At 40.7% G+C, this 72089-nt stretch overlaps 1 long non-coding RNA gene across 2 annotated transcripts; it reads right to left on the reverse strand.

Annotated features, from left to right (window-relative positions):
• Positions 1–1736: 1736 nt before the first annotated feature.
• Positions 1737–49154, reverse strand: LOC148026064 (uncharacterized). 2 transcript variants are annotated; one of them, XR_015693030.1, is made up of 4 exons: positions 48770–49154; positions 48553–48667; positions 48334–48432; positions 1737–2063 (listed from the first exon to the last, which is right to left on the reverse strand). It is a non-coding gene; the product is annotated as an uncharacterized LOC148026064 (long non-coding RNA). The 2 variants fall into 2 exon arrangements; XR_015693029.1 differs by lacking the exon at positions 1737–2063 and having other exon boundaries at positions 48137–48432.
• Positions 49155–72089: the final 22935 nt, after the last annotated feature.

Raw genomic sequence — 72089 nt, forward strand, 5'->3', positions numbered from 1 at the left:
CCTCCACCCTTGTGTGTATTCCCCCATTGTGCAAGCAAGAAAGCTACAAGTGAGACTCCTTCCTTCTCTCCCACAATCTTGACATTTCACTCACTACAAGATACATGCAACATACCAATGTTTAAAGCGACACAAATGTTCATTAAAAAAATTGTCCTTGTCATCACTAACTAAAAGTGTTGGTATAGGCATATCTACAAATTCATTGGAGATAGCATTGCTATTTAGGTCGCAAAAGTGATGCAAATAGCGACATGTGTATTAAATTAGCGATGCAAATAGTGATGATTCTACATAGGAAAAAAATGGGTGGCAGGGCAGTAAGCTATCGTGCTACCCATAACACCATGTGCTATATAATATTCTACAAAGCAATTACATATTGGATACACAATCGCTGAGGTGGGTGCAAAAATGAGTTAAACCACAAGATTGATAACTCATAAAACAAGTACAAGAGTGGTGATGAAAACTCATAGAATTACATGGAACCATGGAGAGGAGAGCCAAAATAAACATCAAAATCTATCAGTAAATATCATAAAGTGTGATTTTATACAAAGCATGATAAGTATATATAAAGAATGCTACATGGAAGAGGCATGCATAGATCACACAAGAAAAAAAAAAGATGATGTGTGCTCCATGAATTCAATCGCATGCTACATATTTTAGCCATTTGAAAGCTTTTCTCAATGCAAAGGAGTGTCAAATGGACTCTAAAAAATGAACAACCAGACATTAGTCCACTATACATAATCTATCATTAAATAAACTAGTGACTGCTGACAAGAAAGAGGATTGAATTATTAGGCCACTACATGTACACAATCTATGGATAAGTGCAATGAGACCATTTCTCTTTGAATATCAAGTCTTTAAACTTGTGGAATCACGGTTTTTGATTAGGTGTTATAAAGGAAATAGAATAGCATTGTTAGAAAGAAAATTCTTATTACTACAAGTGATATTCTAAATAAAAAAGTAAGAAAAACCCAAAACAAATTTACAAAGTCCTCCAAATAAGTATTATGGCCACCATTCCCCAGATGATGCACGACCCCTGGTTCTAATCATGCCCTTGCTACCTCCCGCTCTGCTGTCACCCCATTGTCCTTGAGAATTTGTGGCCTCCTCTCCTTGAGTCTCTACCAATCCTTTGCGCCTAGCCACTTGGTCTTTGAGGTGCCACTCTTGATTTCCTTACATGTGTTTGATAGTCTAAGTCACATGTATGCACGCATGCACTTCATCATCCACCCAATGCAAAAGCCTCTCTATTGAAGGTACCGGAAACTCCTCATGCGAAGACACCAATACATCGCCCTTGCTCCCCTCTAGTATATTATTCCAATGGTATAGAATGTTGTTCCTAAATACTTGTTGGCACAACTCTCTTATGCAAGACATCACCCTCCTCCACTCATCATTCATGATTACAACATCTATCTTGTTATCTATGAGGTGTCTATACCTCCCTCCTACGGCCACACTCTTGGGCATAACCAAGAGGCTCCTGTATGTCTAGCATACTTGGGGGGATAGTATCTCTCAGAGTAGCATCCATAGGGGTGCCATCTGTATACGGCTAAGCAAAACCTAGAGTCATGAGAGTAGATGTCCCTACAAGTGTAACAAATCCTAGAGGTGACAAGTATCCACTAGATGGATGAAACAAAGATATTGTATCAATGTCTCCACAACACCCACCCCACCCGACCCTCTCTAGAACCGGTATGAGAGTGAGAAGTAGCAACTCTCTTTGGAACGGACTATAGGCTCACAATATTCACATCTCCGCAGCACCCCCAAACTCGCCCTAGAACCACTCCCTCCATTCGAGGCTAGTCTAGGGCATCGATCTTGTCTATTGAAAATTGAAGCATTAGAGCATGCCAAAGTAGACCTTGTAGAATGGCCCAATGATGTCGGGGATAGCTCTTGGTCCACCATATCTCTAAATTGGGCCATCCAATTTGGAAATATACATGTGAATATCTCTTGTAGCTCCTCATCGGTCATCCCTTGACTCATCCTACTCTCTAGGTATCGTCAAAGGTAACCTGCACAGACTGAAAATGATGTTAGCATAATCAATATAAGAATTTAGGTAAAGCACACCAATATAACTTTGAAAAAAAGGATGCTAATTAAAACACATATACTAAAGTATCCTTAAAGGCTAATCATCAACAAATTGAGAAAGCATATGCAAAGACGACCTGCCCTATGGTCCCATGTCAATCTCTTAGCACCACTCGGCATACACTAGAAGGTCTATAGATAGGTCACCATAGAAAGAGAAGTCCATTTCATTTTCAAAAAAATCTTGGCCTCTTGTTTCTTCATCCACATTACTAGTGTCTATCTCCTCTGCATACTCCAACCCCTCTTCGCTCTCTACTCTCTAAAATATCGACCCCTCCACCTACATACTCTCCTCGTCTATGCTACAAACATTGCATTCATTATACACTCATGCACTTTGAGGAGCTGATGACACAACATACCACCATCGAGGTTTTCAAGGATTTGAATAGAAGATTACCTATTCAATATCACATGTAAGAGTGAATCAACATTTATGATTATTTTGTGTTATGGAAAAATTAAAAAAATAGTTCATGCACCTATTCACAATGATTTGGTAGCAAGACAAATGTATCGCGAAGATCCATCCATCTTTTCTCAGAATCTATTTTTAGAAATCTAGATGGACCTTGCCAAACGGTTGCCCCAACTCCTTCCAATACCTCTTTAAACCATTGTACATCGAATATGATCATGAAGAAGCTACGTCAATACACTGATATAACACATTGCAAGTTCCCAAAATACTCCAACTCATCTACAACATTATTCCAACCCATGGCCTCTGCCATTGGCTCTCTTGCCTAAACTTTGCCATGACACCACAATTCATGGTGGAGCACATTTTTTCAATGCACTCAATATGGAAATGTCGCTTATGCAACCATCTCACACTTTAGATTTTTTATTATACATTGAAATGGTTAGATTAATTGTTGCACATAAAATCTAGATACTTATCCATGGATGCAGGATGCAACATACAAAAAAAAAATCACTTTCTCTTCCATGGTAGTATCTATCCATTTTTCTACTTTGTTTTCAGCCACCACATCCTTCACTGACCATAGCATATTTTTGTTTGAATCCACTGTCAGTAGCCACTCTGAAATATGCACTAATGCCTCTGACACTAGCCAACCTTTAGCCATGCTACCTTTTGGCCGCTCTGACCTCATTCTCGCATAGAGTCCTTCAGGGTTTTCATGAAGTGCTTCAAGAAGAATATCCATCACGTATAAATGGGTCCTACAATATCCACTTCATCTACTAGATGCACCAGGAGGTGAGCTTCTATCGTGACCATGCTCATGGAAATGTACTTTTCAAAGAGACAAACCGCCTCCACCGCTCCTCACCTTGCCAATTCAGTAGAGGATATCTTGATCTCCTTCTGTGAGATCCATTGCACTAAATTCGAAATCTCGCCTAACATATTTTTAGTGTGAGAGACCTTACGATTGCAATTAGTAGTACAAACTATCAAAAATGGAGAAGCATTACATCACATTGGGTCAATACTAAATAGCAAAACATTGAGGCTACTTACACAATTAAGATTAGGACATACCTGACATGTCTTATGCCAATCATGGGATTTCAGCTCTAATGGTAGCTGGTCATCTTTAAAAAAAGCAAACTTGAGGGAATGCATCATACCCATTAGAGTGCCAATAGACATGATAATTTACTTCATAGTGTGCTCTTCTTTAGTAGAAATAGGACCCAAGGAGGACAAACCTAGTTGCAAGTGAGCATCAGTACTCGACCAAAGCCCATCCATCATGCCCACCTCCTTCAAATCTATTCGTGCTCCTACAATGTCTCTCTTTCCTATGATATGGTCCCATAATAAGTTGCCCACATTCTTGAAAATATGCATGGGATCAAACAAATGGTTGATCAGGTCCAATATGGAAACTTGTAGAAAATTGAGAAATGTCACATTTCACTTGGATGTGACTCATGCTAGAGTTCATCCAAAGAAAACCTCCCCTCAATTCATGACCCTCTGGCAAGAAAGCAACGTGTCCTTGATATACCATCTTCTTCATGGTGTGTGTCCTTTGGGAGTATAAGTGTGGCCAATACAATGGACATGCATGATAACATGAGGTAACGAGACGTGTCATGACACCCCTATCTAGTCAACACAAACTTGAACGAGCCGTGTTAGATATCACCAATGAGAATGAAAGCCCACTTATACCTGAGAACACTCTAAATATCAAAAAGTCATGCATGGTCCACATGAGAATAGCTTGTATATTAGTGGACTATTTTTGAGGCATTAGGGGTCAAAAGTATACCTCAGGGATAAGAGACAGAAGGGTAAAGGGAGATTTAGGGAGAGGAGTAGACAAAAGAGAAGGGGTTTAAAGAAATAGAAGATGTAGAAGAATACTCATAGAGGTGAAGTCTGTTAATTTATTTATGCATCATAAGAAGATAAATCTCTTGTAGAAAAAAATGTGCATAAAATAATAACTTCCTCTCTGCTGCTCAAACTGCCAATCTGATGCTTACGTTGGCTCCGAAAGGAGAGAAAATACTGGGACTACTGGCTAGAATTCTCCCAAATCACTCCTTCTCCTAGTTCGGAGTGTTGTTCACTGCCTAAAAGCTGCACTCACGCCTCACGTGATTTCACCAATCCTTTTTTTTTTGCATAAAATCCTCCAAAAATGGCTAAAAGCCTTTTTTTTGTTTTAAGCATATCATCCTGTTCTAGAAGTTGTCTACAGTATTTGAATATTTACAATAGATAAATCTCAAATATTACAAATTGGTGAAAATTGTCTAAAAATCTAGTATTTTTGAACCATCCACACTACGAATACTAACATTAATGACTAATATGGCATTGACTCTCTAGATCAATAAGAAAGTCAAATGACCATGCACTCTAGAGTTTTTCACACTATGACCACGTAACGGCACGACATCCACCCCCTTCTAACCTACATATTCTCTAGCATGTGCCAAAGTCTTCTAGATCTGTAGTGTCAGAAGAAGCATCCTTTGCTATGTTTTCAATGCCTTCATCTTCTACCTCTTCTTCTTCCATATTCTCATGTTCATGCTCAGTATCCAATTCCTTCAACTCATATGCTAAAGACTACCTACATTTAAAGAGCTTGATATGTTTTCTAGCCACCACTAGAATCCTTACATTTGTCTCATCCATGTCATTCAATGCATAGGTAGCATTATAAAAAAAAACCTTACCACATATGGACCAGACCACCGCTTTGCTATCTTCCGACTGGCACTATGATGATTTTTGAAGCTACTGTTATGTACCAGCACCCAGTCCCCTTCTTGTATGGCTCGTGGTTGAAGCCTATGTCCTTGTCAAACCTCTTGTTATTCTTAATCCTTGCAGTCATTAGCCTTTTCATGATTGTCTCAATGTCTTCATGCCTTCTTTCCAACTCTCTAATGGGTAGGACGAGCAACTCTTCTCTATTCAAACCCTCTTTCCATGGTAGAACACTCCAAGTAGCACTAGTCTCCTCAATAAGCATGATGTGGCTATTGTCCATACATTAATTCAGAAGGCATATAACCTATAATTGCACTATGAGTGGTCCTATCATCCCATAAAGCAAAGGGTGACATTCTTGGCCACTCTTTCATCCTACCCTTGCATGGCTTTGCTAATGCCTTAATGGTAGGCTGATGACCTCTTTCACTTTTTCCATTTGCTTTGGTATTGTAGAGTGAAGTTAAAGCCATCTTGATACCCAATCGTGAGAAGAAATTACAAGCCTCATCCTCATCCAATTCTCCTCTATTTGCAACCACTTTATCAACACAACCATATCTACAAAAGACTTCTTCCAATAAGAACCTACAAATTGCTTGAGTAGTTTTTGTACTAAGAGCTCAATCTTCCACTTGATTTGTCAAGTCTTCTCATGCAAGCACAAGATATCTCATATTCCATAAACCTGTAGGCATAGTAACCAAATCAACTACCCATTTGTAATGCATAGACAATGGATAGGTCCATTGCAACACATCTCTATGCTTTATACCATGTAATATATCTGAGAGAGACATTGCATGATTCCACATAATGCTCCACATCTTTATACATGTCTTGCCACAAATACTTCTATTTGATCTTAGCAAATGTGCCCCAAACTCCTGTATGCCCAGCCCATAAGCTTTCATGAAACTCTTGTATCACCTGTTGTAGAGAAACCCTATCTCCCAACACACGTACTAGAGGTCCTCTCTTTTGCTTTATATGCTTCCATAAATATTTGTCTTTCAGGAAAAACCCATAATATTTTCTTTTAATCCTTTTAAATTTAGCTTCACACCACTCATCCTTCTTTGTCATGAGGCTGAGATATTTGCCTATTTTTAGCCAATCATTCTCATACAACTCTTCCAAAAATTGTGTTGTCACAGAAGCATAACACTAATGATGCTGTCTCTCTATTGCTCATTCTTCTCCATGGCTGTAAGTTCTTTTCTTATTGCTGAAATCTCTGTTATAACACTTGTACCTATAGTAACAATAGCTGCGTACTCATTCCCTACTCTCATAAAGTCATTTTCAGTATCTATCACATCATTCTCTTCATCTTCAAACCTTGCTCATCTTCAAACCTTTCTCATGAAAGCATGTCAACCACCACACGATTTTCTCTACCTGCAATATGCTTAGATACATTTAAACATGTCTCCTGCATCCTACTTATGACATCAATCTTTACTTGTGAGGGCTTTCTCCCATATGGTCCATGTTAAAAGTGCAAATCTAGAGCATGCTAGGAGCTATGGAGGGATGGAAGATGAAGACAAGACTCATGTAACTCCATATTGGGGAATATGGGAATTTGCCATAAGTTTGGGACACGTGGTCAAATCTTTGGATTTGTCATAACTTGAACAATATAACTCCAAATCAAGCGCTCTATAGCTAAATAGATTTCATTTTTCAAGAGCTTTCCAATTATAAGTACATCATATAGTTTTGAGAAACTTATGGGCATGTTATCCGGGTGTCACCTTTTTAGCATTGAAATAATGGGAATTGGGAGATTCCCAAACTCACTCATATTGTGTTATTTTGAAATAGACAAAGAGAGACCAATTGTTACACAAGTGAATTATGTTCCAAGATGGAAGAGTATACTCATATGGAAAATCTTGTGTAATGGATTGACACTAACACAACTCTAAGTGAAAGTACAAAGCATCATGGTATTGTATTCATTCCATTTGAAAGTGATAGTCAAGTACAATGCTTTAGAGAGTCTAGGTTGTTTCACTCTCCTCACTCAGCATATGGGATTCAGGACATCTATTACTGGAGCATACATCATTTGTCTATTTCTCGACACTCCCGCTCAAATGATGAGTTCCTACACTTGTAGGCTTTTTCTCCCTCTACATGGTGACATGGCTTGAGAGACTAGCTCATAGTAGCCTAGTCAACTTAAAGAAAATCCACTGAGGAAAAAACATATGAAAGATACAATGAAATAATATTTTAGAACAATCTATCAAAGTTGTTGATGGTAGCAAAAGCATCTTCTTCTTCTTCTTTATTCATGAATTGATTCTAGTGGTGATAATTCTGCATCTGATGTGATCTTTTCTTATGGAAACATTCACTAGCTACATGGCCAGTCTTAATATAATAATGACATGTCATCCAATTTTTGTTGTTAGTGTTGAATCCTTGTCCTCTTCCTTTGGGTCCAACAGTTCCTTTGGTGTATAATAGATTTTCCCTAGATGATGGGACAACATCTTTTACATTCTTGTTCTTCTATTTGTTCTCTTCATCAAGAAGAGAATGCGCAATATCTTTAAGTAAGAGACTTGGAACATTACTTAGGGTGGACATAAGATTCTCATATGGATCCTTATTTACACTTGCAAGCAGTATGACTATTGCTTCATCTTCATCAATATTCTTCTTAAGAGTTGCAAGATGGGTTTTTAGGATCTTGAACTTGTTAATGTGTATGGTCATGGAAGCATTGTCTTTTATATCTAGCTTATAAAACTACATGAGTAATTTTACCTTTGAATTCTTTGCTTGGGTACTAACCATCCTATTAAGTTCCTCCCAAGACATTCTAGCATCTCTAATGCCAGAGATATGATGAGGTGCATCATCACTTAGTCGAGAAGCAATGATGTCTAGTGCCTTGTTAGTCATTTTCTTCCATTCTTTGGTTTTTTGGTGGAGCTAATGCAAGGATCATGCTTTTTGAATCTTATTTCTGGTCATCTGCATCACCTTCATTATCTTCAAAGAGATCCTGGAGGTCTTTCCTCATGAGGTGGTACATGGTCTTTTCCTTCTAGGCATGGAAGCCTTCCCCATTGAACTTTGCTATTTGTTTGAGCTCTACCAATTTTGATTAGCATACAATCAGCCAGTAAGAGAGTTGTAGTTCAATGTGTCAAGAGACACATAAGGATTAGTGTCAAACTGACACTAGTTGAGTATCAATGGGGGATACTATTCTTTGAGTTTAGTCTTAGATGTCGGTGCTTGAAGTCTTCAAATATTTCAAGGTCTCCTCTCCTTGGGTGAATCTTGCTGTGGACTTTAGTGCTTGTAGCTCAGTGATTAAAATCAGTATTGATAGCTTCAGTGAGAACAATCAGTGAGATAAATGTCAAGCTTTTGAGGTTTTGGCTATGGAGTCTTTAGGGTTTCTGACAAACCTGGCTAAATTTTTTTATCACAGTAGCCTGTAAAGGCAACCAATTGATGAGTCCTTTGATGGGCAGTAAGCTCATTAGCCCACGTTTGATTGCCCTATGTTGGTAGGGAGAATCGCAATGGGTGAGCTGTATGAATTTAGGCAAGCACAAAAATTCCAACATTCACAAATTTTGGAAATGCCGATGCATAGAGTGGCCAATGTTGATCTATAAGATGGTACAAAGTTGCGCCTTGAGTTGCTGAAAATTTCCTCAGAAGAAATTGTAATGAGATATGGCCTTATTGTGAGATCGAGGAGATCAAATGGTTGCAGGTCCTGTTTGGCTATGGAGGACACATATAATAGAAATTGACACAATTGACAATACTAAGCTATAGATGACCTAATGTTAAGCTCTGAGGTGATATAGAGGAGATCTAGGAGTAGGAGTAGAGATCTCCAAAACTAGCTATGGCTGCCAAGCAAGGCAGTGAGAAGGAGTAGGAGATGGGGTTCTATAATGAGCTAGATGAGAGTGAAATGGAGCTGGAGGAGTAGTGCAATGCTTGATTGAGCTCTGATACCATCTTAAAAGTGTGGATATAGAGCGTGCCAAGAGCTATGGAGGATGGAAGATGAAGACAAGACTCATGTTGACATAGACAAAGAGAGACCAACTATTACACAAGTGAATCAGGTTCCAAGATGGAAGCTTGAACTCATAAAGACAATCTTGTGTAATGGACTGACATTGACATGACACTAAGTGAAAGTACAAAGCATCATGCTATTGTATTCATTCCATTCAAAAGTGATAGTCAAGTACAATGCTTTATAGAACTTAGGTTGTTCCACTCTCCTCACTATGCATATGGGATTCAGGACATCTATTCTTGGAGCATACATCATTTGTCTAATTTTCAACAGTCCACCCATGTGTCCAACAACTAATACTTCCTCCACTCCAAAAATTGACTTTTCTCCTGACAGAGTCAAATGCACTTCTTTGAGACGGCTCAAAATCTTGTCACAATCAACAATATGATCAGCCACAAATCTTCTACATTCATGCTCATTCAACTCTTCATTCTTCTCATAAATATCACATCCTTTGATTAGCACATCATCAAGAAAGGGTAAGGTCAACTGAGGAATATATTCTCTCAAAACTCTATGCATATCATTTATCATATGTGCCACTGAATTGGTTGCTCCCTGTGGAAGCGTACACATCCTAACCAATCCAAGTGGTGTCTTCATGGTATTGATATCCCAATTTTCTAATGCAAGTTGGAACTGATTATATCCTAAATATAAATATCCCATAAATTAAATTGCCTTACCTACAAATTCTTATGCGAATTCATCCACTATCAGGTTTGATCCAACATTCCTCAAAGAACCATTCTTCTTTGGAACAATAAACAACTGATTCAAATATGGAGCTGAAGAGGGCTCCAAAATCCACATTGTGATCTTCTCGTTCAAAAGCTCTAGTAGCTTAGGAAAATATGCTCCAGGTCCTAGAATAGGCTTTAAATTCCATGGCACATGAGGTAGTGTAAAGATCACCATAGTTGCCGATCAACACATCCAATTTCATTTGGCTCAAACGAAAGGCTTTCCCATTCTGTAATATTCTCGTTAAAAATGTTACGAGGCTGTGTGAAGTCTCGGGCAAATGATAATGCTAGCATTATGTTAACGAACAGTGCGATTGTATTTCAAATTTTTTTTTTCCTCTTTCCCCCAGCCGAAGCGTGGCTGAGGGAAGAGGATGGGGGCTATGTTGGGAAATAGGAGAGGTGGAGGAAGAGGAGCCATGTAGGCACCACATGGGGGAGGGAGACCTTACCCCCCTTCCTATAAATACCCCCCTCTAAGGGGTGAGAAGGGGGGTGGTGGGAAAAGCTGAGAGGCCGCGGAGGGGCCGTGAGGAGGCTACCGCGGAAGGGCCGTGAGGAGGCTGCCGCGAAGGAGAGGGGACTGAGAGGATGCCATTCTGCCCAAAAGAAGGAGGGAAAAGACTGTTGTTGCAAGAGGCCGCCGTGCAAGAAGGTCGCCGTGCAAGAAGAGCTGTCGTGCTGCTCTAGGGTTGCCGCCATCATGGAGGGTGCCAAGATCACCACTGCTGCCTACTGAATCCGCCGCCACCTCACAGGCTGAAACCGCCATCGCCAGTCGTCATATTCTTCCCCCTCAATCATCTCGTTGATCCACATACTCCTGGGAAGCAAAAGATTCCTAAAGCTTTGGAAGCTTCTTAAAAAAAAAACAAGGCCTAAGACCTTGTGCACATAGGGTCTATTCCGGGGGTTAAAAGCCTTCCCTTGAAGCCCATTTCCCATAAGCTTATTTCCCGCAGCTTCATTCGTAAGAGCTCTTTTCTGCAAATAAGCTTCAAATCCCACAAGCCATCCATAAGTCCATTCCTAGCCACCCGCGGTTTTTAAAAGAAGCTCATAAAGCCTCCATTTTCATAGCTCTCTCAAAAAAGGCCCATCTCCACAATCCAAGCTCCAACCCCACAAGGCCTCCAATAAGCCCAAACCCCGCAAGCCGGTATTCTCAAGGATCCGTACTTCGGAAGGGATCTCCTGCATACGAGGGAGAAAGGTAAAGATCTTGAGGCTGCGTACCAAGGTGAGTAAATTCACCAAATCGTGTAAAGACAAAGGCAACCTGGAAGTCCAAAATTATGGCCACAATGGCCAAGAGGTTGCAAGTCGGCGGGCCTGCGGAAGGATCTTCTCCTAGTATTTACGTGGATATTTCCCGGAGCCCACAAGTCCAGGTTTTATCTATTTGGATTCCACACAAAAGTATTGAATTAGTCACGATAACTTCATCGATTAGGAAGCACTCATGCATGTTCAAATTCAACTAGTCAAGTTAAATGCAATTGGAAAATGAATTGGCTATTTGAACATTTACTATAATTAGCTCAAGATATGAAAAATGATCATTGGTACGTTCAATGGAATGAATGAAAAGAACATAAGGTGTGTATGCATTTTTAGGACCTTACCAGTAAGTTTCCTTTTGTGCATTAAAAAATGACGAGCCTAGGACAACTGTTGCCTCATTACAAGGGTGAAATTATTGAGGTACACCTTTTACTAGACATGGAAAGATTAATGGCATGTCACATTTTTAGATAAATCTTCTTGGTAATGATTCATTAAGGAAGTCGTTATCACCCGTAGGAAATAGCAAAGCATGGAAATAATTCTAAGGGCTGCATTAAATAGGTTAACTCTAACTTCAATTGGCATGAATCTCATTTAACTACGTGTAGTTAGGAAAGGATTGCATGTTCCACATTCATCATACGTAAGAACTTCATTCATCAGGAGATGTAGTTAGGGAAAGGTTTCATGGTTCATTAAGCATGAAATCTTAAAAAGCTTAGAAAAAGAATTGTGAGCATGATTCGTGAAAGCAAGTCCTAGTTGGATCAATGGAAGTTTTTCCGAAATTTAACATGCCTTTTGGCCTTAACAAGAAAAGTTAGGGATTGTGAATCTAGTCGTACGTTGAAGCAATGAATCGTGTGCTTACGTAAATTGTGACAAAAATGCAACTAGTTTTCTCCTTTTAGATCAAGTAAACATCTCTAGGAATGGTTCGTCCTTATCGCAAGACAAGTAAACTCGAATACCTAAATCACTTAAACCGCAAAGTATTCGCATAGGATGGTTCAGTCGATACGATAAATATCCCAAGTGCTAACTAGGGTTTAGCGCGATAAGGATTCGACCTAGTTTTACACTTGTTGTCAAGTCAAAACCCTCAAACCCAAAGATCATACCCACATTCACGAAATGTTGAGTCAATTGGATGCTCATGCATAAAACGATCTAAGGTTTCTACCCTAAGGATCACTCGTTCAAATGACGAAACTTCGATTGAGTTGGAAATTCCTAGGACCGTGGCCTAATATAATTAGGAATGGGTTGGGTAAGAAGACACCCTAAACCCTACTTCTAGTCTAATCATAATTCCTTGACCAGAAAACACCGTTCAATGGGTGAAATGATCCCTTGGAATAGAGGCGACACTTGTGCAACAAGTTGCAACGTCGCATAGCCTTGTGGTTGATCACAAGAAAGTTTTGCCATTCCTTGGAATGAGGTTGGCAGGTTCTTGCGCAATTTTAACTTGCAAGAGGTTGAGTAGTCATCCTGTTACATCACCCTTATTGGGAAAATTTGCCAAGTTAAGGGAAGTTAGGTATTTGCTTGGAAGCAAATGATCAATCAATAAATTAGAGCGACATGGTCGCCAGGATTTACTATTAATAAAACCTAAGGTATTGGCTAAGTTGGGTTAGCAGGGTATGACCCTAACCCAAGGACAAAAGGGTGAACAAACAAACCCTTGGGGATCTTGCCAAGTCGCAATTGATCCCAGATGGAATGCTGGGTGCATTCGGAGAGAAGGATCCACTCCTTAACAGTTGACCAAATTAAACTACCACTGGAATTGATTGTGCTTGTAATAGTTTAGAAATCACTGTTTGCATTGTTTGCTCAAGGAACTAAAGGATGAAAAGATATCTAAATGCTTCAGGTTGAAGGCCTGAAGGGAGAGGCAGCTTCAGTTACCCCCGACTGCCTGCCTGACCCTAACCAAGGGGGTTGTTGACCGCGCCGGGAACGTGGACCGAACCCGCCGCGAGAGGTCTTTCCGTTGAGCTCTACTTGGAGCAGGAGGATGCTTGGGTGCCAGGGGGGCTCTGGCCGTAAATCCCTCGCCTTCCGGGTCCTGCACAAGAGGCTAACGTGACTTGGGATTGGATCTCGAGGCCCGCATACTAGTCTACGGGCGGAAGCTTGGAATAGTGATCCCTGAGGATTACTGGATAGCCTTCGGGGGAATTATGGACAAGCCTGCGGGCGGAAATCCTTGTATTTCAAAGATTAAATGATGAAATGATAATAAAGAATTTGTTTGATATTGTTTTTCTATGTCACGTGATAAGATTACGTGAAGGAACCAGTGCTTAACAGGATTAATTAAAGAAGCTGATTGTTATATGTCAAATTAATGTGTTAGATAATTACATAACTAAAACAAACCGAGGAAAGTGCGGAGGATGGACCATGGGTCCGTCCTACGGTTGGGTGGTCCCGGTTAGCCGGGAACTTTTCTCAAAAATCTCGAAGAACAGCGGGATGATGATCATCATCAAAACGAATAAATGAGAGCAATGACCTAGAATTATGTTTTACCCGATTTACGCTGTTTTAGGGGAACGGAATGGGACTATGCCTTATGGTAGAGAGGTTGAGTTTTGCATCCCTCTCGTTTCCCATTCTCCTTGAACCAAGTGCAGCGTGAATCCGCTTCAGACCTGGTGTTTCTGCATAAAGTAGTTCACTCGGGTCTGACGCTAGTTGCTGTTAGCTAATGACCAAACAGAAAAACCCAAATTCAGGTCGATCCTAAGTGGAAACGGCCAGGATACTTCCGCTACGTGGCAGACGCGGGAAGACCTAGATCGCAAGTCCCGTAACATTCCATGGGAATGCCGGGCGGAGCTTTCTAGACATCCTTTCCGATGGACTGCTAAGACGTGTCCTGGATGATTCTAGTGGACACGTTACACATTCCTTGCCAACATCTACAAGAAACAAGCTCTTTTTGCAGGTAAAAGAAAGCTTGTATCACCAATTTTCATCTTTTGTAAATTTTCACCTGTAAATTTATGTCCTACTCCATATGGATCCCGTCAATTAGGCTATTGAGTCACTTTTTCAGCCAATCCATCACTTTCAAGTGGTAAAGGCAAAGCCCCAGGCTTAACCTTCTTTGCAACTATTTTGTACTTTTTATCCACCCTTTCTTTAGCCCTACTTTGCAGCCCATAACATTCACGCTCAGAAAACTCTTGAATGACTTCACACATCTTTAAAGTGTCAACATAAATAACCTCTTTTTCTGCCATCTTTTCAGCATTAATTGCTAAAGAAATTTTAGCCACTATATCAACATCAACTAGCCTTGAAATACCTTCATTTGCAACCATCAAGCCATATGTTATCAGCTCTTTTTCAGCCCACCTACATATTTCTTTTTAACCCTACACATGGATGTAATATTCTTAAAACTGCCAAGACTATATGTTGTCCATTCCTACAATCCTGACACAAACACACTTTTCCCCTTTCTTGGAGGTATAATTATCTTCCTAGAGGCACTACCATAGCCTCCACTTACATCACAGCTCTCTAAAAACCCTTAAACTCTCGTGCATTAGGTAGCATGGGATTATCCTGCAGCCTATCCTAATTGCAAGGATCATTCACACAAATATTGGGAAATTGTACCGCATTTGTATTGTCTTTACTCCAACCCTAAGCATATGAAGAACCGTCAGCCAAGACTTTTGTTTCTAGCCTTGATTTTGAATTATAGGGCAATCCCAAAATGACCGGATAACTACATGAATCCTACATCAAAAAATGATATCCATCCCTAATATCTCCAATAGTCATGGGTACATTTGAATAAGCCGCATAAAGATCCCTTGATGAATTGTTTGCTTCCTGCATGCGCCATCCCGGATCTACATCAATTAGCCAATCTCCATAACACCGTATTGGGGAATATGGAGATTTCCCATAAGTTTGGGACACGTGGTCAAATCTTTGGATTTTTCATAACTTGAACACTAGAACTCCAAATCAAGTGCTCTATAGCTTAATAGATTCCATTTTTCAAGTGCTTTCCAATGATAGGTCACATCATATGACTTTAATAAACTTATGATCATGTTAATCGAGTGCCACCTTTTTAGTATTCAAAAAATGGGAATTGGGAGATTCCCAAACTCACAAATATTGTGTTCCATTCTCATACAAGTCTTCGTGCCATAACATTGATTTCAGAACTATGATCCAAGAGAGCTATGCAAGGCATCTCTCTATCTCCCACTTTAATAATTGTCTCTGTTGTAGCACAAGCCCAATGCATTTGTGAATAATGATTGCTTGGAATAAAATGAGCATCTTCTTCTTCATGTGCTTGTTGATGGACATCCCCATTATACATAGCCTTCTCTGTATGCTTACTAATTCCCATAAGACCAATTTTAGCCATAAGATTACTTTCTACACTCCCATTTAACCCATTTTCAACATCACCTTGCTCCAAATTAGCATTACATGCATAATCATATTCCCTCTGAAGTTGTTTCTCTATGTCTTTGTCAACCTGCATCAATGCTTGGAAAACTTCACCATCAAATTGTCTTTTTCATTTCAGGATATCAATGATTACATCATGAAATTCACACTTTGCGATTCGAGGAACTTTTCAAGTTTGATTTCCACTCTACTACCAAGTACGCGATCTTCCAAGACCTTTTTAAGGTTTGTGGTAATCTCAAGATTCTATTGTAACCTATAACCAAGCTAGTTGCCCCTTTTCTTCCCTTGTTTCTTCTCATGAGATGCATCCTTCATAACGTGCTCAGGTATGGCTTTTTCAATCTCTTTCTACTACTCCATTTTACTTTGTGTTATGCATTTAGATGGGCCTGAAGAGGAAGGACCAGTAGTGTCCTCATCTCTTCTTCTCTTTTCTTCCACAAGAGCTTCTTGATTATGAACCTTAACCAAATAAGCATAGGCTGAAAATGAATCCACTGGTGCACTTCATCCTGTTATCCCTCGTATACTTTGACTTACATTGGCCAATTTAGACTTTGATGTGAGTCATTAGTATTAGTGTGAGTTGCATGGATTATCCAAAAATACTAGATTTTTGGATAATTTTAGCCTATATTTGATATTATTTATTGTAAAATTTTGAAAAAGTTACAAAAGCTTCTAGATTAGGATGGCATGCAAAAAGCAAGTTGCTTTTTCAGACAATTAGGATATTTTTCATAAAAAAGACAGATTGACAAAATCATGCTCATCGTGATCGTTGTAAACAGGCTAAAAACTACAGGTTGAACTGAAAGAAGAAGAAGGAGTGATCTAGGAGATCCGTGACCAAGTGTCTTGTAGTTTTACCCCCTTTCAAAGCCAACAGAGCCATCAAATTTGGGTTCCGAGCAGCAGAGAAGAAGCTGTAATTTTGATGTACATTTTGGTTCTATGAAGGAGCTCCAGGATAACTAATGCCTAGATATTGCTTCTGAGTAGTGCAAAGATTCTAGGTTCTTTCAATACATATTGATTCAATTCATTGTGATTTGTTTTTGCAGTGTTTACCACTTGGGTATTCTCTATCTTCTCTTCCATCTCTTATCTCTTCTTTCTTCTACTTCTGATCCCGGGTGGATTCGACCTTTCGACAAAAACCCCTCCGACATTGGTGAACTCGACCTAAAAGGTCATCAGAAGAAGGAAAGACAAGATGGGAGAATCTTTGAATACATTCTCTAGTGATGTTTTTCCACAATTGGTGCAAAATATGAATATGCTTATGCAGGTACAACAACAACAACAGGTGATGCAAGCTTCAACTCAAACAGAAAGTGTTGTGATGAATGCTTTGCAAGCAGTTGAGCATGAGGTGAAGTTATTCAATGGCAGGAGTGTATCTACATATGTACATACCTATGCTCAGAAGATGGAATTCTTTGGAGTGGCTCAATCTGCATGGAGCCGGTATTTTGTACGTGTTACTGTTCTTCATGAACTAAAAGCACGGATTTCTGAATTATACTTGCAGGATGCTGACTGGGTAGCCTTCAAGAAGACACTCAGGGAATAACTTTATATTGAGGATACCAGTTTGATTACATGCAAGACTTTTTAGGGGTGGGCTATACAACCCAATAAGGGTCTTGTTGCTACAGAATTGTGAAGAGAATTTGAAAGTCGATTTGAGCAGTTAGATCTCACAGAACAACAAGCTCTTGCAAGTCAGAAAATTGAATTGTTTCTACAGGCAGCTGATCTTGAGCTTCAAGAGAAGCTTGATGATTTGCTGGAGGATTAGACTATAGAGATAGGTTTGAAAATAGAGTGGAGACATGCCAAGGAAGCTGTTAGTGCACTTGTGAAGAAGCATAGAAGAAGAGAAAGATTGCATGTCTCTAGCTTGCCCACTGTTACGGGCAAAACAATTGAAGGATCCAGTAAGCCGCCCGCTTCTGTGGCTAAACCTATGGCTGTACTTGCTATTGTTCCCTCTATTAGGGAAGATGTCTTGGATGAATTGGTCAAAGGGATGCGAGATCTTCAATTGAAGGTTGCAAAATTGGACGAAAAAGGACAAGAGGAAAGGGGAAAGGCAGCAACCCCTAAGTGTGGAAAAAGATGTATGTGGTGTGACAATTTGCAACATGAGAGAAAGGATTGTGCTGCCTATCAGGAGGCCTTGGCATGACAGCTTATCTTTTGGAAAGATGGCAAGATCCATGCACAAGAAACAGGATTACCTCTTGCTTTGAATTTTGGAAAGGGAGGTATGTAGAAGTTGTTAGAAGACTTGGTTGTCTGAAATGCTTATGCGGCAGTACATGCTTCTACTTTTGGTCTATAGTTGGATAGAATGCATGGCCAAGTGATGGTTGGTCCAAAGACTGAAATATGGACACATGATTTACATGCAGATGAAAAGAGAAAGGTCATTGATAGTGAAGTGTCTCACGTAGGGCAAGACATTCGTGGCATAACTGGTTGGGAATCATCAGTAGATGCATATTCAGTGTATGCATATTTAGCAAAGGTACAAAACATGGATGTACTTGTGGAAGAAAAATGAAAAAGAGATAAAGATATTGTAGGGCCATCTAAAAGAATGACAAGAAGAAGTGTGGATTAGCCTAAAGCTGCAAATCAGCCACCTCCCGAGCATGTTATGGAAGAGGTCAGTTAGGAGCAAAAACATGATAACAAACAAGAGGGCAAAAAGAAGGGCAACAAGCCAGGATCTAAGTTGTAATCTGACATTGAGACAGCCACAGATCTTAATAAGGTTCTTGAAGAACGGATCTTAAACAGTTGGGTGGAATTTACCTTGGGAGAGGTGCTTGGCATTGCCAAGTGAGAATTTCATGATGAGATCATTGACATAATTAAAATGAAGCATCAATTTCTTGGTGATACCACTAGTGCATTGCTACAATTTGAAGAAGAAACTGGTTTGTTGGGTATTGGGGCTGAATATGAGCATGAATTAAGTATAGGATTGTCTATGCAGGATACTAGTAATCAATGGACAGCATGTGGAAAAGAGAAGAAAGTGGCTGAAAATGCATTGTCTTGTAGCAATACGCATGGTGGAGTAAGGCAAATGCAACAATATGGAGAACAGACTCTAGGATTTATTCCTCGAAGTCACTACACAAGAAATCATTGGGCTAGAGCTACCACTGAAACGGTAGTGAAAATAGGGGAACGTGAAACTCCTTGTGTTGCTTTACTTGACCATGGGTCTAAGATAAATGTCATTGAGCGAGGATTGTATGAAAATGGTGCATGGCCTGTGGACACTGATCATGGTTGGCGTATGAGGGCTGCAAATAATTCTTCAGGGGAGCTCTATGCTTCATGTCCTAATGTAAAAGTGACGATTGGTGATGTACAGGAAGAGCAACACTTCTTTGTGCAAGATAATTCCTCATATGCAGTGATTTTGGGACAGTCCTATATTACAGGTGTGCGTATGGAAACAAAGGTGCTTGATGATGGTTTTTCTTATGCAAGAGTCAGAATCAAGGATGGGAGAAAAGCAGTCCAATTTCTTATTGTTTGTGTTAATCATCCTAGAAATTGCGATATGCTTCGAGAGTCTCCTTTGGTTCCAAATGCAAGGGAGTTCAAAGACATGGATTTTCATTAAGCACTGCTCTAATTCGGGACTATAGTAGTGTTGTTCAGAGGGTGTACTCGCCTCTTGATAAAATGAAGCATGTATTTACTATTGGTAATTCTCAGTTTACAGCAAACAGTTCATGTTGGTTTAAGCCTATGGAAGCTATGTGTAGGGCTGAACGCATATCTATGAAACGGGCTATTAAGAAACTTAGAGCATTAGGGCTATTAGCTCAAAATGATGGAATTTCAAGAATCTTTTATGGGCTGAATATTAATGACCCTATGGCTGAAATTTCAGCAACTATACATGCAGAAAATGTGGCTGAAAACAGAGTGTTGTCAGTATGTTCTTTGGACATGTATGATGTCATGGCATTGTTTGCTCAATAGGAAGGATTACAATAGACTGAAGCACTTGTGGAGACAAAGTATAAGATAATTGACAAAACGGTGAAACCAATTGCTTTGCCACTTCCACCAAAGAGTGAGGGTTTGTATGAAAAAGTGTCAAGACAGCCAAGCTTACAAGATCCTAAAGATATAGGTCATCAATTTACATCTCAAACATTACAGGAATTGAAAGTTGGTGTAGAATGGTTTCTTTTGCCTGCTGAGAGAAACTATTTTATGCGGATGTTGGCTAGGCATGGAAAGGCATTTGCATTTCAACCAAGTGAAATAGGTTGTGTGGATCCAAATGTTGTCTCTCCTATGGTCATATTTACTGTGCCACATGTACCATGGAACTTGAGGCCTATTCCAGTGCCTAAAGCTTACTTGCCAAAGCTAATGGATTTGCTAAATGAAAATATTCGCATGAAGATATTGGAGCCTTCTTCAGCCCGTACTCAAATCATTGGTTTACTGTGCCCAAAAAGAATGGGGCTTTGAGATTTATTCAAGACATGCAACCGGTCAATAAAGTGACCATAACAAATGTGGGTGCAGGTCCTGTGGTTGATGAATTTGCAAAGGCTTTTGTAGGCAAAGCAATCTATTATTTAGGTGATCTTTACTCGGGTTATGATCAGTTTAAGCTTGCAATTGAAAGCAAGGATATCACAACCATGAAGACTCCCTTGGGGTTAGTACGGATGTGTACTCTCCCGCAGGGTGCAACAAATTCAGTGGCACACATGACAAATGCTATGAATAGGGTACTCAGGGATTTTATACCACAATTGACTATGCCCTTGTTGGATGATATTCCAATCAAAGGGTGTGCAGTGGATGAAAAGAATGAAGAGATGTTTGCTCATGGATGTAGACAGTTTGTTGCAGACCATATTGTGGATTGTGAGAGGATTTTGACATGTCTAGAAGAGGTGCCTTTAACTCTTTCTGGACAAAAGTCTGTCTTTGGAGTTGAAGAAGTTTTGATTGTTAGGCATATGTGTGGGCCTTATGGGCGAAGGCCATCACTAGCAAAAATAGATGGGATTGATAGAATGCAAGATGTATGCACGAATGTATAAGAGGTGTATAGATTCTTGGGTGCATGTGTGTTCTATTTGATATGGACTCCTCACTTTGAACATGTAGCCAATGCTCTTTATCAACTTCTAAGGAAAGGTCAGAAATTTCATTGGGAAAGGAAGCATCAGAAAGCAATGAAGAAATTGAAGCAACTCTTAAAATCAGCTCCTACGTTGAGAAAGGCTGACTCTTAAAATCTACTCCTACGTTAAGAAAGGTTGACTATTCACATGGAAAGCCTTTCATTATTATTGTTGATACAAGACCAATTGGGATTGGATGGGCAATTGGGCAAGACAATGAGGAAGTGCAAAGATATGCAATACATTTGGTGCAAAAGTATTGAGTGAATGACTGAGAAGATATCCACAAGTAAAAAGAGAATTATGGGGAATTGTGAAAACCCTTAAATGTGATAAGGATTATTTTATGGGTGCTCATGTAGTCATTGAGACCGATTGTTTGTCGGTATTTGGTATGATTACTAGTTGTGCTACTCTGGACATTGCTATGCTCCGGTGGATTGCATACATCAAATATTTGAACCCTGAATTTGAGCATATTGCAGGAAGAGATAACCCAATAGTTGCAGACATGTTATCTCGAGCATACTATGAGATAACCCAGTGGGGCAGACATGTTATCTCAAGCACGCTATGAGAATGAAGATGGGATGATGGATGAGGAGGAAGAAGATGACTTTCTTATGGCTGAAAATGATGTTGCAAGAGTGAATTTAGCAATGCAAGGTGTTGCTACAGCATTAACAGAAACTTGGACAACAAAGAGAAGACACTTTAGGTGTTTTGCATCTTATGTAGAAGTGTTTCTGGAAGACAAATATGTAGGAGAGTGGCTAAGAATTGGCCAGTATCTTAGTACATTAACAAAGAGAGATGAATGGTCAGATGAAGAGTGTAAGAAGATCAAGAGGAAAGGCTATATATTTTTCTTAAAAGATGGATATTTATGGAAACATGCTAAAAAGAAATAAGGTATGCCATTGCGAGTTCTGGGTGACAGAGCTTCACAAGTTAAAGTATTGCAAGAATTTCATGAAAGCTTGTGGGCTAGTCATAGAGGTGTTTGGGGTACTTTTACAAAGATCAAAGAAAGATATTGGTGGCAGGGTATGTATAAGGATGTTGCTCACTTTGTGGAAACATGTATGACATGTCAAATGTATTCAACTGTGAGACATCAGGATGGATTGCAACCCACATATCCATTGTCTCTTCATTTTAAGTGGGTGGTGGATTTGGTCACAATGCCTATAGGTCTTTGGCAAATGAGGTATCTTGTGCTTGCTTTGAAGACTTGACTAATCAAGTGGAAGGGAGAGCTCTACGTACTAAGATGACAAATGCCATATGTACTTTTATCCTAGAAGAGATCTTTTGTCGATATGGCTGTGTGGGAAAAATTACAGTAGATAGGGGTGAGTTGGATGCAAATGAAGCTAATGATTTCTTTGCACGATTGGGGATAAAGCTTGCTTTAACTTCAGACTATAACCCTGAAGGAAATGGCAAAAGTAAAAGAGGTCATCCACCTATTGTGAAGGCATTGGCAAAAGCATGTGGAGAGAAGATAATAGAGTGGCCACGATTGCTCCCTTATGCTTTGTGGGCTGATAGAACAACTCATAGTGCTGTTACAGGATATATGCCTGCAGAATTGATGTATAGTCAAAAACCTATCATGCTGATAGAAAAGATGACAGTCACATGGAGTGTGTTACCTTGGGAGGAGGAGTTGAATCGAGAGGAGTTGTTGGCCTTACGCATTAGATAGTTGGAAAGAAATTCAGAAGACATAGAGGTAGCAACTGCAAAGTTAAGGGAAGCAAGAATATAGAACAATAAATGGTTTGACAAAAGACATAGACTGAAACCAAGAACCATACAAGATGGGTATTGGGTATTGGTTTATGATAGCAGTTTAGATAACCAACATAGTGCCATGCGTAAAGTTTCCAAAAGATGGTTTGGACCCTATGTGGTAAGACAGGTGTTTGATAATGCTACTTATGCATTAAATGAGATGGATGGGACAACCATCAAAATTCGGGTAGCAGGGAAAATAATCAAATTATTCAAAAGGCAAGAATCTACTACCTATGAGTTGCCAGAATTGGAAGAAAATAGTGGTCCTGATACAGGGGCTAGCCAGGAAGATATGGAAGATGAAGAAGTAAAGGATATGGTTGCAGAGGATGAGGAGGACTCAGAATCTGGTGACAACTAGGATTTTGGCACATATCGGAGGATGTGTAGGTTCAAAGGGGATGGATGTCATGATTTTATGAGGGCAGTGTAAAAAAGTATGGAATGCATCATCATCCGACTTCTTATTAATCAAGAGAGTCAATGTGATCTGAGTCATTAGTATTAGTGTGAGTTACATGGATTATCCAAAAATATTAGATTTTTGGATAATTTTAGCCTATATTTGATATTATTTATTGTAAAAATCTGAAACATTTAGAAAAGCTTCTAGATTAGGATGGCATGCAAAAAGCAAGTTGCTTTTTCAGCCAATTAGGAGATTTCTCATAAAAAAGACAAACTGACAAAATCACGCGCATTGCGATCGCTCTAAACAGGCTGAAAACTATAGATTGAACTAAAAGAAGAAGAAGGGGTGATCTGGGAGATCTGTAAGCAGGTGTCCTGGGGTTTTACCTGCCTTTTGGAGCCAACAGAGCCATCAGATTTGGGTTCCAAGCAGCAGAGAAGAAGCTATAACTTTGATGCACGTTTTGGTCCTACGAAGGAGCTCCACAAGAACTAATGCATGGATATTGCTTCTGAGTAGTGCAAAGATTCCAGGTTCTTTCAATACATATTGATTCAATTCATTGTGATTTGTTTTCATAGTGTTTACCACTTGGCTATTCTCTATCTTCTCTTCCATCTCCTATCTCTTCTTTCTTCTACTTTTGATCCCCGGTGGATTGGACCTTTCAACAAAAACCCCTTCGACAACAAATCAAAAAAGTTGTAGTAGCCAATCCTTTATTGGGCTTTTCAATCCAATCTGTAAATGTCATTTTGGTTACCAATCCTGCATCTTCCAAGAAAAACTCTTCTCTCAAAGCTTTCTTAAAAACTATCCAATTAGTATCTCTTCTATGTAATCATGAATCTGATCATGCAAAGCATGCATGGACAAATGGGAGAAATATAACTGACTCCATACATACTGCAATAGCCTATGAAACAACATATTTTCTTCATAAAATTGGATGAAGGCCAAAACATTCTAACCCTTAAACAACTTCAATTCCTATCCCACTACCTACAATGCATTTACAACTAAGGAACCAATTCTTTTTGCTTCCTGCTCGAGAGTTTGCATCTATTATTGTAATAACAACTGCTACTATTGTTGTTGCTACAACAAATTATTCATGTGTTGTAAAGCATCACCACTACTTGAACCTACAAAATCTCCCATCTTTACACACCTGCTGCCGGTTTTCATGTTGGGTTCGTTATTGTTGAGGCATTTGGGGTCAAAAGTCTACCACGAGGGTAAGAGATAGTAGGGTGAAGGGAGATTCAAGGAGAGGAGTAGACGGAAGAGAAGGGGTTTAAAGAAATAGAAGATGTAGAAGAATACTCATAAAGGTGACACCTGTCAATTTAACATCCAATTTAAGCATGAAAAGAACATGAATCAAGAATTAAAGAGATAATACATAGACATACTTCCTGATTGTCTTCTTGAAGGAAGTTTGGTTGTATTCGAGTGATCGCTCTGATACCATGTTGAGATGTAGAGAGAGAAGATATGTAGAGGCACGAGAGGGAGAGAAGAGACACACCATGTACACCCCCAAAGACTACCTCATTGTTGATCATAATCTACATATCTATAGGTGATATCTAGTCTGGATAGGGTGAGCTATATATAGCTCCAACACCTAACACATATTTATAGTAGTTGAAACAACAAATATCAGAAGTCAAGCCCCAATTTTTAGAATACCAAGCTATAAACACCAACAACAACATGGAGTGATGAATCAAGTAAAGAGAGACATTGAAAAATTAAGCATTAATGCCATATTGGGGAATATGGGAATTTCCCATAAGTTTGGGACACTTGGTCAAATCTTTAGATTTGTCATAACTTGAACACTATAACTCCAAATCGAGCACTCTATAGCTCAATAGATTCTACTTTTCAAGTGCTTTCCAATGATAGGTCACATCATATGGTTTTGAGAAACTTATGGCCATGTTATCCGGGTGCCACCTTTTTAGTATTCAAAAAATGGGAAATGGGAGATTCCCAAACTCACTAATATCGTGTTCATTGGATGATGATGAAAAAGTGAATTTTACCTGTAGATCAGCATGAGAGTATATTTGTTAACAAAGGTATGATGCACTCGCTTCTATAAGGGGAGTATGATGACAATGTGGCAGGTCATGTAAAGCTTAGAGTTCAATCCTTTGTAAGCCATCAAGTTGTTTTGCTAGTTCACTTAGGCTCATTTGATTCCTCTATCAAGCCATCAATACATTAGATCCAAGATATGACCATTCAAATGCATTAGTTGATGCACTTCCTTTGAAATTGAGGCGTATTATTATCACTAAGTTCAAGGGGATCAAGCATTCTCAACAGCAAGATCTGTTAGTATAATTTGCATTGTCTTGCAAGGCAAATTCTATCTTTCAGTTGTTGCAATAATGTATGGTTATTCAATCATAGGGTTTTGAATCAGCATATGTACTTGCTTGGCATGTATGCCATTTTGTAAAGATGGCATTGGATTAATTGTCTAAGTTAACTAAGCATACTAGTGCACTATTAATAGATACATTCTACCTTGGATTTGACAAGGCATCATCATCAAAACCTTCCTCACTGAACAAGTCTAAACTAAAGGGGAAAAATCCATGTAAGTAGCTCAGAAATCTGAGATAGTGATTTATGATGCAACAAAGGACTTCAAAACCATAATAGAGACCTTACAATCAACTCCCAATCTTAGAGCATCTTTCCAAAGAACTTCAATGCATGGTCTATTTAATTGCATAGAGGATACTTTGCACTATTTGTATTTGGGTAGACCTCATAATGAAGTTTAGAACTATAAACTTTAGTTCTGAACATTGGTTGCATTGTCAAGGCATTTATAGTAGTTTCCATCATTCACATTCTTCAGTTACTAAGAGGGGAGCCATTCGAGCTTTATTAGAGACATGAAGGTAGTGTTACAGTGCTAAAGAATATCAATAAAGTTCTAGCTTAGCTTGATGTATTTGAGCATCACATTGGAATATTTCAAGACTCTCCTTCTTCTTTGCTCATAATTCTAGATCTCATGGAGAATAATGTTGAAGTCTACAACTATATATGTTACACTAGATTTACTTGTAGCAAGAAAAGTAGTGTTCGTAGCATCACTAGCAACAATTACTATTGGTGAAATTGATGATTGATATTGAAGACAACGTCAAACTTTGGGGACCATGTATCATAGTTGATACATGACATGGAAATGTGACAACTAAGATCAATGATCACAAGGAGCAGTAATCCTATGGTTTTGTCGAGCTCAAATTGACATTCGTTAGCCCATACATTTGCACTATGTCTTTCCTCATAGATTGGAATTCTCCTACTACTCTTATACCTTCAACATTTTCATATTTGTGAAGATCTTCCTAGTGTTTGTTGAAAAGAAACTGGTCAAAAATAGTAACATTTGCAATAACAATAGAGAAGTAGTAGCACTAGGTTGCAAACTTAGAGAAGAAAAAAAGTGAAAATGTTTTGAAGAATATCTTGGCATCATTGATACCATATCTACTTTTGGGGCATCTTCTTTGGCTACTTATAGATTGTGAATACCCTTCTTTTCATTAGCAACCTCTTGACTAGTTTGTCTACTCTATCTGCTCTCTAGGGGCTTGTAAGGGGAAGCACACAACAAGGCTAATATTTGTGGAAAATGAAGAAATGTATACTCATGGGCAACATTATAGAATATTCCATGCATAATGCTTCCTAGGGACATGTGGAGCATGGTGACTCCAACCATTGTTACTATAACCACTACTAAAAGGGCAAGGTAGAATCAACTTAAGAGTTCCATTGGAAGTTCTAGAATTGCAAGGTTTCTCTTGTCAATTATGGACTATCCTGTGCTATTCTAGCCCCTAAAGACCTTGAACAATTTACCACCGATGCAATATTGAGCAATCATTGTATAGATTGGGGATTAGAAAGTAGAATTTGGATGTTCTTATGGCTGTCGACAAGGGCTTTACTACAAATAATTTTACTAAATGCGTCCTTATGATTATGGATGGCAAGTAGGGAAGAATTTTAGAAGTAGAGAGGATATTTGAAGGGTTGTTGAAGCATAACGTTGTTTGTTGGTGTGCAGTGCTTTCAACATATGTTGAGAAGGACCATGGGGAAAAGGCTTTACTATTTGAAGGGTTGTTGAAGCGTAATGTTGTTTGTTGGTGTGCAGTGCTTTCAACATATGTTGAAAAGGACCATGGGGGAAAGGCTTTACTATGGTGGCAAGCAAGATTAAGAAGGAAGGAAGAAATGAACTTGTTATCCAAGAGTGGAGAGATGAATTGAACCCAATATTTGTGTAAATGTTTTTAGAGGGAGGTGTTTTCGTGGCAACTCGTGCAGGTTTCCCCATCAAGATAGAAATGTTGTAGCAAATAAGCCACCTTTAGATGATGATCAAGTGGGAAGAGCCATTTCAAAGCCTATAGAAGCTAGTTCAAATGTTGGGGAGAAGGCATTGGATATGGAACTTGATATAATAGATGTTACCTTAGAGTATGTGAATAAGCATCATCTTGATACAAAGGTTGAAGTAGTTTTAAAAGTTGAAATTGCGAGATAGGAAGACATTAAGGGAAACAAAGAGCTGGAACCTAGAGGGAAGGTGGTTAGGGAATAGAACATTGATACAGGAAAGTAGGGAAGAAAAGAATGAAGACCACATATTGCTTGCAAAGATTGTATGTATGCAAAAGGAGATGAAGAATGGTCACTACCAAAGGAAGAAAATACCCCCTATCTCATTAGTTGGCTCAACAAAGTGAGGCTCCAAAGCCTAGGAACCAAGAAGCTGCATGCATATTATCCCCTAACCTGCCGAATTGATTAGTCACAACCTTTGGTGGTGCCACTACTGTACCTATTGGATGCATCTGATGGCAAAGGTTGGGGAACCTACCTATGTTTGTGGGGAATGCTTAGCTTGCAATAAAGGGAATAATCTTTTGAAAGAAGTCCATTTGTGACCAAAAGCACAATTAATTGAAAATCATAAAAGCATTTCGAGAATAAAAACATAGGATAGAAGCTTTTAAAGTTTATGTCATGTATGAAGGAGCGAAAACTATTTAAGGTGGAAGAGTTAACAAATGAGGGGACTTCCCCGTTGGAATTGCATATTTTGTGGTGGCATTTTACACAATTGTTTAATGTCATGGCATTGATGCACATCATGCTATTTCATATGTTGCTTAGATCTTGAGAGTTTCACTATATGTAAGTTCATACTATCATGTGTAATGAAAGAAGCTGAGGGGAGAGAGAAAGAGAGATAAGGAGAGAGAAAGAGAACAAGAAGAAGACAGAAGAAGACTAGAAGAGGAGAGAGAAAGAGAAGAAAGAGGAGAGAAAGGAGAAGGAAGCCATGGGAGCTGGAGATGAAGGTGAAGAGTGTGATCTTGATAATGACTGGTTGCCCTAATATGGGGCTCTTACACCTTGAATACCTCGGTCAGTGTGACGGGGTGTCTAAACCCTAGTCGGTGTGTATCCTGCTTGTTACAATCCATCCCCACTCCAAAGGTTTTTGCCCTAAAAAATAAGGAGAAACAGAGGGGAGTGATGGGTGGGCTGAGGGAGGCTTGCCGAGTACTACTCAGAGCCCTTTGACAATGAAGAATAGGTATGGAGAGACTAGGGACAGCATGCAGTCTTGGACCGGTCAGCTGAAGTAAATTGGTCATAAATTTTGATAGGTAGCTCCAAATGGGGCATACTATATGTCCAAACGGAGCTCATGACGAGTACTTTCAGCCTATGTAGAATGCACATGCATTGGATTTAAGTATAAAATTGTTCTAAAATAGTGTGCAGTCTGTGGGCGGGAAGTGGGCAATTTGGGTCATGACCGGCTAGTCTTCCAGCCGTTGGGGTTCACAGAGGTAGCGAAATTCATCGAGGATGGTTGCTGGGCACTAGGAGGCTTCTTCCAAGGGTCGGCCTTGCCATTTGATGAGGTATTCTTTGATGGATCAGGATTGTAAGTGCTTATCTCGCTGCCCAATGATTGCTTCACAAACATATTGAGTGATGCCCTCTTCATCGATGGGGGGAAGTTCTTCCACATAGTCCACTGAGGAGCCTACAAAGGGTTTCAGCTGACTGACATGAAACACATTGTGGATTTTGGTAGTAGGGGGAAGTTCCAAGCAATATGCCAAGTTGCCAACTCTCTTCAGGATGCAGTATGGGTCATAGAAGTGGTGGGATATCTTTTTATTGTTGCCCTCTTTGAGGGTGGAGTAGCGGGACTTAGGCACTTTCAAAAGGACCAATTCCCCTTCTTGGAATTCCAAATGTTTGCTTCTTTCATCAGCATAGAGTTTCATGTGTGTTTGGACCTTCTGAAGATTCATTTTGCATTGCTGAAGTAAAGCTTGCATGTGATCCAGTTTAGCTTGACTCTGAGGATTGATCTTATCAGTAAACAAGACTATAGGAAGGGGAACCTTATACCCATATAAGGCCTCAAAAGGGGAAACTCCAATGCAAGAGTGTGTGGAGTTATTATATGCAAACTCAGACAAGTGAAGCCACGTATCCCAACTGTGTTGTACATCATGGCAAAAGTGCCTCAAGTATGTCTCAAGCCATTTTTTCACTCTCTCAGTTTGGCCATCAGTTTGAGGGTGGTATGCAGTGGATGGAGCAAGCTTGGTCCCCATGGAGGTGAAAACTGTCTGCCACAAGTTGCTCATAAACTTTGCATCCCGATCATGGACTATGAATTGTGGTAGGCCATGCAACTTGAAGACATTTTCCATGAAATGAGTGGCCACATGAGAGGCGATATATTGGACCTTAGTGGGGATAAAGTGGGTAGCTTTGGTGAGGCAATCAACTACCACATAGATACTGTTCCACCCTTTCTTAGTCATGGCAAGGCCGGTGATAAAGTCCATTGTGATATGGGTCCATTTCCTGCTAGGGATGGGGAGAGGCTACAAGAGGCTAGCAGGCCTGAGTGTACTATCCTTGTTCTATTTGCATGGAATACATTTGGTCACAAAGTCCTTGACATCCCTCCATAAGCCTTTCCAATGAAAGCTCTTGGCAATCCTGTCATATGTTTTGAAAACACCCAAGTGACCGACAGTGGGGCAAGAATGCATTTCTTCAATGATCTTCTGCGTGAAGGGGAAGTGTGTGGGATGGTAATCTTGCCATGGGACCAAATAAGGCCATGCCTGAGCTGATACTAGGAGTTTTGAGCCATAATCCCATGCTTTAATTTTTGAAATATGTGGCTGATATGGTCATCTAACAAGTAAGCCTCCTGGAGCTCTTCAACTCAATCACTGTGCAATTTTGAGATAGATGACACTCTGCATGCCCACATTCGAGAGAGAGAATCATCCACAATATTATCCTTGCCCCGCATGTGTGAAATGTCAAAGTCATAGTTTTGTAAGGTTGCCACCCATCGCCCTTGCTTAGGAGTCAAAGTAGACTAAGTCAACAAATATTGGAGGACTGGGTGATCACTTTTCACTTGGAAGCGGCTGCCATACAAATAGTGGTGCCATTTCTTGATGGCATGGAGGATAGCCAATATCTCTTGGTTGTATACATTCATTTGCATCTCCTTCTCATCAAAATTGCAGCTTTCAAATACAATCACACCATGCTCTTGCAACAATACTACACCAATACCCCAGCCCCACTGGCATCACAATGAATGGTAAAGAGCTTACAGAAGTTAGGGCAAACAAGGATGCGGGCTGAAGTAAGTGCGTCCTTTAACTGTTTGAAGCTATGATCTGTCATGGCATCCCAAAAGAATGACTCTTTTTTCAAGGGATCAGTCAAAGGAGCTGCAATGGTGGCATAATGCTTAATGAAGCATTTATAGAATGAGGCGAGACCAAGGAAGCCACGCAAGGAGGTGGTGGTGGAAGGAGTGGGCCAATCCTTAACACATTGCACCTTTTTGGGGTTAGCCTGTATACCATTTTTGCTTACAATGTGTCCCAAGTACTCCACAGATGTCTGCATGAATATAAATTTTCTCTCCTTAGCAAAGAGTTGATGCTCTCAATATGTCAAACATCCTCCGAACGTGTGTCAAGTGCTCCATAGATGACTTGCTATAAATGAGGATTTCATCAAAGAAAACAAGCACAAACTTGAACAAAAAGGGCTGTAGGATTTTGTTCATGAGGATTTGAAAGGTGGCAGGGGAGTTAGTCAACCCAAAAGGCATCACAAGAAAATGGTAAAGTCCACGATCTATCCAGAAGGCCGTTTTGACCTCATCTCCTGCCCGCATACGAATTTGATGGTAGCCAGAGCGCAAGTCAATCTTAGTGAAAAAGCATGTCCCTTTTAACTCGTCCAGCAAATCATGAATCCGTGGGATGGGGTAGTAGTTCTTCACTGTAATCTTGTTCAAATCTCTACAGTCAATACACATGCGGAAGGAGCCATATTTCTTTTTGACTAAGAGAACAGGGGATGCATAGGGGGAAGAACTCAGTTCGATGAAACCCATCTCCAGCAACTCCTTGATTTTCTTTGCAATCTCTTCACGCTCACACTTGAAGAGTCTATAGGGGGATTTGTTCATTGTCTTGGAATGGGGCTCTAGGTCAAGTGGGTGGTCCACTTGTCTCTTGGGAGGGAGGGATGTAGGCATCTGAAATAGGTCATTGTATTTCTCAAGTAAGGCCTGCAAGGCAGAGTCATATGATACTGTGGAGGGCTGATCAGAATTGTTCTTATTTAATTGCAAAACAAAGATCTGTGAGTATTTCTTAAACTCTCGTTTGAGTTGCTTTGCTATAATGAGTTGAAAATCAGAACTCCCTCCAGGTGGATAGGTTACCCATGCATCATAAACTCCATGTAAAGCTAAGAGAAGTCCATAGCAATTTTCCCCAATTGTTTCATCCAATCACAACCCAAGACAACATCAATGGGGCCCATATCTAGGGCAATCAGATCAACCAGTGCCACATAATTTTCAGCCAAGCATAATGAAACTGTAAGGCATACATGTGTGCTGATTTCTTCTTCTTCGTTTGCTACTTGGACCTTCAAGGAGTGGTGTAATCCCATAGGAATACATTGCAACAGATCAATGGCTGATTTATTGACAAAACTGTGCGTGCTTCCGCTATCCACAAAGATAAAAACATGCTTTCCATTGATACTGCCTTGAATGCGAAGGGTAATGGGGCTACGCAAACCTGTCCAAGCATCCAAGGAGATCGAGCAAAGGGAAGTGGGAGGTGGGTAATGCTTTCCATTGATACTGCCTTGAATGCGAAGGGTAATGGGTCCTCATTGTGCCAATCTTCCATGACATACATGCTATGAACTTTGACCTTAGCTGACTTGTAGGGGCATTTGGATGCATGATCAGCAGTGTACTTATCTTCACATTCAAAGCATAGGCCTTTTTCTTTCCATTCCCTGACAACATCTAGGGAGATGAACCGTTGACTATTGGATCCATGGGAAGGTGATGCAGTGGACTGTTTATTTTCAACATACCAATTTTCAGTCATATAGCCCGATGATGTCCCAAAAGTGCCCATTTTCATTTCAGCATGGAAGGCAGGGTAAGTGGGTACTTTAGGGTTTTATTAGGCATAGAAGAGCCTCAAAAAACACCTCCATATGGGGCTGATCATGAAGGAATGCGGGGAGGTCCAACACCTTGCGGAAAATGCTCATTCTTACGGTACTTTCTTGTATATCTCTCAGCTAGTTCGATTGCATGAAACAGTGTGGTGGGTTTTTGGGCCATGACATCATCTGATAGACTCGATTCCAACCCATAGATGTACTTGTGCAATTTAGCATCGTCACTGATGCTTTCTACATACATGGTCAAGTTCATGAATTGATTGGTAGTCACATACAGTGAGGTTACGTTGGTCAAGAGTGTACCATCTTCTTGCCAACCGTTCCTTTTCCACAGGGGACACAAAAACTTGGACCATATGCATTTTGAAATCTTCCCAATCAATGAACTGTTGATTCTCTGGATTGATATAGCGCCACCAAGTGTGGGCAAATCCTTCCAAGTGGAGAGAAGAAAAAAGTATTTTCTTGTAACGTGTCCCCTAGTATCATCCAGGACACATCTTAGCAGTCCATTGGAAAGGATGTCTAGAAAACTCCGCCCGACACTCCCATGGAATGTTACGGATTTTGTGATCTAGGTCTTTCCACGTCTGCCACGTAGCGGAAGTATCCTGGCCGTTCCCACTTAGGATCGACCGGAATTAGGGTTTTCCTGATTGGTCATTAGTTAACAGCAACTAGCGTCAGACCCGAGCAAACTACTTTACGCAGAAACGCCAGGTCCGAAGCGGATTCACGCTACACTTGGTTCAAGGAGAATGGGAAACGAGAGGGATACAAAGCTCAACCTCTCTACCATAAGGCATAGTCCCATTCTGTTCCCCTAAAACAGCGTAAATCGAGTAAGACGTAACTCTAGGTCATCGTTCTCGTTATTCATTTTGATGATGATGATCATCCCGCTGTTCTTCGAGATTTTTGAGAAAAGTTCCCGGCTAACCGGGACCACCCAACCGTAGGACGGACCCATGGCCCATCCTCCGCACTTTCCTCGAATTGTTTTAGTTATATAATTATCTAACACATTAATTTGACATATAACAATCAGCTTCTTTAATTAACCCTGTTAAGCACTGGTTCCTTCATGTAATCTTATCACGTGACATAGAAAAACAATATCAAGCAAGTTCTTTTAACATTTCATCATTTTATCTTTGAAATACAAGGAGTTCCTCCCGTAGGCTTGTCCATAATCCGCCCGAAGGCTATCCAGTAATCCCCAGGGATCACTATTCCAAGCTTTCGCCTGTAAACTAGTATGCGGACCTCGAGATCCAATCCCGAGTCACGTTAGCCTCTTGTGCAGGATCCGAAAGGCGAGGGATTTACGGCCAGAGCCCCCCTGGCACCCAAGCATCCTCCTACTCCAAGTAGAGCTCAACGGAGAGACCTCTCACAGCGGTTCGGTCCATGTTCCCGGCGCGGTCAACAACCCCCTTGGTTAGGGTCAGGCAGGTAGTCGGGGGTAACTGAAGTTGCCTCTCCCTTCAGGCCTTCAACCTGAAGCATAGGTAATCATTTAATTTGTAATTCATAATTCAAACAGAGCCCTAAAATCTCTAGCAAGCACAAACATTTCCATTAATCAACCGAGTTGTTTGGCAAACTGCAAAGGAAGTGTTCTTTCCCTTTGAGTGTATCAGCACTCGTCTCCAAGGTGTCTTGTAAATTGGCAAGATCCTTTACATTCTGGTGTAGGGCGTACCTTATTAACCCAACTTGGTCAACCCTAAAGTTCCTTAGATATGCTAGTTTCCGGTTTACAACTTTCCTTTTTTAGAAGGATATCCAAAAATACTTCTTTTTGCAAGATAACTTGCGTAGGGATCTGCCATCCTTGATGAGGGTTTTTACCCTTTCTCCTTGTGAATCAATCACAAGACTAAATGATTTCGTACTTGCTGCGCAAGTCCTGCGATGGAGTAATCTGTTTAGATCCTTTAAGCTGATGTATGTCAGGCCTAGGGTTTCTTTTTTATTATTATTAAGAACCTTAGGGATAAACTCTAGTTCCTTATTTTTACGAATTTATTGTCCCTATAGTAAGAAAATTAGTCAAGTGCTTAGGGTATGAATGTTTCTACGTTTAGATTGGTTTAGTTATCTTTTGGAAGGTAATATTAATCGTCTCGTCACGGTTTTGCTATCCTTGTGACAATTTACTTTCCAGTCAATACAGTTTAATTTTAACTTCCGTTTTCCTTACAAATGAACTCATGCCAAATAACAACATTTGCCTTGCTAAGATGGGCAATTTGCAAAGATAACTTCCTAGTAATTTGAGCATCGAAAGAAACCTTTCATGAATTTAACCATTTACAATGATTCATTGCGAAAGGAATAAGACTAATGGTGCAAGATATAATCTCTACACCTTTAGGAATTAACTAAAATATACTACTATAGTAAATGGATAATCTTGCTCGTAATTTATAATGCTTGACGCAACTCGAAGGAAACTAAATTCTATTCATTATCATTCATTCAAATAAGCTAAACTTCTTTATTACTAATAGTTCGGACAAATATATCCTATCCCTAACAATTTCTCTTTGCATGATCAACTTAAAACCGAATTAAAGCCAAGAAGAAAAACCTGGTTTTGGGGTGAGATATCCACATGAGTACCGAGAGATGACCCTCCCGCAGCTATGCCTTGGACTTTCTTAGGAGGCATCGCAATTGTAGTCCTTCAGACGTAGAAGAAGCTTTACAACTTCTCCTTAGAATTCCACCGTCGCTCCCTTGCACCATTCGTCAAAGTAGTTTTTGGAAGGCTCCCCCCTTGAATTCGGGAATTCGAAAGGGTGTTTTAGAATCTTTTACAACTAAGACTAATTGAAGCCATGGGGAAGGCTTAATGGCCTTTGTAAGCTTGCGCGAACGGGAATAAAAAGGTGTGGAAAAGACACAAGGTGTGGAAGCAAACTCCAAGGAAATATAGTAACCGCAAGGATTATAAGTGAGGTCGAAAGACCTTGGGTTAACTTGGAGGGAAGGGGTTTCAATATGCCATAAGGGAAGGGCTAGGGAAGGATCTTACACGGAGGTGTTGTAGGCTTAAGGGATAAGAGGCGTGATAAGACACGGGGGAAAAAAGTAATAAGACCCTTAAGGTCTTCGTGCTTTTAGGGCGAGTGACTTCAAAGTGAAGGTAAGGGGTTTTTAGTACGAGGGTGAAATGGGGCTTAAAGGTTTTTAAAACCCGGGGGGAAAAGGGGCTTAGGGTGATTAAAATCGGGGGGAAAAGGGGCTTAGGGGGATTAAAATCGGGGGGGAAGGCTTAATAAATCCACAGGAAGGGGGGCTTAGTTCCTCCCCCTAGAAGCTTCCAAGAAGCTTCTTGGAAGCTTAAACTGAATGTAATGATTGGCCTATCATCACACGAAACATTGTATTCAAAAAGACTATGCCCATGTAAATACAAATAAAGACTTCTTTTTATCAATATCTGGCTGTGCATAAGAGTTGTTAAAAAGTTAAGTAGCTACATTGCTTACGAGATAGCTGAACTAAAAATGAAAGATAAGCTAACGTCGATTATCATATAATATCGTTAAGAAAACTTTTATCCAGGCACAACCCCAGGTACAGGTTCCAAATTTGCCTCCTACATCAAGTACTGCTGTGACCCAGGAGAAGAAGTTCCTCCTCAAGCAGATAAAGCCATCCGAGTTTGACGGGAGAGGCAGATTTGTCCAGGCTGATGCTGAAATTTGGATTGAATCCATGGAGGATTACTTTGAAGCAGCTGGTACTGCACCTACCAATCAGGCCATGCTCACCAAGTTAAAGCTCACCGGCGAAGCCAGACTTTGGTGGAAGCAATGGTGCAGGGATCAAGGGACTTCAAGGGGTCCGTTACCTGGGAGAAGTTGAAGAAAGCCGTGCAGGGAAGATATTTGCCACCTGCATATCGTACGCAGAAAATGAATGAGTTCTACGAGCTAAAACAGCTAGGACTCACTCTTGACGCATAGTACTCTAAATTCGTTTCACTTTAAAGTATGCGCCACAAATGGACATGACGCAGCAGGTGTCCAAATTTTGTGCGAGCTTAAATCCACTTATAAATACCCGTCTCGAATCTATGCGTCCATCAGATCTTCAGGATGCACTCATTCGAGCGGCGCCTATAATTCAGGAGGTGCAAGCTAGACCAAGGGGTAACAAAACTTGGTCCTATAGTGACCCGAACAGAAGAGCATTCAGACCTCAAATGAAGAGGGTTCAGGGTCATAATCAGGGACAAAGGAAGAAAGCAAGGACAAATAGCATCAACAACTTTGTTCCTACTCAAAGTAATGGCCGAAACCTTCGTTGTTTCCACTGCAACGAACCCGGTCACTTCAAGAGGCAATGTCCCAAGCTCAGCGGAGGACATCGTCAAATGCCTTTCCAAGGTGCACACCGCGGTCAAGGAGCTATTTCCCGTGGAAGAGGAAGAACCGTTTGCATTGCCAATAGGCAAAGATGCGAAGAAGAAGAAGAGGAAGATCCGACTATGGAAGTTGAATTCAAAAAAGCGACAGTCCATGCCGCTTTACACAAAAAAGGGCCGAATCGCCAGTTTTTGGTGATTCAGACACCGTCGGACTATCAAGGTAAAGATTTAAAAACCTTGATTCATTGTGGCAGTACACATTCCTTTATCTCACCAACATGTGCAAAAAGATTAGGAATAGCCACAGTAGAAGCACCTACCCTGCTTGTGGAATTGGCAAACAGTCGTGAGGTAACTTGTACCAGGCAAACTACTAAGGTGGAATTATTTCTGGGAGGAAAGAAGACTTCAGTCAAATTCAGAGTCATGAATTTAGGTATCCATGAGTGTCTACTCGGGATGGATTGGCTTAAGCCCTTGGCTTAAGCCCAACAACACCCACATCCACTGTGGAAAGGGTCAAGTTTCCTTTCGAAACTTCGAAAGGGAATTTGTCACAACTCAAGGTGAGGCAGGAGTGCCAAGAATCCAATTAGCCAAAGTATCTTGGATCATAAAAGGAGTCAGAAAAGGATTACCCGTTTACCTAATCAAACTCAACAAGTTAGATCAAAAGCAAGAATCTCATGAAGGACCTTCTTGGCTAAAGAAATACGCTGACGTATTCCCTGAGGAATTGATTGAACTTCCGCCTCAAAGAGAAGTAGATCATGAGATTAGGCTAGTACCTGGAGCTGCACCAATTGCAAAGAGACCTTATAGAATGTCCATACCGGAAGTAATTGAGTTGAAGGAACAACTCAAGCAACTGTTAGAACAGGGTTCCTCACCGTGGGGAGCTCCAGTACTATTCCAGAAAAAGAAAGATGGGACACTTCGACTATGTATTGATTACCGGGGGTTGAATCAATCAACACTCAAGAACAAGTATCCTATTCCTAGAATAGATGAGCTTCTTGATCGTCTTCAAGGTGCAAAGATCTTCTCCAAGATTGATCTTAGGTCAGGTTATTATCAGATAAGGATCAAGGAAGAAGATATTCCAAAGACGGCCTTCAATACAAGATATGGGCACTTTGAGTTCCTGGTTATGTCATTTGGGCTTACAAATGCACCTGCCACCTTCAATAGATTAATGCAAGATATCTTTAGACCATATCTTGATGATTTCGTGCTTGTCTTCTTCGATGACACTTTAGTCTATTCTAGACAGGAAGAAGATCATGAACCTCAACTTCGGATTGTCCTTGAGACAATGAGGTCTCATAAGCTGTATGCAAAAATGAAGAAGTGTGCATTCTTCAAGCGTTAGATTGAATATCTGGGATTCATAGTATCATCAGAAGGAATATCAGTAGACCCAGCCAAGGTCAAAGATGTGCTTGAATGGCCAATAGCAGTATTCGTCAAAGAGATACGTAGCTTTCTTGGATTGACAGGATGGTATAGGGTCTTCATCAAAAACTATGCTTTGATTGCAACACCTCTTACAGACTTACTAAAGAAGCAGACTTCCATTACATGGTCAACTTCCGAACAAAATAGCTTCGACAAATTGAAGCAAAGTTTGGTATCAGCACCCATTCTAAAACTTCCTAACCTCAATAAGGAATTCGAGGTAGTAACTGATGCTAGCATTCTTGCCTTGGGGTGTGTACTTATGCAGGAAGGTCATCCAGTAGCATACTCTTCAAGAAAATTGAAGAGTCATGAAAAGAATTATGCCACGCATGATCTGAAATTACTAGCTGTCATCCATGCTCTAAAGCTTTGGAGACACTACCTGTTGGGTAACAAGTTTACTCTAGTAACCGATCATAAGAGTCTCAAATGGATTTTTACCCAGAACGAGCTCAACATGAGACAACGTCGGTGGATTGAAGTATTGGAGGAATATGATTTTGAAATCAAGTATTGACCAGGAAAGGAGAATGTAGTTGCCGATGCACTCACTCACAAGGCATTCCTAAATTCCCTAATCTTGCAGAATCCATCAACGGCCAGATCTCTGGCTACAAAGGTATCTATGCCAAACAACCCTATACTTGAACTAGCTAGAGAGGAAGCATGCCATGATTTGGCCTACCAAACAATGATAAAGGAAATATCTACCAAGGAGCAGAATCAGAAGTTGCAAGCTAAGTATCAGGAATTTTCCATTGATATTGGACTTGTCTACTACAGAACAAGGCTGTGTATACCAACAAGCCAGTCACTTAAGCAGAAGATATTATGGGAAGCTCACAATTCTCCTTTCGCAGGACATCCAGGCTATGCTAAGACTCTTAATGCAGTTAGGAAGAGCTATCATTGGGAGAGGCTTAAAGGTGACGTTCTCAAGTATGTCACTGAGTGTTTGTCTTGCCAACATATCAAAGCCGAACATGTCATGATGCCAGGGAAACTACAACCGCTTGACATTCCCCAAATGAAATGGGAATTCATCAGTATGGATTTTGTTGTGGGCCTACCCCAAGTCCAAGGAGGATACAATTCCATTATGGTTGTGGTTGACATGCTTACCAAGGTTGCACACCTGATTCCAGTAAATACACGTTATAAAGCCTCCGAGATTGCAAGATTGTTTATCAAGGAGATATTCAAGCTACATGGGTTACCTAGAAGAATCATTAGTGATCGAGATTCTCTCTTCACATCACACTTCTGGAGAGCTATCTTTGAAGCTATTGGGACTCAACTCTGTTTTAGCACCGCCTACCATCCCCAAACGGATGGCCAAACAGAGCGAGTAAATCAAGTCATCGAGGATATGCTTAGGGCATACTGCTGTCGAGAGCCTAAGAGGTGGATTCAATACTTGCCTTTGGTTGAATTTGCCTACAATGCTTCTTACCAACAAAGCATTCAGATGACCCCTTTCCAGGCATTGTATGGTCATGATTGTCGAAGTCCCCTAAACTTTTCTGATCCAACCCTAAGAGTTGAAGCTTCAAGACAGATGTTGGAAGACATGGATGATCAAATAAAGTCAATAAGACAAGACATACAAGCGGCCAAGGATAGACAAAAGGCATACACAGATTTGAAACGTCAAGAAAGAGTCTTCGAAGAAGGAGACATGGTCTTCATTCGTGTACGCCCTAAAAAGAGTTCTCTATCCCTAGGAGAATGCAAGAAGCTAAGTCCAAGATATTGTGGGCCGTACAAAATCCTCAAATTCCTAGGACCCAATGCTTATAGATTGCAACTCCCAGAGAACCTAAAAGTTCACAATGTATTCCATATCAGCCTATTGAAGAAATATGTACCTAATCCTAACCATGTACTTGACGATCAACAAGTTGTAATGCCTAGTCAAGGAGTCCTTGAACTAAGGCCTGATAGGATCTTAGATGTTAGGGAGAGACAATTAAGATCTAGAAACCTGAGAGAATGCCTCATCCAGTGGAAAGATTATCCCAAAGAGGATGCTACTTGGATAGATGAAAGCTCTCTCAACCATCAATATCCCCAGTTTATCTCGAGATGAGGACATCTTGATTCCTCCAAGGGGGAGAGAATGTAATATTCCGATTTTTTAAAAGAATCCACGCGTGAACTGCCTCAAATGAAAATGCAAATTGGATAAATGAAAAAAGAAATTTATCCCCCCAGCCGACTGACGAGCTGGAGGGGGATGGAAATAGAAGGAGCAATTAAGCTCCTTGGTGGAGCTTGGAACGAGGGGGGAAAACATGCGTGATGACACGCAGGGGAGGGAAGATCCCCCTCCCCTCCACTATTTAATGAGGGGCCGCAGGATTGTTAGAATATCAAGCTCATTTAGTGTGTGTTGACCGACATGAGCTGGACACAGCTAGTCTAGCCATAGTAGTTAGATACATTAAATAAGTCGGTGCCTTTGGTGTGAATGGTCTTATGACCGTAGGTTGTATCTTTCACTATTGAGTGTGTAGAGTGTGAGAGAGGAAGCTTGTTGCTTCACTCTGTCTGTCATCTATCTGCCTCTTTGAATCTGAACATGGTATCAGAGCCATGAATGGGCTCACTGGTGGAATGCACTCAATAAGAAGACTTGAAGAGTGAACTGAAGAGCTGGAAAAAGAAGAGGACTAACTGCCATTTCCATCAAAGGTCACACTAGAGGTATGTACAGTGAAGCATTGGAGTCTTCTGGCTTGAAGAAGGGTTGTTGCTTGCTGAGAGGTCCTCCAAGGACTGATTGAGCATCAGTGAGTGTATCATTGTCATGGTAATGAGCAAGATGTGCAGCAGCACAGATCTGTCCAGCCAGCGTGTTTGCGCCTGTTTCCAGGCTGAACTCCATGACTGAGATTCAGCACATGGACTGCTTACCAAGGCTCTATTGAGCATTACCAGGAGTGTAGCTTGTCTGGAGATTCACCAAAGCTCTGTTGAGCATCAACAAGTGGGCAAATCTGATCTGAATGTACTCTGAACAGTCTGTGTGGACTGTGCCTATGAACAGGCTGCTCTCATTGGCTGAGATTCAAGGAGTATAATACTTGTCAGGTGGCATAGAGCTTGGATGCATACCAAGGAAGGTTCTTGAAGGGTCTATCCTACTATTGCTCTTGTGGGAGCTCATGTGGGAGCTGTAATAGAGGTGTACAGATCTGAATACACAGGGCCGAACTGTCAGTGAACTTACAGTGACATTGTACACTTGGGAAGCCTGCATATTTGGATGCTCTTTGGCATGTACATTGAACTTGGATGTAGCACTTGATGCTTGGTAGAAGACATGTCATACTTCTTGGGTATTTTTGACATAAGCTTGGAGCTTGAAGTGGCCTGAAAAGTTCCCCCCGGGCCGGGTTGTGCACCCCTTCAGGGTCTTAAGTGGTAAGGGAGAGTCACCTCTCTTTTGTCCTACCACCTCGCCTGCATCAGCCTTTTTCCTCGGCCGGAGTATACATGGCAAACATTTTTAATTAGCAATCAGCATGAGATGCACTGGAAAGGAGACATTGGGCCTTTTCATGAGATGCAAGGAATGGTGAGGGTTGGGTTAGGGGTTACCTTGGCAGTCCAGTGACTCACTGGCTGCTACTTACCCAATTTACAATGGCTAATATTCTTCCAAGATCAAAAGACAAAGTAGGGATTAATGTCAGCCATTACAATGAAATCCTAGGAAGAGGTATGATGCTTGTATGCAATCTTGAATCTCTCCAACAATGGATTACACTTAGCAGCTGGCTAAATTGAGAGATTAAGATCAGAGTGGCATACCTCTTTAATGCTTGTGATGACTGTTGAAGCCCGAATCGTCATGATGCCGCTTGCTCCATTGATGAATTCTGGTTGTTGGTTGGGCATCCGTGGAAGAGTGCTTCAGCCTTCAAGTGCTCTTGCTAATGAAAAAGGTTCCCAAGCTTATCCCCGAGCTTGAGCTTCAAGGACAGGAAGCTTCAAGTGAAGCTTTCATGGCTGCCCGCAAAACTCCCATGCATGCTGAGCTCAATGGCTTCATATGGGCAAGAAGAATCCTTCATGGGCTGAAGGGGTTGTAGGGTTGAGCTCTCTAGGTCAGAGGAAGCTTCAGTTAGGAGAATCGATGGCTGCCCCAAATTGTTCCAATAGTCCAACTGCTATCTACCTTGTGGCTAAATCCCTCGGAGCAAGAGTGTCAAGGAGGAGGAGATCAATGTGGGGATTCAGGGCCTGGAATGGCAAAGGGGAACATGGAAGGAGGGCTGGGGCAGAGGGGGGAGGCAGGAGGAGCACGGAACAGCAGCGCAAATGCACCGCAAATTGCAGGCTGTTCCCTGGGGTCTCTTTTGGCCTGTGACCCTTGTCAAGGGTATTGCCTGTGGTCAAGGGCAAGTTGGGAAGGCTCCTGAGGCTTCAGTCTTGCCCTCTCATGGCTACTCCAGGGAAAAAGATGAGTTCTCTCTGTTGTGTGGCTATGGCAACTTGATTGGGAGGAGAGAGAAAGGGGGCTAGAGCAAAAAGTAACTGGGGTTTTGCCCTCTTCTAACTCCTGGGACACTAAATTTGGCCTGGAACCCTTAAAATTTGCATGAAAAGAAGTAATGACCTGCTATTTTAATCGTTTTACCTCCAGATACACTACAAAAGAAAGGCCCTATAGATGCGCACTGTACACGTGAAAAAGCGTGCGCGTTTATAAGCGTGTGTATCAGCGCGTCTATTCACGCTAGTATAAAAAGCGCGTCTATATATCCGCGCTGATAAACACACTTATAGATGCAAAAATAAACGTACATATTTTTCATTTCTCATAAAGTCCATGAATATGACCAAACCTCTTAACAGCTAGTATTTGTTTGAATAGGGCATGATTGGATGTATATATGACATAATTACACCTGGATCATACGCTAGGACATGATATACATGTATAGGATCATATGGACATGATATACATGTATATACGACATGATATACATGTATAGGGCATATACATGCATAGGACATGATATACATTATCAACTTTACTTCTTTCTGAGTATTACAAATATACATCTAATCATTCAAAGCTAATTGCATATATGTGATTTCATAACCTATATACATCCAATCGTGCCCTATACAAATGTGATTGGATAGGGCATGATGATTGGATGTATATATAGATCAAAGGTTGACTTGTGCATTTGCAATATATATATATATATAGAGAGAGAGAGAGAGAGAGAGAGAGAGAACTGATCAATACACTCACATGTCTCATTTGTTGTGCACTTAAGCTAGCCATGCATGCCAATTCATAGCATGAGTAGATTGATGTAAATCAGTTGGCTTGTGCATGTGCAAGCTATTCCAATCATGTCAAGGTGCACTTATAGCTCACATATAATTTTAGATAAGGTGGACCACATGTAGCCAATGTGCACATGTCCTCTTTTCATCATCTTTAGCCAGTGTGTCCACTTGTTGGTGACTAATACCAACAAGCCAACTACAAATCTCTTATCTATGAAATGTATAAGTAAATTAACTTGGTTAATTTGATGAGGCCAAGTTTTCCTTCCATGGATAGTGTGGTTGGCTATATTCTACTTCAAGGTTATAGGAACTTGCAGAAGTCAATGGAGCATCCTAAAAATGACGATACTTTAATTACTATATCAAGTCACTTCATGTATATATCTTTGATTGATGGATGGATAATATGCCTTTCTCTATCTCTTTCATGTACACCTTCATTGCATTATCTCTCTCTAGCTAAAAACCATTCGTGCTTTATCCGCCTATTGATACATGCATGCAATTGTAAGTGGGATAGTCTATAAGTCACTATATATGTGCCAATTGACTTGCCAATGTGTTATCTCTTATCCTCAAGCTTTGCTATATATATCACCACATAAGTCAATTGATTCCCTAAATGCATGCATTGATTCCCTAAATTGTTCCTGTGCGTCTATAAGCGCATGTAATAGGAATTATCTGCACATATACACGCGCTTACAGACGTGCCATGCAGGTATAGAAAAATTTAAAAAAAGTTGTGGCTTTCTTTTCAAACTTGTGCTTTCTTGCATTTTTTGCGCGTTTTCTGCAGTTCGAGCTTGACATCACTACTCCTGTCTATCTATCACTTCATGAAGACAATGAGGCAAGGAAATAAGAGTAAAAAGAGGACAGGAGGAAAGAAGAGCCAAAGAGTAAAGAACAAGGGCCAAACAGCAAGGAAGAGAAGAAGATTCAAGCAACTTACCAAGGGAAGGGAGAAGGAGGACAAGGAGCTTGCAACCTAGCCGCCACCCGTTGGAACAAGCAAAGAAGGTGAGTTCTTCTTCTCTCTCTCAATCTTGTTTGCTTTCTCTGTTTGTTTGTTTCTCTCTTCTCTCTCTTCACATGCTGGATCTTGTCATCTTTGGAGTTTTTTTGCACGTTTTTTAAGCAAGTTTGAAAAGAAATGGTCCGACTGTGTGCGTCTGTCAGCGCGTCGAGATGACAGTGTAGACACAGAAATAGACACGGTGACAGACACCCACAGAGATGTGCTTACAGATGCCCACAGAGACGCAGATATAGACGCGCACAGAGACGCAGGTATAGACGCTGCATGTAATATGTTTTATCTGCACAGGGTAATATGATTTTTATTGTGTAGATATGGAATTCTAGATCCTCCAGCACCCCATTCAACAGGGAGCAATTCATGGGGGAGATGACCAATTATCTTGGTCGCCCTCCCACTGCAGAGGAGGTTTTCAGTGTGATGTCTGGGACACCTATCACATCTTTGCCTTCACAGGGATTAGCTGAGGTACATGGATCGATCGAAGCATGTGCATCTGCAGAAGCAGATGTATCGAGTGAGGTAGAGAGTAGTGCACATCGAGAGAGGAGGGAGAGTGGTGCGGGAGGACGAGGAGGTCGAGGGCTTTGTGGGGGTTGCCTAGGTGGTGGCTCTTGATCAGCCTCACTGGAAAATGAGAGAGGTGAGCCTCCACAAATGTATTACTCTATCACTGATGTTGGTGGTATCTTGCATGACTTTGAGGGAAGGGAAGTGATAGCCTACTTAAGGAGTGTCGTGTATGCCACATACAAAGATTGCATGATTCCCTTCAAGCACCAAAAAAATGGTTTGTGGCAAGAGGTGCTGCGGGCAGTGCATAAAAGGTACCCTAATCCTGAGAATTCACGATTCTCAGATGATTGGGGACGGTCAAAGGTGAAAGACACGCTTCATAACAAGAGGTCTCACATTATGACGCGCACCAAGGAGTCATTACGGAGACAAGAGCAGGGGCGCCCTGGATATGGCTAACCACCCAATTGCCACTGCAAGAAGTGGAAAGAGGCCAAGAAGAGAGCAGCGAAGAAAATGACAAGTCGCCAGCGTGCAAAGGCGCGACGTATCCAGATGGCAACCATGGGATCGTCGCATTATGGATCGGGTGGCAGGGAGTCATGGGAGGCTGAGTTTGTAAGTATTATTTGATTTCTTTTTTTAAATTAAATTTTGTAATTTGTTTCAATTCATTATGTAGTGTGTTTTAATACGTTGTATGTTCAAATTGTTTTGTAGTATCATATCGTTGGTAGGATGCCTACTCCTAGAGAGGTAGGCTACCATCGAGGTCATAACCGGACATCCACTTGGTAGCATTTCTACGAGGAGGGACTCATTACGAAGGAGCAATATAATCGCACCATGAGGATTCCACCACCAGAAGAGGTATGTTTTATTTTTTACATGAAAAGTATAGATAACTCTAATTTATTGTTTGTAATGGTATTTATATACCTTAATCCTTTGTGTAGGCGAACCCTGATGCAGTTGAGGATAGCGAAGAGGGGACTAGCAGTAGCGGTGGCAGCAACGGCAACGGCACAGGCAGCGGTGGTGGTAGCGATGATGATGCCTCTTCTAAGGAGATATAGAGGAGCCCTATGCATGCATGCCTCCCCTTGGCTTATAATTTTCATTTTTGATATGTATTACTTTTAGCTAGTGCTTGCAACCATGATGTCACAAGCACTAGAACTCATAATGTAAAAACATTTCATCTATATATATGAAATTTCGTATTCTACATACATTGTTTTGTTTTCAGATCCAATCTTCGAAATAACCTTTCTCTGTTTTCCCTAAGCATACAATTTGATGTTGATGGGGGGAAAAAAACCAGAGAGCATGTGCTCTCTGGTTTTTTTTTCATACCTCTGTTTTGTGCGTCTATCAGCACGTCTAAATTGCAGGATAAATATGCGTCTATTCTCGTCAAAAACTTGCAGAGTAAACGCGGTTTTAGACGCGTAGATACACGCGTGTATAGATGCACAATATGAATATGTCCACTCTTTTATAAATATGATTATATATTTACGTAGTGCGTCAATACGCGCGTCTATATGCGCATCTAAGTGGGCGTGTAACTCTGACTATAAGCGCGCTTTTAGACGCGATACGGTAGACGCAGAAATAGACGCGGTAATAAACGCGCCTGACATTTTTTTTCACAATTCAAATATTGCGTCTACAAGCACGTCTATGGAGCCTTTTTGTTGTAGTGATATGTCTGAGTCTCCAGCCATAGCTCCTACTTGCTCCAAAAAGCTGGAGTTAACTGCACTCCTTCTTGTTGTACTTGTACCTGTAAGCTGAGTGACTAGGGTTTTGGGATTTGAAAAGGGAGAAAGGGGAAAGAGGAAAAGGACCAAAGCCTGAAGCTCTAATACCACTTGTAATGAAAGAAGCTGAGGGGAGAGAGAAAGAGAGCTGAGGAGAGAGAAAGAGAACAAGAAGAAGAAGGAAGAAGACTAGAAGAGGAGAGAGAAAGAGAGGAAAGAGGAGAGAAAGGAGAAGGAAGCCATGGGAGCTGGAGATGAAGGTGAAGAGTGTGATCTTGATAATAACTGGTTGCCCTAATTTGGGGCTCTTACACCTTAAATACCCCGGTGAGTGTGACGGGGTGTTTAAACCCTAGTCGGTGTGTATCCCACTTGTTACATCATGTGCATTAATTCAAGGCCTAATTTAAAAATCCCTTATTTGTAAATTTATTGTGATTAAATCATACCCTTTGTCTATTCAATTGATAAATATCCCCATTCGATCATACCCTTCTGATTGTAGAAAAGCTCGAACGAGCAATTTTAAAATCTCTTCTATTGCATCCACGCTATAGACTTGTATAGTCATGAGTGATCCCATTGAGGGTTAGTCTTAGATTCATTATAAATGTACTTCTGCAATAAATACTACTGGATGCATATGTATGTAGGAACTAAAAAAGCCAAATAGCTACATTTATAGTGCATCTATCATAGCATCTATATTTGCTCTACAAGGGTGGCTACAATACAGTCATGACACGTGTATAGATGTGCTCATTCTTGAAATGTGCAATCGTGACAGTGAAGGAGGTGCAAGGACAAGTGCGGAGACAGTCCATAAGTAAAGCGTAATGCAGGAACACAGAAATATATAACGAGAAATGCGAGGGACCATAAGTATCTAAGTGATTACTATATTTTCGAGGTCTTCTGCAGCATGCACTCAAAATCATCGGAAAGTCTCGGCATCCATAAACTTTTACGTGCCGTTTTCCTTGTATTGCTAGATTTCCTTCAGTCATAACGATATATTTGCTTCAGTCATAACGAAATATTGCTTGTGAAGTGAACAAATCATTGCAAGAGAGAGAGAGTGAGAGTCTAAGGACCACTAGTCATATCAACGTCTGACCTTGTTGAGACGACTCAAAATTTGCCAATGCTATTGTAATAGATCAGAGAAGACGGCCACAGACTGGGAGCAGACAGGATCGCTACAGCAGCTGGCTTCGTTGTGGTAATCCGCACTAATCAGTTACTCTCATTAGCAATTGGGTTTGTGCTGATACAATTAAGAAAGAGGACAAATCCCATACACCGACATTCAAATATCAACGAAGAGCACAAACCTGATTGCCTGAGAATCGTGATATATTGCATCCTTGTACAGATAAACCCCCCCGCATTGTGTAGATTGGCATTAATCAGAGACTTTGCGGTCAGAAGCTCCCTCCCAGATGGTCATCATGATCACAGCACGGACCATCATCATCACCGCGCCATGGTTATCAAGGCAAGAGCAAAATATGGTGACCGAGAACTTCTCTTGATGATTTGAGAGCAGCTAGCTGTATAAGTGGGGAGTATCGTTGGCGACGATAAGGATTATGGTTGACTTATGGTGATGACGATGATCGAGCTTACTACAGTTGGTGGTGATCATCTGCTCGAGGCAGCTTCTGAACGCAAAGTCTCCGATCTCTAACTGTAGGTTGAGAGAAATTGGAGGTTGAGAGAAATTGTAGGTCCAGGTTGCATCGATAATACTGCTGCAGAGAATTTTATACACACACACACTCTCTCTCTCTCTCTCTCTCTCTCTGTCTGTCTGTCTGTCTTTCTCTGCCCAAAAAATCAGACTTTGTCGCCGTCTCTCTCTCTCTCTCTCTGTGTTTCTGTCTGTGTCTCTCTGCCCAAAACATCAGAATTTGTTGTCGTCTATCTCGCTGAACGTTTCTTCTCCAGGCTGTCGAGTGGCGAGCCCGAACCCCACACCCCACAGCAAGACTTCGTCATCGCAACGCCAAAGCGACGGGTCAATTGATCCCGGTCTTTAGTGGTCCCATCCCTTTCTCCCCTTTGCACAACAATGAAAATGCTGTTTGCCTTTTTTTCGTTTTGGGGTTTTTGTTTTTTAATTTGTGGCCCCCGGGGCATATATGGGTGACACCAAGAGAAATTGAATGATTTTAGCATTGAAGACAATGAAGTTGATGTATTCTTGGGATGAAAACATGAAGATAAGTTGAAGGAGTGTAATAGTGAACTCATTGGCCCATTGCACACTAGGTCGTCTAACCACACTCAACACAGTTGGTACCATTCTGAAGCTCATGATGCACTTAGTCCATTTCATGTTTTTATGAGCAAATACGATTCACACATAATGATATACTAGCTGGCTAGCCATGCCACTACTGCGCTTCACGTGGTGTGAAAGCTCTCTCTCAAAATAATTACTTTTCAAACATGTTCCCTATATGGAACACTGACATTTGTAGGAGAATATTGTTAATGCTCATAGCATCCAAGTTAGAGTGGGTGGCATTAACTCCTTCGAACATCCAAGTTCAAGTGGGTGCCATTGTCTTTTTACATAGAAAAAACCCCAATAAAAGAGCTCTCTCTCTCTATATATATATATATATATATGTGTGTGTGTGTGTGTGTGTCTCTCTATATATATATATATATATATATATGTGTGTGTGTGTGTGTGTGTGTGTGTGTGTGTGTGTCTCACTCTTTCACATTAGGTTGTCAATTCTCTCACTGAAGATGGCATAATGCATAGTTTTCTCCTTACACATGGCATGGCCCATATCACACATCATGTGAATTTGTAAGCCTTGAGAGTAACTCTAAGAGCCTATGATTGTGGTCCTGACAAGGAGTTCATCTTATATAATATGTGAGATACCACGTGAGTTCAAAGGAAAATGGTATTTTATTTAGTAAAATTTACACAATTATATTTACAAAAGGGATTTTTAAAGAATAATTTGAAAAAAAAAACATGTAAGTTTAGTAAAGTAAAAGGGATCATTTTACAACCTTATAGTATGTAAAGAAAGGGTTTTTCCTTAATACCATTTGAACACATGTTATATTGATGCCATGAGGCATATTTCACGGTGGATTCCGTGAGGTTTTACGGTGGATTCCGTAAACTTTGTTGACCGGGGCTCATACACAAAGTGGATTCTTTGTGTGAGAAGTTGATGGGGACGCCTATCCTTTTCGGGCGCTTCATTAATTTAGTGTGTACATGGGTGATTCCATAGCGGGTGATTCCGCAAAATACATATTAAATTAATAAACGTTTATGAGTTTAGAGTGCGCACTCGTGATAAATTAAGGTTAGGATTGATTTCTAACCAGTTGATTTATTTATGTATTGTTAAGACCACTAGGAGGAGCTATAACAATATTTGCAACATCTTCATTTAAAGATAACTCAAAAAGATTACCATTTCGAGGAGCAACAACTATGGTTTGGCCATCTTTCTCAATGCAACACTTGGTATGGTCAAAACCAACAAAGAGACCAAGATCCACAAGTCTTACAACTCAAAGAAGATTCCTTTGTAGATCTAGGACATGTAAAACTCCATAGATAATTCTTGTTGAAGAAAGAGTACCGAGATATAAGTCACCTATACCTTTGACTTGACACGTTGTGTCATTAGCAAGATAAACCTATTTCTCTTATCCCTTCTTGGAACATGTGCATAACATTTACATTCAAAAGTTCTAAAGTGTGAGATAGATAGTTTCTTACTAGTATAGGTCTCATGAGGAGTTTTGCTCTTAAGAGCCTTAAATATGTATCTCTAATTGGGAATGTAGATTGTACTATTAATAGCTTCCATCCAAAAATGGTTAGGCAATCCCTTACCCCTTAAGCTTGCACCTTTCCATTTCCACAATGGTGCAATTTTAGCATTCAACAATGTCATTCTGCTAAGGTATATGAGATATTGTAAATTGATGCTTAAATTCTATGCTCTTGCAAAAGTCTTCAAACTCCTTTGAGTTGAACTTACACCACCATCTATTTAATTTTTTTTCTATGATTTTCATTGTTTCATTGTCAACAAGTTTTATCGATTCTCTAAACTTACCAAAAGCTTGGGCCTTATCACAAAGAAAGTACACCCACATCTTCCTATTGTAGTTGTTAATGATCAACTTAAAATAAGAATATTTTTCCAAGGCTTGTGTAAACATTTTACTACATAAGTTAGCAATCACCAAATCTAAAGGAGCCTTTGATTTATTCTTACTTTCTTGTGGAAATGCCTTTCTCCATTATTTGCCCATCACACAAGCTTTACATGGTTTGTAGATAGAGGAGCAACCATATCTTGCTTATGCATCTCCTTTAATATTCCAAAACCAATGCTATCAAATATTTCATACCAAGGTTTACTTGTGTCCACATGAGTGGTGCATGTAAGAGCACTGAGCTCATACAACTTATTCTTTCTTTCTCCTTTGACAAAAACTTTACCAGCACTAATGAGAATTTTTGTGCGTGCCTTACTAAATCTCATATCATGGTCAATCAATTATTGAAAAAATTGATAATAGATTTTCCTTAATCTCTAGAACACGTAACACATTTGAAAGATTTTTAAGCTCATAATTTATATCATCAATAAGATATTTTGCATCATTTCTATAAACTATAAATGTCCAACCATATTAGTTATCTCTTTCCCTTTAATTTTCAAAGTGCCATTCTTTTCATCTACCTTCTTAACATGACAATTTGAAATTGTATATCATTTCTTCTTGTATTGTAAGCACTCTCCTTGAAATTGTTTCCTTTGGCCCTTCTTCCTTTTGTCACCATCAATATAGGAACCACCTTTGCATTTCGCATAGGTGGAGAATGCAACATCTCCATTGTCACTACCTTCTCAATCTTTAATTCAAAACTCCTCCTTCATTAGTTGTAAAAAAAATTCCTCAAAAGTGAAAGCTTACGTGTTGAGCTTTCCCTCTCAATGCTCCCCCTCAAGCTCAACTTTATCTTTGTAACTCTAAGTAAGCTTTGAAACTTTTGAAGCTTCTCTACACCCACTCTCTTGCAAGTACCTTCTCTCTTGTATATTGATATATACTAAGTCAATCTCTCTTGCAAGTACCTTCTCTCTCACAAAGTGATAGTGCACGTCAATGTGTTTTGTCCTGAAGTGGAACATAGGATTCCTAGCTAGCTATATATTTTGCATGGCATCATAGTGAATGACAACTGCTATCTTCTTGCATATTCCAATCACCCAATAACTTTTGCAGCCATATCACCTCACATGCTACCATAGTAGCACCTCTATACTTAGCCTCTCTACTCGATAAAGCAATTGTAGGTTACTTTTTGCTGCTTCATGTAACTGCTGCACTACTAAGGAAAAATATGAATCCACTAGTAGATCTTTTGTTTAACACACTGCCAGCCCAATTTGCATTTGTGTATCCAAATAGTTGTACATCCTTACATGCCTCATAAAAAATTCTATAATGTAAAGTGGACTTCACATATCTCAATATGCATCTAACTATATCCAAATGAGACTTTCTAGGCATTTGCATAAACTTACTGACAAGGCCAAAAACGTAGTTTAAGTCCTTCCCTTGTGATAGTCATGTAAATTAGACTCCCTACTATCCTCTTGAACATTGTAGGGTCTTTTATCGCATTCCCAACATGAGCACTAAACTTCACATTTTTCTCCAATGTTACTGAAAGAGGCTTATATGCTATCATACCATACTTGGATAACATATCCAAGCCATCCTACCTTTGGGGTAGCAAGATACTATCATCACATCTGATCACCTCAATAGCAAGAAAGTATCTCAACTCACCTAAAATATTCATCTCAAACTTCTTCAAGAAGTCCTTAACTTCAGCAATCCCATTGTCACTGTCACCTGTAAATAATCAAGTCATCCCCATAGATGACTGTGATGACCAAACCTGCATCTCCCCTTCTCATATAAAGTGAGTGATCAACATTAGAAATATAAAAGCCAATATTGACAATATACTCTTTCATCTTATAAGACTATGCTCTAGGTGCTTGCTTCAGCCCATAGGACTCCTTCTTTAACCTACACACATATGTGGGATTCTCTAAATCCTCATAACCTATTGGCTGCTCCATATACATCCCTTCTTGCAATTTACCATGCAAGAAGGTATTCTTAGCATCCAACATTTTTCTATTTCCAAGGCAATCACGCATCTAATAGTTTCCATCCTAGCAACTAGACTAAATGTCTCTTCATAATTTATGTCATATGTTTGAGCATAGACTTTTGCAATCAGCCTATCCTTATACGTGCTAACCAAATCGTCTACATTATGCTTGATTTTTTTAACCCACTTATAGCCAATAGATTTCTTTTCCTCAGGCAAGGATACAAAATCCTAAGTCTTATTGGCTTCTAATGCATCCATCTCCTCATCCATTATTGCATCCCAATAAGCATGACCAACAACACCCTTAAAAAAAGTGCGCTCAACATCCTCAACTACCTTCACCATATAAGTATAATGGTAAGATGAAAACCTTCAAAATTAAATCTTTTAATAGGGTATATGACCCTTCTAGACTTGTGTATTGAGATATCGAGCTCCACTCGTGATATGCCAGGGTGACTGTTGTGCATTTATGTCACCGACTTGTTAGCTGCAGATGCGGTTGGTACACCATCCATGAATAATAGCTAGATAACAGCTATCCTTATCTACTCTAGTTCATGGCTCAATTAGTATGCCACCTTAGTTAGTTGAGTTTGGTTTGAGACCCATATATAGGGTTCTTCTATTTCTCTGTACCAGTATTCTTTTTGGCTTAGACAACTAAGAAGAGGAAAATTGTTTTCAGCCTCCACCTTTGTGTGTATTCCCCCATTGTGTAAGTGAGAAAGCTACAAGTGAGACTCCTTCCTTCTCTCCCACAATCTTGACATGGTATCAGAGCCTGGTTCATGGTAAGGAGCTCAAGAAAGCAAACCAAGTTCGCGGTGTTTTGGTAAGAGGACCAGTGTTGCTTTCATTTTTCGAGTTTGGGAGCAAGTCTCTATAGGTAGCACAGTCTGAAAGTGCAAGAGTGCATTGTCTCAGATTGAGACACCTTTCGCGGTGTAGTAAAAGGGCAATATATGCTGTGGGAAAAGGGCTATAGCCCTTGGTTGCCTTGTTTTTTTTATTTGAGGCCATTTTGGGGCCTATTTTGAAGGCGGAAGTTTTCCGCATGTACTTAGGAAAAGGCCCTATCTTTTGATGTGCGACCATTGTTCTACAGGTCGGTGAAAAGTTACCGCAGAAATTGCATCGTATGCCTGTGCGTAGAGACATTGGGAGTTACAGAATCATCATTGTTGCCTGTTGATGCAAAATCGTCACTAGGAAGTGACTGTGTGGTCAAATACCACTTTCATCAGTTTTGCAGATTTGCCCTTGTGAGGCTGAAGTTGTGTTTTTTTGCAATGACAGAATATTTTGTAGTGTAATGTAATGGCATCTGATTCTCTTTCACAGATTGTCACTGAAAATCTTGACAAAAACAACTTCCAAGCATGGAAGTTTAGAATGACGAATTTTCATATGGAAAAAGGATATTGGGAATTCCTTACAGGAAATGAAGAAGAACCAGTTCTTCCTGATGTTCCCAATCAACAGCAAATGCAGGCATTTAAAGGATGGCATGAGAGAGCCAAAAAATCTATGTACTGGCTGTCTATCAGTATTTCAGACTCTATGATTGTGTATATTCAGGATGCAAGTACACCAAAGGAGGCATGGGATACTTTGTCAAAAATGTATAGCACAAATATGTAAGCCAGGAAAATGCAGCTCAAGCAAGAGTTGCACAATGTGCAAAGAGAAAGTATGAACATCAATGACTACCACATGAAGGTGAAGAAGATTGTAGATGCACTTGCTTCCATTGGGTCGCCAGTGGAAGATGATGATTTAGTGTCTATGACCTTGAATGGTCTAGGAAAGGATAATATGAAATTCCGGACATCCATTTCCGTCCGTGAAAGATTTTCTGATTTTGAGGAGTTGATTGCTCTTCTAATTTCTGAGGAGCAGAGAAATGGTGGTGCATCTTCTTTAGGAGGAACTTCAAAAGAAACTGTCTTCTACTCAAATGCTGGAAGAGGTAGAGGCAAAGGTAGAGGAGGCCAATCTGGAGGCCGTGGTAGAAATCAGAATATGTAACAAACTCAAGAAAACCAGTCCTATGGAGGAGGACGTGGTAACTCTAGAGGCAGGGGGAGCTAAGGAGGTCGTGGTGGATGGCAAAGAGGCCAAAATGCAAACATCAATGTTGAATGCTACTACTGTGGTAAAATGGGTCATATGGCTAAAGACTGCTATAAAAAGCAGAATGACATCATGAATGGAAAATTGCAACAAGGGAATTATGCATCTTCTAGTAGACAGGGTGATGGCAGAAATGAGCATTTGTTTATGGTGCAGCACATGAACAATTCTGTGACAAGTGCAGAAGAAAGCAACGAAGTGTGGTATGTTGACTCAGGTGTGTCAAACCACATGACAGGTCATGCACAATGGATGCAGGTTGCAAGGAAAATGGAAAAACTAGGATTTGTGGAGACTGGTGATGATACTACACATCCTATTGTGCAGACCTAGAGTGTCCTCTAGCAGTGGTTCACATTCTTCGCCATGGATAGGCAGATTGAGATCAGGAGAATCTCCTCAAAGCAATGCAGATAGTGGTATGCAGGTTTCACGAAAAGGAAAAGAGAAGGTAGATCAGCCCATGTTTGATGTGAATGCAGGTCACTCTTATGTGGATGGTGAATCCAGTGGCTCAAAACAGAGCATTGATTATGAGTTGGGTATTCCTTCTATTGTTACACCTGGAGTAAGGAAGACCAGGGATATTTTGACAATACCTGGGAGTGAACCTACTTTGCGCAGGTCTACGTAGAGCTAGGTATCCTGTGGATAGGATGAAATATGATGGATTTACAGCCATTCACTATGCCTATATGGTCAAAGTGATACAAGAACCCGAACCCACTTCTTTTGAGCAAGCCATGGGAAAAGAAAAATGGGAGAAAGCCATGGATGAAGACATGGATGCCTTGGAAGCAAATGCTACATGGGAATCGGTACCTTTGCCTAAAGATAAGAATGCAATTGGTTGTAAGTGGGTTTATGTAATATCCCACGTTAATAAAAATGAATTAGTTAATGGAAATTTTTTAATTCCCCCCTTATCCCTCCAGCCGAATGACGAGCTGTAGGGGGAGGGGAATAGAAGGAGCTACTAAGCTCCTTGGTGGAGCCTTTGGAGGGAGGGAGGACATGCGTGTCTACACGCAAGGAGGGAAGATCCCCCTCCCCTCCATTATTTAATCGAGGGGGGAGTAGGCTGAAAAAAGGATGGGGTCTGCTGTTGCTGCGTAGGAGAGAGGCCGCCATAGAACGAGAGGAAGATACAAATGCTGTCGTGAGAGCTTGAAGGAGGACCATATCCTGCCGCCGCTGTGGTCGAGTGAAAAGGGGAGAGTAAAGCTTACTGCCGTGGGCCAGGAATCGCCGCCTCCTGGTCCGCAGTGATGCCACTCGGGAGTTAGTTTCCCCCCACGCAGAGAAGCTCCAGAGAGCTTCTAGAAGCTTCTAAGGGGGCTTCATAAGCCCCCTTTCCCCCCCCAAAAAGAAGTTTGACCCTAAAGGTCCTATTTCCCCTCCCCCGTGTTTTAAAATTTCCTTTAATCCCCTTCCTTTGTGCTCTTGAAACCCCCCTCCCTCGAAATTTTCCCTAAGGGTCCTTAGGCCCTTACCTATAGTCTTTAAAGCTATTTCCCCCCCCCCCCCCCCATGTTTTAAACCCCTAGGCCCCTTTTTCCACCCCCTCAAAACCCTTTTTAACCCTTCTTCAACCCCCTCATAACTCTCATTTTCCCACAACTCCCTAAGCTTTCTTCCTAATCCCCCGCATCCCCATTATTATTTTCCCCCCCGAACCTAACTATCATCATGACCTCGGATGGTACCCCGTAAGGGAAAAATAGCCATGAGATAAAAGATAGGGAGTGAAAGAGAAGGGAGTGAAAAGAAGGAGTGAAGGAGGAAGAGTGGAAAAAAAGACAAAAGAAAGGGAAAGAAGGAGAAGACGGTGGAATTCCAGAAGAAAGAGGAAAAGGCTATCTCACATTCGATCTACGATGCCGTCGAAGAAAGTCCAAGGTGTAGCTGCGGGAGGGTCATCCCCCGGTATCCATGTGGATATCTCACCTCAAAGCCAGGTTTTCCTTCTTGGCTTTAATTCGGTTTTAAGTCGATCATGCAAAGGAAAAATGTTAAGGATAGGATATATTTGTTCGAGTTATTTGTAACGAAGGAGTTTAGCTTAGGAATGACAATGTATAGAACTTAGCTTTCTTCAAATTGCATCAAGCATTATAAATTACGAGCAAGATTATCCATTTACCATAGTAATATATTTTAGTTAAATCCTAAGGTGTAGAAATTATATCTTGCACCATTAGTCTTATTCCTTTCGCAATGATTCATGGTTAATGGCTAAATTCAAGAAAGGTTTCTTTCGATGATTAAATTATGAGGGAGTTATCTTTGCTAGTTGCACATCTTAGCAAGGAAATTGTTGTTATTTGGCATGAGTTCATCTTTAAAGAAAACGGAAGTTAAATGTTAGGAATTAACAAGTATAAAAATTAGATATACGAACTCATTTGGAAGGAAAATGTAATGGGGAATTGCTAGATGACACTCTATTAATACTTTTCCCTTGCTATTTGAAGACTTGGGGACTAATAAAGTGTGTATACACAAATTTCACAGCTAGGCCTTTTTGTCCCAAGGAGTATTGTTGCTCTTTGTATCACCTTGGCATTAGGCTATATGCCAAATTAAACTGTATTGATTGGGAGAGTAAATTGTCACAAGGATAGTAAAACCGTAACAAGACGATTAATATTACCTTCCAAAAGATAACTGAACCAATCTAAACATAGAAACATTCATACCCTAAACACTTGAGTACTTTCCTTATCGTAGGGACAATAAATTCATAAAGATAAGAAACTAGGGTTTGTCCCTAAGGTTCTTAAATGAAGAAACCCTAGGCCTGACATACGTCAGCTTAAAGAATCTAAACAGATTATTCCATCGCAGGACTTGCGCAACATGTATGAAATCATTTAGTCTTGTGATTGATTCACAAGGAGAAAATGGAAAAACCCTCATCAAGGACGGTAGATCCTTATGCAAGTTATCTTGCAAAAAGACGTATTTTTTTTGGATATCCTTCTAAATAAGGAAAGTTGTAAACCGGAAACTAGCATATCTAAAGCACTTTAGGGTTAACCAAGTTGGGTATGCCCTAACACCGGAATGAAAAAGGATCTTGCCAATTTACAAGACACCTTGGGAACGAGTGCTGATACACTCAAAAAGGAAAGAACACTTCCTTAGCAGTTTGCCATACAACTGGGTTGATTAATGGAAATGTTTGTGCTTGCTAGAGATTTTAGGGCTCTGTTTGAATTATGAATTACAAATTAAATGAGTACCTATACTTCAGGTTAAAGGCCTGAAGGGAGAGGCAGCTTCAGTTACCCCCGACTGCCTGCCTGACCCTAACCAAGGGGGTTGTTGACCGTGCCGGGAACGTGGACCGAACCCGCCGCGAGAGGTCTCTCCGTTGAGTTCTACTTGGAGTGGGAGGACGCTTGGGTGCCAAGGGGGGCTCTGGCCATAAATCCCTCGCCTTCCGGGTCCTGCACAAGAGGCTAACGTGACTCGGGATTGGATCTCGAGGCCCGCATACTAGTTGTCGGGCGGAAGCTTGGAATAGTGATCCCTGGTGATTACTGGATAGCCTTCGGGCAGATTATGGACAAGCCTACGGGCGGAACTCCTTGTATTTCAAAGATAAAATGATGAAATGTTAAAAGAACTTTCTTGATATTGTTTTTCTATGTCACGTGATAAGGTTACGTGAAAGAACCAGTGCTTAAAGGGATTAACTAAAGAAGCTGATTGTTATATGTCAAATTAATTTGTTAGATAATTACATAACTAAAACAAACCAAGGAAAGTGCGGAGGATGGGCCATGGGTCCGTCCTACGGTTGGGTGGTCCCAGTTAGCCGGGAACTTTTCTCAAAAATCTCGAAGAACAGCGGAATGATCATCACCATCAAAACGAATAACGAGAACAATGACCTAAAGTTAAGTCTTACCTGATTTACGTTGTTTTAGGGGAACGGAATGGGACTATGCCTTTTGGCAGAGAGATTGAGCTTTGCATCCCTCTCGTTTCCCATTCTCCTTGAACCAAGTGCAGCGTGACTCCGCTTCAGACCTAGCGTTTCTGCGTAAAGTAGTTCGCTCGGGTCTGACGCTAGTTGCTGTTAGCTAATGACCCATTAGGAAAACCCTAATTCCAGTAGATCCTAAGTGGGAATGGCCAGGATACTTCCGCTACGTGGCAGACGCGGGAAGAACTAGATCGCAAAACCCGTAACATTCCATGGGAGTGCCGGGCGGAGATTTCTAGACATCCTTTCCGATGGATTGCTAAGACATGTCCTGGATGATACTAGGGGACACGTTACAGTTTATAAGGTGAAGCACAATGCAGATGGTTCTGTGAACAGATACAAGGCAAGATTAGTAGTCAAGGATATGCACAAACATATGGCATTGATTATGAAGAAACATTCAGTCCAATTGCAAGGATGGCAACCGTAAGAGCACTCATTGCTATGGCTACATCAAAGGGATGGTCTTTACATCAGATGGATGTAAAGAATGCCTTCTTGCATGGTGATTTGCAAAAAGAGGTCTATATGGAGCAGCCACCAGGTTATGTGCATGCTATTCATCCTAAGTTTGTTTGCAGGTTGAAGAAAGCCTTGTATGGCTTGAAGCAAGCACCTAGAGCATGGTCTGACAAGATAGGACAGTATCTTGTCACTATTGGCTTTCAGATTTCCAAGGAAGATTTCTCACTTTATGGGAGAAAAACAGAGAAAGGTATTTTTCTACTTGTCATTTATGTTGATGATTTGATTATGACAGGTGATAGTGATGAAGATATCCTTCATGTGAAAATGCTATTGAAGCAGAAGTTTGAGATGAAGGATTTGGGAGAGTTGCGTTATTTCTTGGGCATTGAGGTGATTAGATCACCAAGTGGGATACACCTCTTGCAGAGGCAGTATGGATTGGACATGCTGTCCAAATATGGGATGATAAGCTGTAAGCCTATTTCAGTTCCTTTGGAGCAGAATGTGAAGCTAAGTGCAGATGCAAGTGAGCTTCTAGAAGACCCTACTATGTACAGACACATAGTAGGAAGTTTGATTTATATGACTATTACCAGGCTAGATTTGAGCTATGCTCTTGGATTGGTAAGTGAGTTTATGCAGGCTCCAAGGAAACCACATTTGGATGCAGCTAGACACATACTCACGTATGTGAAGTCCACATTGCAGTATGGACTATTTTATGAGATTGGGGTTTAGATACAGTTGCATGGATACACTGGTGCTGATTGGGATGGTAGTATTTCTGATAGATGATCTACCAGTGGATATGTGTTCTCTTTTGGGAGTGCTGTAGTCACTTGGAGCAGCAAGAAACAGCCTATAGTTGCCTTGTCGAGCACAAGGCTGAGTACAGGGGTGCAGCAATGGCTGCATGTGAGGTAGCTTGGTTGCATAAGCTACTTTATGATATACATTAGCCTACAGATGGGCTAGTTGTCATTTATTGTGACAACATGAGTAGTATACACTTGGCAAATAACCCAGTCTATCATGCTAGAATAAAGTACATTGATGTGCATTATCACTATGTGCGGGAGAGGGTTTTACTAGGTCTTATTGATCTAGTTTATGTCAGCACATTGAGGTGCATTATCACTATGTGCGGGAGAGGGTTTTACTAGGTCTTATTGATCTAGTTTATGTCAGCACAGAGGATCAGGTAGCTGACATATTTATGAAGGCATTGGGCGCAGAGAAGCTGCGCAAGTTCAGAGACCTACTTGGTGTGCAGGAATTGGAATTGAGCTCGAGGGTGAGTGTTGAGATATTGAGCTCCACTCGTGATATGCCAGGGTGACCATTGTGCATTTATGTCACCACTTGTTAGCTGCAGATGTGGTTGGTACACTATCCATGAATGATAGCTAGATGACAGCTATCCTTATCTACTCTAGTTCGTGGCTCAGTTAGTATGCCACCTTAGTTAGTTGAGTTTGGTTTGAGACCCATATATAGGGTTCTTCTATTTCTCTGTACTAGTGTTCTTTTTGGCTTACACAACTAAGAAGAGGAAAGTTGTTTTCAGCCTCCACCTTTGTGTGTACTCCCCCATTGTGTAAGTGAGAAAGCTACAAGTGAGACTCCTTCCTTCTCTCCCACAATCTTGACATTGTGTACCACTAGATCACTCACTAGAGCCTTTACATTACTATGTGCTCTATGTACACCTAGTGTCCTGACTGAAGGAAAGCTCATCATCCAAACTCTCTGAACCACTAGAATCTCCATCAAATCCAAAATGACTAGTAGATGCATCATTATCATCTAACGTTTTCTTCTTTCCTTTGTCTTTACCTGAAACACTTGTAGATCAACCTTCTCTTTTTGCACATAGCTATTATGTTCATTATCATCATTTAGTACATCACCAGTAGATGCATACTAACTACTCATCTCATTTTTAAAAAAATCCTTGCTCACTTTGAACTCACCTGTGATAGGGTTATAATAACGATACCCTTTTTGCTCTAAAGATTATCCAATAAAAATGTAAATTTTTCGCATTCGAATCAAGCTGTTGTCATAGCTCATCTAGCACATGAACATATGCAATACAACCAAACACTTTTAAGTGTGGTAGATTGGGCTTCTTGCGTATAAAGCATTCTTCGAGGGTCATCCCATGATTTGCAGCTGTGAGTATTCTGTTCATAATATAGACATCAATATGGAAAACTTCACATCATAACTTTTTTGGCATATTCTTTTCAGCCATCAATGCACGTGCAACTTTTGCAATATTACTATTTTTTCTTTTTGTAATCCTATTTTCTTATGTGATATACCTACAAGTAAACTGTCTCTTCATTCCGTGAGACCTCAAGAAACCACTAAAATCATTAGAGAGCCACTCTCCCCTCCATCTAATCTCAAAAACTTAACTTTCAAGCATGTTTTTGTTTCAAGAGCAACCTCCTAAAAGATTTAAAGTGTTCAAATACATCACTCTTTCCCTTCAAAAAGTATATATGTAGCTTCCTTGAATAATCATCAATAAATGTGACAAAGTATTTTTTGCCATCAAGAGATACTTTTTGTGTAGGCAAACATCCATATGCACAATATCAAGTATGTTTCTCCTCACATCTCTTTCATGTAAAAAGGGTTGTCTTTCTTGCTTACCGAATTGGCATGCTTGACACACTTTATGAAACTCTGCAACTCTAAAAAACAAGAAACCCTATAACAAATCCTTTGGACTGCATTAATTTTAGCATTTGCACATTTGCATGTCGAATTACATTTATGCCATATTTCAATGTCTACAATCACTCATTTTTCTTTAGCATACATAGTAGCACTCATTGTAGGAATTCCAGAATCTAAAGTGAACATGCAGCTGACTCTACTTCCTTTTGCAACCAACTTACACTTATAATTAAAGTTGTCTACAAAACAACATTTTGCATTTATAAATCAAACCTGTAACCCTTACTCTACCATTTGGCCAACAGATATTAAATTCTTTGTGATTCATGGCACATGTAATACATCTGACAAACTCTTTGTCTAGCCATCATGCAAACACAAGGAAACCTTTCCAATGCGTGAAATGGGGTCGCATGAATTATCACCTGTCTGACAAACCTTTCCAAGAAAAGAGAGAGAAGGAGAAGAAGAGAAGAAGAAGAAGGAGGAGGAGGAGAAGAAGACGGAGAGAGAAAAGAGGGAGAGAAGAGAGAGAAGGAGAAGAAGAGGAGAAGAGAAGAAAAAGAAGAAGAGAGAGGACATGAAGAGAAGGAGCTTGAGAGACGTGGAAATGACTGGAGCTGCAGGACCATCATGAGTCGACGGAAATGCGGTTAGAAATACAGGCGAGAACGCAAATAACCCCCCCCCCCCCCCCCCCGGCGACTGCTCAGACCCAGGTTCCTTGATCTTGATCATATAGTAGGACATGCAAATAGATCTTTGAAATTGAAAATAATCCCATATCATGTAGCCAAGAGGAAAGGAACATCTGCATGATAAAAGAACATAGAAAAGGAAAAGGCCATATAGACTTCAATGAAATGATAGCTTTCTTTATTTAAACAAAAGATGATAGACTTTATGTTGAAATTTTGCATGCGATGCTATTGTATAGAACTGCATGAACTGACAAAGCCATATTATTTCTTGGGAAATTATAAGTTAGGTGATGGGGGGAAGGATATTCCAGTTACATTGCATACATTGGGAATGGAAAGATAAGGGTGCATTAGGGGTTGCAATGACAAAAAAGGAAGGTATCACAATTTCATTAGGAAGATATAAGGCAATCATAATTTATAATTCATTGAGAGCTAGATGAATCATAGGCCTTTGATTAACATACAATGTGTACGAATGTTTATTGCGTTCATGGCTTAGGCGGAAGGAAAGAAAAAGATAAAGAGTAAAAATTCTACATAGTATCACACTTAAAGATAGACGGTTAGAAGATGTTGCATTTACTTAAAGTTGATGTCCAACTAAAGACCAACAAGGAGGGTTTATTGCCATAGCTTGAAAACCTAAGAACCCAACTCCAAGGACTTAGTCGTTCTTTTCCAATAAAGGGTTGTCCATCAAAGGCTCTATGGTTGTGAAACTCAATAAACTAGACAGATTGTCAAGTATGTCGCAACCGTCGAGGGCCGCGCAAGACAAAGGGACCTTAGATTGAGTCCAAGATACAGTCCATTAGACCTATGGATCTAGGGCAGTTGTGAATTGCCAAGAAAGAAAATTGACCAACCAAGTTTAGGACGACGGGATTGTCCGGGAACTATTTGACTATAGTATAGGGAAACCTAAGGTAGGGATAATTTGGGGTCAATGGGATATAAGCCCTAACCGAAGGGGGAGAGCAAACTTTAGGGTAGTTGATTTATGCTAAGCATGTTTCTTCGAACTGCTGAGATGATTTAACGAAGGTTGATCTTGTTAAAGATGGATTGTTGACCCAAGTTATGCTTGGTTGTTTGAAAAGGGTATCCCCAAGTGAATGTCAACTATGTGTGTTGGTAAGAGGAGAGAATCTTACTAAGGATAGGTGGATCATAAGCAAGGTGATTGCTTGATGTGATTTTGGATGCTAATCCAAGTTGTTTGTGATTGATGATTGCATGGCCGCGGCTGAGATGACTGATTGCCATGGAAACAAAAGGGATGTTTTCCCTAGTAAATGTTATTAAGCTAGTTGCTTCAGATGTGGTTGATTTTCTAAAGGGATAATTAAGGAAGGATGGTGCTAGCTCCCCTGCAAACCGCCAAACCCTAACCAAGGGGGTTATGAATTCGCACCTAGAATGTGGACCGAACCCGCAGCAAGAGGTCTCTCCATGAAAACTACTTGGCGAAGGAGAACGCTTGGGTGCCAGTGGGGGCTTTGGCTGTAAATCCCAATGCCTCTAGGCCCTACACAAGTGTTCTATGTGATTCGAGATGGGATCGCGAGGCCTTGATACTAGTTACAAGGCAGAATATTGGTGGGAGAAACCTTCGGGTTTTTATTGCCGGAAGATGGAAGGATTTTTCTACGGAGGCAGAAAGGGACACTTAATTCTCCTATATGGGCAGGAGAGAAACATTTATCTAAAGATAAGTTAAGGAAGTGTTTGATCTTGTTTTATCTTGTCTTCGTGTCTATGGCCTAAATTACATAAAGAAACCTGTGATTAATAGGTTAATTAAGGAAGCTGCTTTTATGTATCAAACATAATGTGGTAGGTAATTAGATAACTAAAACAACCCCCGAGGGAAGCGTGGTGGATGTTTTGTGGGGTCCATCCTACGGTAGGGTGGTCTCGGTTAGCTGAGAGCTTTTCTCAAAGGAAATGTTAACGAGAAATGTTAGGAAAATTCAGACGATGACCTTGGACAATGTTGGCTAGGACCCTGATTCATACCGTTTTAGAGGACCGGAATGGGACTATGCCCTACAGGCAGAGAGGTCGAGTGATGCATCCCTCTCATTTCCCATTCTCTTTGAACCAAGTGCGGTGTGAGTCTACTTGGGTCCAATTGTATCTACGCAAAGTGGAGCGGCTGTAAACCGATGTTAAGAGGATGCTAGGAAGACCCAATTTCAAGGAACTCGAACTTCAGGTCGATCTTAGTGGGAACGGTCGGATAAGTTCTGTTGTGGGGCAGACTCGAGAGACCCTAGTTTGTAAACCCCCTGTCATTCCTTGGGAGTGCCGGGTAGTGTCTTCTAGATATATCTCTCGATGGAGTGCTAAGACATGTCCCGCGGACACGTTACATACTACCACCACTACTACTTTTACCACTACAAACAAGAAAAGAACAAATTACAGTACTACTACTACTACTATAAACAAAAAAAGAAGAAATTAAAGAACAAGATCTTACTCTCTCTTTTTTTTTTATCCATTCATTCTCCTCCCTCCCTCCCTCCCTCTCTCTCTCTTTCTCTCTTTCTTTAGTATGTTTCATGTTTTTTTCCTCTCTCTCTGGTTCCTTCTTTCTTTTTCTCTCTTCTTCTCCCTCTCTCATTTCCTCTCTTTCTCTCTCAGTACACATCATTTTAAACAAAAGAAAGCAAAAGAAAAGGAGGAAAAAAAAACAAACCAAGAGGGAACAATGCACTCACCGCAAAGGCTCGAGGATGGATTCTGCAGCTCCTTTTTGCGACCGCAGCTCCTCTTTACCCTACGTGCACTTCCTCCTCTTCTTTGCAAACAATGGCGGCAATGAGAATATCTCCTTCTCCCTCTTTCTCTCTTTCTCTCCCTCTCCCTCTCAAACGCAAGATGCATTTCACTCTCCCTTTTACTCCCTCTTTCACTCTTTCGCAGAAAATGCCGTGCTCGGGTTTCGGCCTACTTTTTTTTGCCTAGGTACCGTCACTATTTGCATTGCATTTCGATGCAAATAGCAATGCTTCTAATTTGCGTAGGAAATGGCCATTGCTATACTCCTATATCCTTGTAGTGGGAGAAGGTGGTTGCTACATGGACTATGTTGCCTTCACAAGAAGGGTTGAGTAGAGAGATTTTGCTTGCTCTACTCATTAGACAATCAGAGTGGAGACTGGAAGACATTAAGGCAGAAGTCTCAAGGTAGTAGAAAGGCTTTAGAATAAGAAAAGGTTTGACAAGAAGCACAAATTGAGGCCAAGGTTGGTATAGGAGGGTGATTGGGTACTAATTTATGACAACAATTTAGAGAATCAACATAATGCTATTCAAAAGGTCTTTAAGCAGTAGTTTGGTCTATATGTGGTGAGACATGCACATGACAATGTGACCTATTCTCTCAATGAGGTCGATGGTGCAATAGTGAGGATATCAATTGTAGGGAACTGGATCAAAATCTTAAAGAGATGAGAGTTTGATGCATATGAGATATAGAAACTAGAGACATGTACTACTCATGAAAGTGTGAAAGAGGAAGAAGAGGATGACATGGAGGTGGATGTTGAGGGCACTAAACTTGTTGAAAACTGCTAAGACTTTGGAACATGCCAGAGGATGTGCAATTTTGAAGGGAGTGAATGTCATAACACTACACGTCCACTCATGGAAAACTCAGTAGGATTATCATTTCATAGGATTTCAATGCTCTTAGTCAATGTTGTGTTAACCTTTTGTTTTTCCATTCTTCCATTCCTATTATGCTTGTAGCCAAGCCATGATGCAAATAGACTCAATATATATATGATTGGACCTCAAGTTTGTGTAATTGATAGTGTCTGTTGAATGTGTAGCAAGGTTAAAAGAGAGAGATCATAACTAAAAGCTTTTTTTGTGAATAAGTTTGAAAGTTAAATTGGTTAATTGGAGACCAAAGATGGTGCACATGGGTAAGATCATGTAACATGTCCACTCGTCCACTTGTGGGATATGTCTTAGCAGCCCATCGGGAAGAGGGTCTAAAAAGCTCCGCCTGGAACTCACAAGGAATGTCACAGGGTTTGCAATCTAGGTATTCCGAGTCTGCCCCGAGCGGAAGTGTCCGACCGTTCCCACTTAGGATCGACATGAAGTCAGGGTTCCTTTCCTATCAGCAAGGTCTCTAGGAAGTAGCTAGCATCGAGCTCCAAGAGAACCACTTTGCGTAGGAACATCAGAGTCGAAGCGGATTCATGCTGCACTTGGTTCATGGAGAATGGAAAACGAGAGAGATGTGAAGCTCAACCTCTCTGCCATAAGGCCTAGTCCCATTCCTTTTCCCTAAAACAACATAAATCGAGATTCTAACTCTACTAATGCTAGGTCTTCATAGTCTTGTTATCTCGTCGTTGAGAAAAGTTCCCAACTAACCGGGAACCACCCTTCCATAGGACAGACCCAAGTCACATCCACTGCACTTTCCTCGGCTTGCTTAGTTATCTAATTACCTACCACATTACGTTTGACATGCAAAAGTAGCTTTCTTAATTAATCAATTTAATCAATGGTTCATTCACGTAACTTAGGCATTGACACAAAAACAATATCAAGCAAGTTCCTTCTTTTTTTTAATATTTGATATTTATTTATCATAATCCCAGAGTACATCAAGAATCATGCCCAAAGGCTATCCCAACAATCTACAGGATTGCGGCTCCAATCCAAGTTTCGCTCGTAGACTAGTACACGGGCATCAAGATCCCATCTCGAGTCACATTGGCCTCTTTTGCGTCCTCCCGCTCCAAGCAGCACCCATGGAGAGACCTCCCGCAGTGGGTTAGGTCCATATACCTGGCGCGGCTAACAACCCCCTTAGATAGGGCCAAGCAGACAGTCGGAGGTAATTGTTCCTGCCTCTCCCTCCACACTTTTAACTTGAAGCATTAAGTGTTTTTCCTTGAATTAGTTCCTTGAGAAAAGGAGTACAAATAATGTACCTAAGTTTACAATCACGAACATTTCGGAGGCCATTTGTAGTATGACCAACTGCTAAGGTGTGGTTCCTTTTTCCGGGATGCTTCCAGCATCCGATCCTGGATCGTTCGCGACTTGGTGAGATCCCAATAATCTCAAAAAAGAACATGCAAGAAAATTTTCTTGGTAAGTTAACTTATTTTGACTTGCACTTCCCCTTTGGGTTTTACTTATGGTATCTTAACCCTAACTCAAGCATTAACTAGTCAACCAAGGCAACGGACATGCCTTATTCACAATCCAACCAAGGGTCTTTTATTCTTCTAGTTCTTTACTCATCTCCCTCTAGCCAAGTTCAATTAACACTCTTGGAAACACAAGACTTTTCATCTAGGTCTTCAGAATACAGTCTAAATACATGCATCCCTTCCATCTCTCTTAGTACGGTACTATGCACAATTTTCCAATCAAACTTACCCATCATGCACATGGTGTGTTTAATATATTAGTACATCCTAATCGACCTTCAACTCTCTTTATACCTAGCAATGAATACTTATTCCTAATGCATCGGATCTCATGTGATTTGCGTATATGAAAGTCTAGGTTTCTATCCATCGGTGCAATTGCATCCTATGAACGGAAACTAACATTCCATGTGTTTTAATTTAATCACGATTGCGAAGAATGAATTCTAGATGACTATTCATGCACTAAGTTGGTTTAAAAACTATTATTTAATGTGAAATAATGTAAAAACCTTATCATTCTATGTGTGTAAAAGCTATCATTCTATGCATATAAACTTATGTGAACTTCATGCTCTACCACCTCATGCATGCAACCTATCACTTGGAGTAAAAAATCATGAGGCTCATTCTTGTTCCATGCATGTAACTACCCCTTTATTTCTTCTTCTTGAAATAATACAAAATTAATTATAAAGCTTAGAATATCAAAAGAACCTAGGTTTGATTCGTGCTCGTATGGGCATTTGTTGCATTGGTCGCTCCTCTCGCCTCTCTCTCATTACCGGTACCATTGATGGCTCTAGCACTTACACTTCCGACAACTTTCTTTTTGGGAGCCATTTACCACGCGGTGTTTGGATAGTCCTGACCTTAATGGACCTTCAAGTTGAAATCCTTGGGAAAGGAAAGGTTGTGAGTAAGGTGACCTTCGCCGATGAGGGGGTGGATTGAAGAGTGACTTCACGAACACGGCTCCTCAAACACGGCCCTCGACACCTTCTCTACTCACCAACTCTCTCTCTCACTCTCTCTCTGTCTCTCTTCTTCTTCTTCTTCTTCTTCTCCTCTTCTCCTTCTCTCGCTCTCTCCCTCTTCTTCTTCTTTTCTTCTCTCCTTCTCCTACTCTCTCTCTCCCTCTTCTTCTTCTTTTCTTCTCTCCTTCTTCTATTCTCTCTCTCCCTCTTCTTCTTCTTCTTCTCTTCTTCTCCTCCTTCTCTCTCTCCCTCTCCTTCTCTTCTTCTTTCTCTCTCTTCTTCCTTTTCTTCTTCTTTTTCTCTTCTTCTCCTTCCCTCTCTCTCTCTCCTTCTCTTCTTCACTCTCCCTCTTCTTCCTCTTCTTCTTCTTTTTCTCTTCTTCTCCTTCCCTCTCTCCCTCTCCTACTCTTCTTCTCTCTCTCACTTCTTCCTCTTCTTCTTCTTTTTCTCTTCTTCTCCTTCCCTCTTCTCTCCTTCTTCCTCTCCTTCTTCTTCTTTTTCTTCTCTCTTCTCTCTCTCTCCCTCTCTCTCTCTCTCTCTCTCTCTCTCTCTTCACGGGGGGGATTTCTTTGCCTAACAAATGAGGAGGGGGGAGGTTTCTTCCTGTGGATGAAGCCGGAGGGGGGCACACTATGTAGATTCCCTGAAGGGGGGGAAGGGTTTCTTATAAGGTGGGGGCGGAGGTGATAAGGGGGAGGGGAGACGATTGTTTACAACCATCGCCCTCCACCTAGGGGGGCTGCATGCCCCCCCACTCAATCATTACTCTCTCTCTCTCTCTTCCCGCCATGGAGGCGGCACGGGCAGAGTAAAAAAATTTAGAAAAATTTGAATAAATTTTAATACTTTTTAAGGGGGGAGTTCTTATGGGGGGAGGCAGGGGGGGGAGCACAGGAATATTACATCCTCTCCCCCTTAGAAAAATCGAGATGTCCTCATCTCGAGAGCACCTAGGGGTATTGTTGGTTGAGAGTATCTTCATCCATCGAGGTGGCATCCTCTTCGGGATAATCTTTCCACTAGATGAGGTGTTCTCTTAAGGTCCTTGATCTCTAATGCCTCTCCCTAACATCGAGGTATCCATCAGGCCGCAGCTTAAGGACTCCTTGGCTAGGCATTACAATTTGCTAGTCATCAAGTACATGATTCAGTTTAGGTAGATAATTTTTCAATAGGCTAACGTGGAATACATTATGAATCTTTAGGGTTGGGGGCAGTTGTAGTTTGTAAGCATTAGGTCCTAGGCACTGAGTGATCTTGTAAGGTCCACAATACCTCAGACTTAGCTTCTTGTACTCTCCCAAGGACAGTGAACTCTTTTTAGGGCATACACGGATGAAGACCATATCACCTTTGACAAAGGATCTGTCTTTCCATTTCAAGTCAGTGTAAGCCTTCTGTCTATCCTTGCAACTTGAATGTCTTGTCTTATTGATTTGATTTGATCATCCATGTCCTCTAGCATCTGCCTTGAGGCTTCTACCCTCAAAGTTGGATCTGAGAAGTTCAAAGGGGTATGAAAATCATGCCCATACAATGCTTGAAAAGGGGTCATCTGAATACTCTATTGGTAAGAGGCATTGTAGACAAACTCAACTAGCGGTAAGTATTGAATCCACTTTTTGGGTTCACGACAACAGTATGCTCTAAGTATATCTTCAATGACTTGATTGACTCGTTCTATTTGACCATCAGTTTGGAGATGGTAAGCTGTACTAAAATAGAGTTAAGTTCCAATAGCCTCAAAGATAGCCCTCCAGAAGTGTGATGTGAAGAGAGAGTCACGATCACTAATGATTCTTCTAGGTAACCCATGCAGTTGAATATGTCCTTGATGAATAAACTTGCGATGTCTGAATCTCTATAGTTTGTCTTGACAGGGATGAGATGTGCGACCTTGGTGAGCGTATCCACTACAACCATAATAGAGTTATATCCTCCCTGAACTTGGGGTAGGCCAACAATGAAGTCCATACTAATGAACTCCCATTTCATTTGTGGAATGTCAAGTGGTTGCAATTTCCCAGGCATTTTGACATATTAGTATGTTTCCTGATGCAAGGAATATCTACCATTGACTCATGGGTATTGGATAGTGGCACCTCCCATCACATGCCCAATAAGAAAGATCTATGTAGTTCTATGAAGCTTTTGTAAGAATCCATCACTGTGACCATTGGGAATGTTAAGAATCAAGCTCCACCAACTTCTCTCTATAGTTTTAGTCTAGCTATGCACCTGTGTGAGAAAGATCCATGTAGAAGGCTTGAAGCGATGAACTTAATGTTGCTGCTAC

The sequence above is a fragment of the Lygodium microphyllum genome, chromosome 14, assembly GCF_053477565.2.
Source record: "Lygodium microphyllum isolate KBCC chromosome 14, Lygodium_microphyllum_v1.1.10, whole genome shotgun sequence".
NCBI classification, from domain to species: domain Eukaryota; kingdom Viridiplantae; phylum Streptophyta; class Polypodiopsida; order Schizaeales; family Lygodiaceae; genus Lygodium; species Lygodium microphyllum.